At 46.4% G+C, this 60,948-nt stretch overlaps 1 protein-coding gene and 1 pseudogene across 1 annotated transcript; both read left to right on the top strand.

The window, feature by feature from the left end:
• Positions 1 to 564: 564 nt before the first annotated feature.
• On the top strand, positions 565 to 16,868 carry DHX34 (DExH-box helicase 34). The gene is made up of 15 exons (XM_070950251.1): positions 565 to 1,144; positions 1,239 to 1,550; positions 2,658 to 2,915; positions 3,333 to 3,435; positions 5,207 to 5,424; positions 6,061 to 6,235; positions 6,533 to 6,732; positions 7,568 to 7,669; positions 7,905 to 8,144; positions 12,935 to 13,108; positions 13,413 to 13,518; positions 14,373 to 14,479; positions 14,561 to 14,836; positions 15,012 to 15,467; positions 15,600 to 16,868. Exons 1-15 carry the CDS (start codon positions 593 to 595, stop codon positions 15,708 to 15,710), a joined length of 3,390 nt encoding a protein of 1,129 aa, XP_070806352.1. The 5' UTR covers positions 565 to 592; the 3' UTR covers positions 15,711 to 16,868.
• A 19,545-nt stretch (positions 16,869 to 36,413) lies between these two features.
• LOC139320979 (leucine-rich repeat and fibronectin type III domain-containing protein 1-like protein) lies at positions 36,414 to 44,474 on the top strand (annotated as a pseudogene).
• The last annotated feature ends 16,474 nt before the right edge of the window (positions 44,475 to 60,948 follow it).

The following is a 60,948-nucleotide window of genomic DNA, read 5'->3' as shown; positions in this document are numbered from 1 at the left end:
GTTGAAGAATGAAATAAGATTAGTTTGGCATGATCTGTTTTTAACAAACCCATGCTGACTGCTAGTTATTACTTTACTTGTTTCTAGGTGTTGGCAGATCTGTTTTTTTATGATCTTTTCCAGTATCTTCTCCGGTATAGTGACTTTGGGCCAGTCCCTTTCAATCAGCCCAATCCACCTCACAGGGTTGTTGTTATAGAGACAATAGGAAGTGGTGTTGGATATGTTCGCTTTCTTAAGTTATTTGTAAAAAATGATAAAGGAGGGGTATAAATACAATAAACTCCAAAAAACAAAAGTTAAGACAATGTGTGTCACATATTGAAATGAAATGAAATGAAATATTCCAACTCATGTGGCTGATTAAAAAGATCTGTCCATTCAACCAATTGCCACACAGTCAGGGCAACTCAGGTGCTCATGCGCACAAACTTCTCATAAACGATCAAAACCTACCTGCTCGCTCCGAGCTCTCTGCTCATCTGCCCAAGCTTGGGGGAGGCTACCTCCCTTTCTCCGCCCACCTCCCCACCCTCGCAGCTTCCCAGGCTTTCCGCCGCAGCGCCGCCGGCCAGCCGAGGGAACGGCCGAGATGGCGGCGGAGGGCTGGGACTGCCCCGCCACGCGCGCCCGCCTGGAGGCCGCCTACTTCCCGCCGGGCTACAGAGGCCAGGAGCTGGAGGACTTCTGGGCTTTCTTCTGGCGCCTGCGGGGCTTCTGCGAGCGGCGGGGGTCCGGCGCAGGGGACCGGCCGGCCTACGATCCCAAGTGCCGCCTGAACCTGCGGCTGCCCCGGCGAGAGCCGCCCGGCGTGTCTCCGGCGCTAGCGCGCCACTTCGGCCTAGCACTGCTCCGCTTCCTGGACTTCGCGCAGCGGCGGAGCTTGGCTCGGCTGGCGCGGCTGCAGCGGGAGCGTGCCGCTTTGCCCATCGCCCGCTCGCGGGAGTCGTTGCTGGCCGCCCTGGCGCGCAGCCCGGTGGTGCTGGTGGCCGGGGACACGGGCTGCGGCAAGTCCACGCAGGTGCCCCAGTTCCTGCTGGCCGCCGGCTACGCCCACGTGGCCTGCACCCAGCCGCGGCGCCTGGCCTGCGTGGCCCTGGCCCAGCGCGTGGCCCGCGAGAGCCTGGGGCGCTTCGGGGACCAGGTGACCACAGGCGCGCGGGCGGTGGGGGGCAGGCGGGGCGAGTGGCGGGGAACCGTTGGGGGCCTGGAGCAACCGCTCTCCTTTCCCTGCGCAGGTCGGCTACCAGATCCGCTTCGAGAGCGCCCGCTCGCCGGCCACGCGCATCGTCTTCCTGACCGAAGGGCTGCTCCTGCGCCAGGCCCAGCGGGAGCCCACGCTGCCCGCCTACCGGGTGCTGATCGTGGATGAGGTTCACGAGCGGCACCTGCATTGCGACTTCCTGCTGGGCGTCCTGCGTCGGCTTTTGGCTTCCCGGGCTGACCTCAAGCTGGTGCTCATGTCTGCCACCATCAACATCCAGCTCTTTGCCGACTATTTTGGCGACGCTCCTGTGATCCAGGTTCCTGGACGCCTCTTCCCCATCACGGTGAGGATGCGGGAAGAATATTGGGGATGGGGGGCTTCTCTGCCAGCAAGGTGGCCTTCTCCTTGGAGCAGGTCCCAAGGCTGCCTCTGCAAAGGTGTGGGGGTTGTGCTGTGGGTTCCTTCCAACCAGGGGATAGAATGAGGAGGGCTTTATGTTTTAGGCACCCTTCAAAAAAGTTGGTGTGTCCAGCTCTGTGCTTCTTGATCTCTCAGATGGCTTTCCACACGGGTATTCTTCTGGGCTGCTCCATGCTGATTGTGTTGAAGAAAGTACTCCTAGGCCCATTTTGCAGTCTTCGGGGGCTGTATTTGCTCACCCCACCTAGTCAACATCTACACAAAACTACTGGGTTGGGGTTTGGTATCATCAATGTGCTGATGTTACATCTTTTGACCCCAGTCCGGCTGCTAAAGTCCTGTCCCTTTGCCTGGAGGCTGTGCTGGTTTGGCTGGGGAGGAACTGCCTCCAAACCCACCGGGACTGAGTGGCTGTGTGTTTGGGTCACCCAGATCTGGGGATGCTCTATGAATGTGGGGTGACATGTCCCCATTCAAGTTGGTGGACAATCTGGGGATGTTCCTGGATTCACAGTTCCTGCTCACAGAGCAGCTATGGCCAGGAAGGCTTTTGCACAACTCAACTGAGGTGCCAATTGTGCTTTCTCAGCTTAGAAGGCCCTGCAGTCAGTCACGCAGGTACTAGTCGCCTTGTGGCTTGGCTACTGCAATTCATTGTACCTGGGGCTGCCCTTGAAGACCACCCAGAAACTGGCCCAGAGCAACCTGCCTTTTGGAACAAGGTTCTCCCGAGAAATTGAAGGCCTGGCCTGCTGGTGTTTTGGAGGGCCTTTGGCAAGGGTGGTCGAAGCCCCTTCTGGGAAGTATGGGTTTGTTTGTTTTCATAGATTTGCCATCTTTTGTAGTATGTAGATTTCATACATCAAAATAAATAATAGTAATTTGCCAAGTCCTTGTATTCCCCCTACTCTGAGTTTTTAATCAGAAGCTGCCCATGTCCTTCCAGCTGTAGTTTTTGTAATACAGAAGGCTTAAAATTGTGGTTTGAAAGAAGACCAGGTTGGCCAACATGACCTCCTGTTCCACGCAGGTCATCTATGAACCCATCCGCCCTGAGGAAAGCAGCCGTGGGAGCAGGGAGAGACTGGGCGTCCAGCCCTTCCTGCGAGTGCTCCAGGCCATCGACCACAAGTATCCGCCAGAGGAGAGGGGAGACCTGCTCATCTTCCTCAGTGGGGTGGCTGAGATTGGGGCGGTGGTGGAGGCTGCACAGTCTTACGCGGCCTTCACCAAGCGCTGGGTGGTCCTTCCTCTTCACAGCACCCTCTCTGTGGCTGAGCAGGACAAGGTGAGTTGAGCAGAGTTAGAGAAGGTAAATTGCCTCCTCCCACTTTCAACGGTGAGAAGGCCTTGTTGTTATGGAGAGCAGTGGCCAATTAAATCCAGTATGGTGATGTCACCAGATTGGGTGTAGCTGGAATTTTGGGGCTCTTTCAGCTTGTGGTGGTCCTGATATCCTTGTGTTTTTTTCATGGAAAGAGGAGAAATCCTAGCAATAGCACTTAGACTGACATACCGCCCCATAGCGCTTCATGGCACTGTCTAAGCCGTTCATAAATGTAGAGTCAGAGTTTCTGGGGGTGGCAGCTAATGGAAGCTTTCCAGGTTTCTGTTGCAGTTTTTGTTATCTTTCTGTGGCCAGAGAGATGCAACTTTAAAAAAAACACCCCAGAATCTCTTAATGACTGCTGTCCTTGCTCTTCAGGTCTTTGACCTTGCTCCGCCAGGAGTCCGGAAGTGCATAATTTCCACCAATATTGCCGAGACTTCCGTGACCATCGATGGGGTCCGGTTTGTTGTGGATGCAGGTGAGAGTTCTTCCTCCCCTCACCCTCCAGGTTTGGCTGATGGAGGAAAGCTGCTTTTTTTCACCCAGGAAGCAAACCATGGTACAGGAAAGTGGCTTTCTGTGGAGATGATCTTGAAGGGAATATTCAGGCAAAGCCATTCCAGAAGCAATGGGGGCAGAAGGGAAAGAAGAGCTCAGGCTATCTCCTCCCTGGGGCGTAAGGGGGAGGGGAGGAGGAGGGCCCCAAGCAGACTCCCATCGGAGAGCCCTCCTGGTGTCCTGGGGCGTTGTGATCTGATTTGGTGCACAGGGTTCACCTGTGTTATTTCTCCTTTCCCAGGACTCAGACCATGTTTCTGCCCTCATTTTTGTAGAGCTTCTGGATGTTCCCTTCCAGGTCATCTCCATAATGCTACACTGTGGGGACGGACATGGGGGCCCCCAGAATGGAGTTGGGATTAATCAGCCTGGGCTGTTATGTGCAATTCTGTCTTTCCTTGGAATGGCACAAACTGGTCCAAGATAAATGGTGCTCTTCTCAAGATGCAGTATATATGAAATGTCAGGAAATTTGTTGCCTAGTCTGGGGTCACTAGATCTTGAAGCCCAACACTCTGTAACAGGTCCTGACCGAGAAAACCTACACCACTAATAGAGTAAGTTGGTTATGACCAGGGAACACCAGATGCCGACCCTAAAATTATCCAAGCACAAGACCTCCCCCCCCCCCCCCGGTATTTAAAACAACACACAGACATTGTCACTTAAATAAAAACAACAAGAATTGTTAGGATTAAGGAATGAGCAGATCCTGCATGAACCATCTAGTCTATACTCAAAAGATCTTGAAGTTCTGGTCTTCAAGTTGTTCCACAGGTCCTTCCAGAGTAGGACGCAGCCGATCCCTGAAATCCTGAAAGCAAGGCAGATAAATACTGGTGTGTGTGTGTGTGTGTGTGTGTGAGAGAGACCAGAAGGAGCACCCGGGTTTACCCTGAACTCTGGTCAACTACCAATCCACTGAAAAGCCCTATGGTATAATGAGACCCAAGAAGAGGAGAAGGTCCAGAACAGCCTGGAGCAGCTGCCTAACCCTGTGGGAGTAGATCCATCAGGGTGCCTATGAAGCCATCCTCCAAAGTCCCTCAAGTGAAACATAGCAACTCCCAACGTAAAACTACTGGTAGTAAATGGATACCAAGTCAGTTGACTGTAGATCAAGATCCCCAAGGTTTGAGCACAGGAAACGGCAGCAACCCTGGGCTTTGGAGACAGGAAGGAGAGGAGGGGAGGGGAGGAAGAGCAGTAATCTTTGGGAGGACCTGCAGAAGGAAACTGCCAAAGCATTTTGCCATGATTGATTCAGGTTATCAACAAAGGATGGATAAGCTTGAGTATCCCCAGGGCAAAAATAACATTGACTTCCAGTTGCTTTGCTGAAGGGAACAATATAAAGACTAAAAGATAACATGGACAACAGCATCTAGGAACAGAGTCTAGACCTCGGCGTCCAGCGATCAAAGACATCAATTGCTGATGATGGGCCCAAAAGGGCCTTATCTGAGGGTAGGACCATGAGAGACCCTCTCAGCTGAGCAGCCTGCCTGGTGATGACTGTTGGAAGACAAAAGGAGATGATGCTGGGCTTTTCCTCCTTTGATTGAGCTCTGGGCTTTGTTGCTGATAAATTTCCCAATCCTATTCTTGGGATACCTGCTTTGATATCTCTCCTTCCAAAGTTTTTCATGTCTCTCTTCCTCATGGTTGCCCTCCACTCCCCTTCTTTTCAGGAAAGGTGAAAGAGCTGAGCTATGACTCCAAGGCCAAGCTACATCGCCTCCAGGAGTTCTGGATCAGTCGAGCTAGTGCTGAGCAACGGAAGGGCCGGGCAGGCCGCACTGGGCCCGGAGTCTGCTACCGCCTCTATGCTGAATCAGACTATGACAATTTTGCCCCCTACCCATTGCCGGAGATCCAGCGAGTGGCACTGGATGCCCTGATTTTACAGGTAGGCTTGCTCCATGGTGGCTGTGATTCAAGGCGGCGTGTTGGGGGAGTCACGAGGAAGACCGCTGCTCCCTCCGGGTGCCTCAAACTGCACAAAGGGGAGGGCTGCAGGCTGTGCGGATCTGGCTCAGGAAGGTTTTGGCATCCAGTTGCAGAGTGCTGGCTGATGCCCAGCAGCCCTGCTGCTGGGGAAGCGCTTCCTTAGTGGAGGTCTTCTGAGAAGAACCACCACCATCTCCCACTTGTTCAGGGTGGGAACCTGGTTTGTGGGAAGCCCCACATTCCACTCCTAGCATGGGGATGCGATGGGGAGGTGTGTGGATAGACAGTAGATGATGAGAAAAGCTGTTTCCTGTCTGGGCTCTGGAAATCCGAGGCCAGTTGGCCTAGTTCTGGGCCACAGAAATGCCTTCCAAGGGCCTGTCTGGTCCCTCTGGGTCTTCCTGAACAAACCTATGGATTTCCCCTGGCCTTGAGAAAGAATTCCTTCTGCCCTCCCTTTTGCAGGTGGGAAGGGCAGGCAGGAGAGCAGCAGGGAAGAATTGGACGCAACGAGCAGGAGAGTCTGGGTCTTTTGGGGCCATCCCTGACCTGCTTGTTAAAATGAACCCACCCGCATTCTGCCCTCTGTTCCCAGATGAAGAGCATGGGCCTAGGCGATCCCCGAGTGTTCCCTTTCCTGGAGCCACCCCCTCGGGCCAGCCTGGAGGCAGCCCTGGGCTATCTAAAGCATCAGGGTGCCCTGGACTCAGCAGAGGCCCTAACACCCATTGGGACTCTCCTGGCTCAGCTGCCAGTTGATGTGGTGATTGGTGAGTGATGGGTGCAGCTGGTATCCCTGAGAATTAAGGCTTCTCCTTCTGGCCACTTTGAGTGCAGTTTGCTGGGTTGCTTCCAGATTCCTTGTCATCTCATAATCTGCCTGGTGTGTCTTCCTGGAACTGACAGCTCCATGCAGGGCTCAGATTGAGTTCCCTGGAGTGGGCATTGTGCTGGACTTTGCACAATGTTGGTGGGGCCTTTCGTGTTGGTGGGGCCTTTCGTGGCAGGGAGGAGTGGCTGCCTGGGTGGGCACTGCCTACTGCCTCATGCACTCTCTCCCTCTGCAGGGAAGATGCTGGTGTTGGGGACACTCCTGGACCTGGCTGCCCCGACGCTCACCATTGCCGCTGTCCTCAGCGTGCCCTCTCCCTTCCTGCACAGGGGCGGGGGACGCAGTGACCTGGACTGCCTGGCAGCCCGGCGAAGCCTGGGGAGCCCACTGGGAGACCCCCTGACCCTTTTGAATATCTTCAATGCCTGGGTCCAGGTAGGCAGGGCACAGGAAGTGCCATAGATACAGCATGAAGAGCTTGGCTTATTTATTTATTTATTGATTGATTGATTGATTGATTGATTTATAATTTATATACCGCCCTTCTCCCTGAGGACTCAGGGTGGTGCACAGCCAGAATTAAAAACATGAAATACAAATATTAAAAACAATTAAAATCTATATAAATTTGGCCCAAAATTTAAAAAACCACAAACCAATTAAACATTTAAAAATTTTAAAAAATTCTTCCTAAGCCAGCCCGGCTTGCTGGAAAAAGTGGGTTTTAAGGGCATGGCGGAAAGCACTGAGGTCTTGGATTCTCCTTATCTCTGGGGGCAGCTGATTCCAGAGGGTAGGTGCCCCCACAGAGAAGGCTCTCCCCCTGGGGGTCACCAGCCTACATTGTTTGGCTGATGGCACCCTGAGGAGGCCCTCTCTGTGGGAGCGCACGGGTCGCTGGGAGGTCGTCGGTAGCAGCAGGCGGTCTCGAAGATAACTAGGCCCTATGCCATGGAGCCAGTCCTTCCCTTCCTGGGTGACATCTTCCTCGAGAGCCAGAGGAGTGCCAGATAGGACGCTCTCCCTGTAGGGTCCTTTCCCAGCCCAGGGCCCTTGTGCAATAATATTTCTCTGGGTTCCCTGGATCTTCTTTTGGCATTTTCCTCTTGGCAACTGACACCCCATTTGAGGCAGCATCTTTCCATTCCTGCTCCAGGCAAGGGGATAGGAAGGTCTTGTTGGCATGTCTGTCCCTTACGTGGGGGATGGAGCTGGACTTTGCTCTCTCGCTGAGCCATGTGAGCCGGCTTCCCTTGTGTCTGGTTGGCAGGAGAAAGCGGCCAATCGCCGAGGATCCCAGCGGTGGTGCAGGCGTCGGGGCCTGGAGGAGCACCGACTCTACGAGATGGCCAATCTGCGGCGCCAGTTTCAGGTGGTGTCCGTTGAGAAGGGCTGGGAGTTAGGATGGCCGCTAGGCAGATGAAGCTGGACACCTGGTGGTGGGAAGCTCCCGGTGTGGTGTTGGTGAAATGGAGGAGTCGTGTTCTTTGTCTTCACTTGCAAGGACACCCTTTTCTCTTTGCAGAGAGAAGAGGAGGTGGGCTGGAAGGGGCTTCCGTAGCCTTGAGCAAGGGTGGGCTATCTTTTCCTTCCGGTTGCTCTTCCAGGAACTGCTGCGGGACCACCGACTGCTGCGCCCTCCTGCTCAGCCTTGTAGCTCCTACGCTCGACAGAGGAGACGGCGGGAACATCGAGAGCTGCACAGACTCAAGCGGGAGCATGAGCAGCAGGGTGGGCGCCGGCGGAAGCTGTTGCGGCTGCAGGAGGAGGAGCAGCAGCAGGAAGGAGGAGGGTCCCGTTTTTCATCTGGGGAAGAGGAGGAGGGCAGTTCCTGCCTAGACATTCAGGTGGGGCAAATGAGAGGAAGGGCCAGCTGACTTGCAGTCCCCCCCCAACACAGACACACAGACACACATACATACACACATATACATACATACAATTTTTATTACAGATTTTTAAAAAGGAAGATAACTAATACAAGCTAATATAAAGAAGAAGAGAAGGAAAAGAAAGAATTCAAAGAGAAAAAACCCAAAAATCAAGAAAGGGAAAAAAGATACAAAGAAGCAGCTTCTGATCTTCATAGCAGTTATATGTACAATTATAAACTTACCACTTACTCTATGGTTACAGGGGCGGCAGGATGGCTCAGCGGTTGAGATGCTGGGCTTGTCGGCTGAAAAGCTGGCAACTCAGGTTTGGGACCTGAAGACCACACAAAGGGGTGAGCTCCGTCCTCGCTGCACCTGCCAACCTAGCAGTTTGAAAGCAAATGCGGATAGATAAATAGGTACCATTTCTGTGGGAAGGTAACAGGGCTCAGTGATGTCATGCTGGCCTCCTGACCATGGAAATGTTGAAACTGAGATGAGCAGCGTGCTCTAGAGTCAGCAATGACTAGTGGATTTAATGGCCACAATTGGGACTAGAATTTCCATTGCTAAGCAATGTGGTTGTTAAGTGAGTCATGCCTGATTTTACAACCCTTCTTGCCACAGTTGTTAAGCAAATCATTGTGGTTGTTAAGTGAATTAGACGTTTATTAAGTGAATCCAGCTTCCGCATTGACTTGGTTTGTCAGAAACTGACTGGGAAGGTCACAAATAATGATCACGTGGCCCCATGTCATGGGGACCTACCGGTTGCCACGGCCCAAATTGTGGACTACTTTTAATACTGAATCTCCACACAATAATCTCACTGCATGTACGAAAACAAAGTTCCATGACTCTGGAGATTCTCAGTCATCCAGGCCTGGTTGTCCCAAAGGTGCTTTTTTAAAAGGCAATTGGACTTTCTGTTTTTTCTTTGAAGACGTTTTGCTTCTCATCCAAAAAACTTATTGGATGAGAAGCAGAACGTCTTCAAAGGAAAATACAGAAAAACTAGTTTCCTCTTGAAAAAGCATCTTTGGGACAAAGTTCCATGACTTTTTCCCAAATGTTTGTCCATAAATTCCAAAAGAGAAACTTATCAGTTTTTAAAATCTTCTGAATTTATATATATATATATATAAAATACACACACACACACACACACACACACACACACACACACACACATTTGTCAACGTATTAGATAATAAGTATAAACATAGATTGGATACATGAAATAGATACAAATTTGATTTGATTTGATTTGATTTATATTTATATGATTTAAATAGAGGAAACATTAGGACAGGGACAGTAGGCACGCTGATGCGTTTATGCACACCCAAAATCCAGAATTTTCTAGCTTTTTGCATGTCCACCAAGCATTGGCCCTTTCTCTAAGGACACTGTGGCCCCTTCTCTATCGTTCTGTTTTCAGTGGCTGCTTCCATGGGAGCAGCAGGCCCTCTCTCCTGGGGGGAGTGGGGGGAGTGGCGTCTTGGCCTCTGAAAGGAATTATTATTATTATTATTATTATTATTATTATTATTATTATTTATTATTTTTCAGATTTCTATACCACCCTTCTCCTTTCGGACTCAGGGCAGTGAACAGCCAAAATAAAACATTTGTACACAAAAGTTAAAATAGATTTAAAATAATTAAATAAAGTTTGGCCCATAATTTAAAACATTTCAATTAAAATCAATATCAAATTTTAAAAACCCACCATAAAATCAGGACAGCCCGGCTAACTGAAAAAAATAGTTTTTAAAGGCCCGATGAAAAGTCCGGAGGTCTGGGATCACTCGTATCTCTGGGGGTAGATTGTTCCAGAGGGTAGGTGCCACCACAGAGAAGGCTCTCCCCCTGGGGGTCACCAGCCGACATTGTCTGGCCGACGGCATCCTGAAGAGGCCCTCTCTGTGGGAGCGAACTGGCCGGTGGGAGGCAATTGGTGGCAGAAGGTGGTCCCATAAGTACCCCGGCCCTAAGCCATGGAGCGCTTTAAAGGTGATCACCAACACCTTGAAGCGCACCCAGAAGTCCACCGGAAGCCAATGCAGCTCACGCAGGAGAGGAGTCACATGGGAGCACCCCGTCGCTCCCATAATCCCCCGCGCGGCCACATTCTGCACCAGTTGGAGCCTCCGGGTGCACCCCAAGAGGAGCCCCATGTAGAGAGTGTTACAATAGTCCAGACGAGAAGTGACGAGTGCTTGAGTGAGCGTGCGTAGGGAGTCCCAATTCAGAAAGGGGCGCAACTGGCGTATCAGGCGAACCTGATAAAAAGCCACCCTGGCTACGGCCGTCATATGCTCTTCTAAAAACAGCCGTGCGTCCAGGAGGACGCCCAAGTTTCGGGCCCTTTCCATGGGGGCCAATGATTCGCCCTCAATAATCAGCAATGGTGCCAGCTGGCTATACTGGGACGCCGGCAGCCACAGCCACTCGGTCTTGGAAGGGTTGAGTCGAAGCCTGTTTCTCCCCATCCAGACCCGCACGCCCTCCAGGCACTGGGACATCACTTCCAAGGCATTACTGGGATGGTCTGGGGTGGAGATGTACAATTGAGTATCATCAGCGTACTGATGGAACTCCACCCCAAAACCACGGATGATCTCACCCAGGGGCTTCACATAAATGTTGAACAGGAGGGGCGAGAGGACCGACCCTTGTGGCACCCCACAAACAAGGCGCCTCGGGGTTGACCGCTGCCCCCCTGTCAACACAGATTGCGACCGGTCGGAGAGATAGGAGGAGAACCACCGCAAGACGGTGCCCCCCACTCCCAGTCCCTCCAGCCGGCACAACATGATACCATGGATGATGGTATCAAAAGTCGTTGAGAGATCTAACAGGACCAGGATAGAGGAGTAACCCCTACCCCGAGCCCTCCAGAGATCATCCACCAACGCGACCAATGCCGTTGCCGTGCTGTACCCAGGTCTGAAGCCGGACTGGAGCGGATCTAAATAGACAGCTTCATCTAGGTACCGGGGAAGCTGTCGCGCCACCACACTCTCAACAACCTTCGCAATAAAACGAAGGTTGGAAACTGGACGATAGTTAGCCAAAACAGCCGGATCCAGGGAGGGCTTCTTGAGGAGGGGCCTCACAACCGCCTCTTTCAAGGCGGCCGGCAGAGCACCCTCACTCAAAGAAGTGTTAATAATCCCCTGGAGCCAGCCTCGTGTAACCTGGGAAGCCAACACCAACCAGGAGGGACACGGGTCCAATAAACATGTGGTCGCGTTCAGCCCTCCCAAGATCCTGTCCACGTCCTCGGGAGCCACAGGATCAAACTCCTCCCAGATAACACTCTCAAGGCCTGCCTCAGTCATCTCGTCTGAACTAACCCAGTCAGCGGCCAAGTCTTCCCGAATCTGAGTTATTTTATCATACAGATACTGTACAAAATCCTCAGCTCGGCCCTGCAAGGGGTCATCCCGCACTCCCAGATGGAGGAGGGAGCTGGTCACCCTAAACAGGGCGGCTGGGCGGTTATCTGATGACGCGATAAGAGCGGCAAAATAGCTAGATTTCGCCGCTTTTATCGCCACTAGGTAGGTCTTAATGTGAGACCTTACCAGTGTCAAGTCAGATTCAGATCAGCTGGCCCTCCAACCGCTCTCTAAGCGTCTTTTCCGGCGCTTCATCTCCCTCAGCTCCTCGGAGAACCAAGGAGCTAAGTGAGTTCAGAGTTGAGTCAGAGGCCGCAAAGACACGACACGGTCCAAAGCCCCGGCGGCCGCACTGTCCCAGGCAGCCACCAGGGCTTCAGCCGAGTCGTGAGCCAGAGTCTCAGGAAATGGCCCAAGCTCCATCTGGAACCTATCAGGATCCATCAGGCGCCTAGGGCAGAACCACCTGGTCGGCTCTGCCTCCCTGCGACGGGGTGCGGCAGTCAGAAAGTCAAGTCGAAGGAGCGAGTGGTCAGACCATGACAAGGGTTCAATGCCTATATCCCCTATATCAAGGCCACTCAACCACTGACCAGAGATAAAGTCCAGAGTGTGTCCACCTATGTGAGTAGGGCCATGAATTACTTGGGTCAGGTCCATGGCCGTCATGGAAGCCATGAACTCCCGAGCTACCTCAGACGTTTCACCGATAGATGGCAGGTTGAAATCCCCCATGACCACAAGTCGGGGGGTATCAGCCGCCACCTCAACTATGACGTTGAGGAATTCGGGCAGGATCGCTGCCACGTGGCAGGGAGCCAGGTACGTGATCAACAAACCCATCTGCACCCCACAACCCCACTTCACAAAAAGGGACTCACATCTGGCTATCTGAGGTACAGTGGTCTCCCTCGGATCAAGACCTCTTAGAATGACCGCTACCCCCCCCGCCCCTGCCCTGAGCTCTCGGCTGATGAAATGCATGGAAGCCTGGTGGGCACATATCCACGAGGGGAACCCCCCCTCATGGCCCAACCAGGTCTCCGTAATACCTGCCAGGTCCGCTCCCCACTCCTGAATAAGGTCACAAATGAGGGGGGGGGGCTTATTTACTACGCTGGTCACTTTGGAAAGCACAGGGAGGCTTCCTGCCTCACCCGGAAGTGGATGTTTGCAACATGGGGAGGGTGGAACAGGGGCCTTTGGCCTGGTCCTTCTAGAGGGCCCCTGAAGCACTTTGGGGGGGGGTGTCTTTCCAACGGAACACTGGGGCTGAGGGCTGAAAGGGAGAGTGGATATGTGCCTGTGTCTGCCTTTCTGCATCTGCAGGCAGCTGGTTGTATTGTCGCCTTGCAGGATGTGAATTTTCAGCTGCGGCATGATATGGAGGAGCTGCAGGCAGCTGCCTGTGAAGGCCACGGTCTCTCGGCCGACCAGCTGGCTCTGCTGCAGCTGGTGCTGGCTCAGGGCCTTTATCCTCAGCTGGCTGCCCCCGACCCTTTCAACGAGACCCGCAAGGATTCGGAACAGGCAGGTGTCCCTGCTGGCCCTACTAGCCGCTTTGTCCTACTGAAGGTCAAAGGGGGCTGGAGTCAGGCCCGGCATTGCAGGGGGAAGGTCTTTCTAGACATTAGTGGTCTCCTAATCGGTCCGCTGCTGTGACTCACCCCTGCTTGTTTATTTCTTGTTTTATTTCTTGCTTCAGTCTGTATAGCCGCCTATCTTAAATCCCGCACATGATCTGGGTGGCCTGCAGCAGTTAAGCACAAAACAAAAGAATACAATATATAAACAGTTAAAAGATCCGATGAAACCATTCTTGTGTGCTCTCCAGATCTTCCACACGAGAGAGAAAGCTGGCCTTGTCCTGCACCCGACCAGTGTGTTTGCTGATGCTCCAGAACTGCTGCATTCGGACTCCAAGGCTGGCAAGGATCCAGGTGAGGAGGAAGCCCATCAGCCCCAGGAAAATCTCAACTCCCGCTGGCCTCAAGAGAGATCTTGGTTACCTGAGAGAGTCAGGAGCTTCTTTTCGGCTTTCTGGTTTTCCTGGTATTCCTTGGAGGTTTCCTGGACTGGAAATCATGGTTCTAGCCAGACTTTGAAATGAAGTTATGACGGTGTGGGAGGAGGAGGGAAAACCCAGGTTTTCATCCCAGGATTGTTTTAACAGAAGGACTAAATAATTTCACTGGAAAAAAATATGGGGGGGGAAATGAGCCTTATCCATCTGAAGGTTCTGTTGCTACTTATTTATAATTCTTACCAGGTGTAATGGTCCGTTCCTCTGCAATGGTTTGAATGACAGAGTGGCTTCTTGAAATGTTGTTGGCTGAGTGCTGCATCCTGAGCAGACTGGGAAAGAAAAAAAAAAGTCAATTAGATTTGAAATGAAGGAAAACCTCGGATAACATTTTTTAGAACTAACAACTCCTGTCAACGCAATTCACAAATGACAACTCATATTTCTATTGTGGAAGATTTATTGTGTACTCATTCTACATCTTCTTTTATTGTTTTTTATTCATGTCACGATTAAAATAAGGCATAGAGACTTTTGGGTCTGGCTTTCTTCTGCACCTGGAGGGCAGTTGGCAGTCCTGGGTCATGTAAAGGTTGCACTGAAGCAGCCAAGACGTGGATGTTGCAAGAAGCTGCAAACAGGCTATCCTCTCCTTTCGTGGCTGTTTCAGCTGGAGGGCCATCAAGGGTGGGAATAAGATTTTTCCAGAGTTTAGGAAGAATGGGAATAGGCCTTCAGAGGGACCTGAGGGAGTGGCTTTCCTGCCCACAGATGCCAAGGAGAGGATGAGCAGGCACCCCCAAGTCCTGTCCTTCGTCTCATTGCTGGAGACCCACAAGCCCTACCTGGTGAACTGTCTTCGCCTGCCGGCACTGCAGGTGAGTGGGCTCTGGCAGGCTGTGTGTCTCGCTCTGCCCCTTCGGTTCTCTTCTTCCTGAAACAGCTGCTTTTTCCCCCAGGTGTTACTGCTTTTGGCTCGCTCTCTCGATACCAACGCTGACTGCACACGTATTGTGGCTGACTCCTGGCTTGAACTCCAAGTCCCCATGGCAGAGGTAGCCATGCGGATGCTCGGCATTGCTCTACGCCTCCGGGCCTCTTGGGACAAAGTGTTGGACAGATGTCTGCAAAGATTGGCAGGCCAGGCTGGGGAGGAAGAAGAGACAGAGGCACCAACCAGTGGCCCAGAAGTGTGCCAACTCACACACGAACTGTTGAGCTTTCTGAAGATGGAGGTGCGTGGCTATGCCATAGGGAGACAGGTGGAGGCTGGCCAAACTTGGTAGGCTGCTGTCTGGAGAGAGGTTGTGGCTGCTGGGTTAAGGAGTGGAGGAGGAACCTCCCTGCTAGTCAGGAGCAAGGGCTCAGCTTCTCTGCTGCTGGTCTGAGCATCTCTGGTTGTCCCTTTAGGTCCAGTACAGCTTCCGGCGAATGACCCTTCTGGAGCAGCAGCACCTTTATGGAGGCCCTCAGATGGCACCTGAGGAGGCTAAAGGGCTGCCCAGTTTCTTCCAGGGGGTGCAGCTGGTGCCCCACGAGGTGAAAGGTGGCTACAGGATTGGCGAGTTCCTGACATTTAATTGTCTGGCAGTGAGTCCAGGAAGGGACAGGGTGAAAGAAGAACTCCTGCGTTTGGGGGTGTTTTTCGTTCCTGGCTGTGGGAGGGGGCAGCAGCCCACCCGCCCTGTGACTACTGTCTTCTTATACCTCCACAGGGAGAGGGAGACCTGTACAATGACTGCCTGCGCAGTTTCTGGACGTGCCCACGATGCGGCCTCTACATGCCCTTCACTCCTCTGGAGCGTGTGGCCCATGAAGAGGGCTGCCGGTCTCCTGACCCTCAGGACGGGGAGCCTGGCCACAAAGGCAAGTCCTTTTGTAGCTGCATTTTCAGCGGGGTCTCCTGGCATTTGGGAAGGAGAAGGGCAGGGTCTCATCTTCAGAGCTGGAACACTGGGGTCCTTCTCATTGTGCATTCTCTGCCCCCCTCCCCCCCAGGGCCCAGAGGGGGTGCAGCGGAAGCTGCCTCTGGCACCTGTGCCCTGCAGCAACTCTACCACTGTGCCGTCTGCCAGGACAGCCTGCACCTTACACCCACAGAAATCCTGAAGCATCGGAAGCAGCATCAGGGGTACCTGTGAAAGGACCCTTAGCTGATTCTCACAGTTGGATAACTCCCTGGAACTGGCTGTGGCTTGGAGGATGAGCCCAGAGAAAGGGGAGGCTGGCTGCTCCCCAACAAACATAATTTGACCCCATCAAGGTGAATGAGTCACTGTGGGGCATGCCTGGCATTGCTGCAATAACCTTGGAACTGATGTGGGCATACTGTAAATGTCAGGCATTACTTATTTTATTGCGGTCATTAACCAGCACATTTTTAACCATTCTGCTAAAATAAAATATGCTAATTTTAAGATGGGATTATGAGGATGTTTTAATAATAAAAATAAAATCAACTATACCAATGTTCAAATGGCAATAGAAATTCTGAAAATAGAAAACCAAACAAAAAGGAAACAATCCAGTTTGAAAAGATCTACAAGAAACTCAAACTATAATAAAAATGATGGATGGATAAAAAAAATTGAAGATGAATTTATTAAAAATCAAATGAAGAACAAGAGCAGAAATAGCTAAAATTGGGTGAAAAGGATTACAAACAACATTTGGAAATCATCAATTTTAGCTCAAATATCTGACCAGCTGCCATCCCATTATAGCTAAACATCTTAAAATTGAAAGGTGGAAACTGCCTCAAAGCATCAAGACCTGGGCCATACCTGTGGTATAATTAAAAACCTCTTTTTTACAACCCTGTAATCCCTTAATTTGGGATAGAGTCGGTGACTGGATGGTGCTGAGGGTTTACTGGCTGGATGCCCTTCTTGACGCCTACAGTAAGTTTGCAGCAAATATTTTCTCTTTGCACCTCAGGAGTGCAAACCTGCTGCTGCCTCAGATTGAACTCTCAACCTTCCTAGGGGGAGACGAGCATCTTCACTACTAGGCCACCACGCCACTTAATTCCTGGGATACAATAGACTGCTGGAATTATTAATGGAAACAGCTCAAATGGGCAGTTTAGACTAAAAAACAAGAAAGATAATGACTATGTACTATGCATTATATCCCTGTAGTGATAGTGATCAATTATATCTGCCCCACAAAAATGGAGGCAGAGGTTTACTGCGAGTCAAACTGCTGAAGAAGAAAAACATGCATGGCTAATTACATAAAAGATTGCCAAGAACAAGCATAATTGGAACATACTGAATGTTCAGGAAACAAAACATGAATATTGAAATAATGTAATAAAAACAAGAACCGACTGCTGGTAATCCATGGTCAATTTCTATAAAAGATCAAGGGGAAAGCAGATAAAAGTTAAAACCTGGCAATGGTTTTAAATTTACAACAAAGAAAGTTACTCTGTTTTCTAAAATTATTGGCTCCCCAGATCTCAATCTTGCTAAGCTTTTTGCTTTTTGAGTCAAAATCCTTTAATATAGTATTTTCCCCCTCTTGTTTCCAAAACAAAAACAACTAAGTCTTTTATTTTTTTCCTACTGTTTGGAAGACCTCTCTTAAATTGAAATTAATTGTATCCAAAAGTGTTGTAAGAAAATGATGCTTTCGCATATCGCGTCCATAAAGGCTGCACAGTGGTTTTGAGTGTGATGGTAATTCTTCAGCTCCTAAGATGCTCAACCCATAGACCCCAGGAGAGACTCAATTCCCAGAGTCTCACTAGGAGCAGCTGTCCAGAGCACAAATGGCCCATCTCTCAATCTATATCTCCAGAGAGAATTTCATTGGTCAAAAGTTGTTGCCTGGCTGTTGATCTTTGCTGTCCCTCCTGGCATAAATGCTCACAAGGGCATCTAACCCACCATAGGTCCTCACCTAGAAGACTGAAATCACAGGTGTTGGCAAGCCTGATTTTGTGATCGACAGAAGGGAAACCATAAAGGTTTTGGGAATGACCACCTTGGTTAGGTGGGTGGCTTCTGTCCATGTCCAGCAATTTCTTTCATCATCCCTGGAGAGGGCCACAGTGTTTATGGCATGCTTTGTTCATGGGGCAACCAAGTAGGCTCTAGAGTGCTGTTAGCAACAGCATCTGCTTGACTCATTCATCTGTGGGCTTCCATAGTTCCATAGCTATTGTGAGGCTTCTAAATTGCATTCCTGAAGGTCAACTAAACACAAGACATTGGAATAAAGACAGGCATTTACACCCACTCAACAGCCTTGAGAGAAGTGGGTTGCTTTCATTGTGTCAATACAGCAGGAGCTCTGGAATTTCCCCACCATAAAAGATTTCCCTTTTCTAAAGCTCCTTTTGCTTATCAGTTAAGACGACGGTGGTCATGTAAGGGAGGAAGAAGGCTTTATGGAATGTGGCATCCTGACCACAGAAGAAGGGAAACATCATGATCAGAGGAGTTGGCCTCATCCTTGCACTCAGAGGGCACCAAGGACCCATCCTAACAGCCAGTCTTGCTTGTATGAAAGGAGATAACGGGGAGGGGAGGGGCAGCCGGGGGATGCAATGGCAGTTTTGCTGAAGCAGATTATCTAATTTTAGTCCCCAATTCATTAAAATTCAGCAAAAGCAGAAAATCTTAAGTAATATTGTGCCTAAAATTAAGCACAGAGCCACAGAGATATTGTTTAAGTATCTCCTCATCAAGTTTTTCATGTTTTGGCCAAATAACTTTTGAAAAGTTATTGCAGGATACAGTTCATCTCATGATGAACACTCATTTAGGCAATGCAGATCATGACCCCTCAAGCCAAATCTTCCCCATTAACACCGCATGGCAAGACATTCTCTGCTTTTCCTGGCACTGAATTCCACTTGAGTATTTCACTGGGACCTTCAGTTTCCTGGTAAAACATGGTAAAGTATCAGTTGTAGCTGCAACAGCCTTGCACCTGGAAGGGGGGAAATTGTAGTCCAGTGATGCTCACTTCAGTATAGTTTTAAGGCAGTGCCTTGCAATGCAGAGATGTAGCATTGATGTCCTATCTATCTTCTCACTTTGAGCAGCTCCTTCCTCCAAGCTGGCAAGACTTCTGATCAGTGGTGAAATCCAATTTTTTTTACTACCAGTTCTGTGGGCGTGGCTTGGTGGGCGTGGCAGGGGAAGGATACTGCAAAATCTCCATTCCCACCCCACTCGGGCCAGCCAGAGGTGGTATTTGCCCATTCTCCAAACTGCTCAAAATGTCCACTACCGGTTCTCCAGAACCTGTCAACCTGCTGGATTTCATCCCTGCTTTTGATGCTGCTTTTTCGCCTCATGATGTTCAGTAGAACTTTGTAGAATAATCCAATTCATGGAAATTTTATGTTTGTAATCCTCTCACTCATCTTTTCCCCCTCCCATTAAGAAGGAAAGACAAAGCAGCTGCAGAATTCCTTTATAGCAGCACATATCAGGCACCATCTGTCTGGAAGCATCCTGCTCAAATGTGCTCCTCTGCAGCTTCTCCAGCCTCCACATGGCAGAGTTTGGAGTCTGAGAAAATGCAACTCACTTTCTTTGATTGCCATCTGGAGTGTGGTTTGAACAAATGTGTGTGGGCAGCTATGAGAAGTAGTGTGAAATCATAGAAAATAATGCGGCTCATGTCCTTAATGAACCAGTGCAGCTGCTGCCATTTAAAGATCTTTTTTCTTTGAACAATTTCCACATCTCGTTTAAAGGCTAAAGGCAACTGAAGGTTTACAATATACTTTGCATACTTTGGGGAACTCCTTGTTAGGAAAAGCATTTAAGAACCTAGGAAAGGATGGAGGGATAACCTTTATCGTAAGAACCCTTCTCCCATTCCTCATTTGTGCATGCCTCATGCCCCCAAGCAATGCTCAGGCTTCAGTTCTGGTGGAGAGAGCTTAGCCTGTGGGGGGGGGGGATTGGGGATACCCTGGTTCCATTGGATGCAGGACTGGGAACACAAGCCCATTCCAGCCAGCTTGGGGATTCTTTCCCACAGGAGCCCCATCTGGTGGCCACCAGGGCATATCCATTTGTGGGATAGAAATAGTGATAATACAAGGGTGACTTGACTTCCTGATCCTATCTGATTTGTTTCACAAATGCATATTTAAACGTATCAAAAGAATTGCTTGTTTGCAATCCATTTTGGAGAGTATTTGCCCAAGGAACTCGAACCAATTGAATGAATTGTCTATTTTTACTTTTGATTTCCCTGCCTTTCCTAATTCTGGATTTTGAAATCAAATTTATAAAGGTTGGTAAGTCCAAAATTATATGGTGAGCTGCAAACTAGGATATGAATGTGAAGTTCTAATCTCCTGCCACCCCCTTGCCCATCTGTTGGCTCCTGGAGATCAGGACTATTGCTTATTGTACATCTGATTGTATTTGCTTTAATGTAATCAATTATTTGTTTCTGCTTTGGGATGTTTTACAGGTGAAATGGCTTGCATGCACTTTAAGCCCTGCTTTTGCTCAGAAACAGGTTCCCAACCATGCTCCTGTAGGGGAAGAGAGAATTTAGGTCTGCTTGGAGCCACTTACTATGGGAAGGGGCAAAAGAAAGCATGTGGCAAGAGGGATGGCATTCATTCAGCTGCTAGGAACTTTGTAGGGTCCTCCTTCCCTACAACCTTCTTCCCAGGCCACAGAATGTCTTGCTGCCAACCCAGCTTTGCTCCAGGGGCCGAGTCTTCATGAGCAAGTTGCACAGGAAGACAGCAACCCAGAGAAAAGACACTAAACTGCCTGCCAATCGCTTGCCTGTGCTTGGATGTTGAAGGCGTCCATGCTCTGAGGCTTTCCCTGCTGTTGCTAAACAATTCCTGATCAAGATACTCAGATAGCAGCAGCCCGGAGCCCAGTTCCATCTCTGGTCAGGTCTCTCCCTAACGTTTTGACAGGTAAGAGTTTCACCACCATTGTTGTGGTTAATTGCAAGTCCTAAGATCTGTCTCACCACCGACAGACTCTGCCACATTACAACAATGCTTCTTGGATAAGTGCCAACCAGAAAGAGGAAAAGTATTTCTCACACGCACATCAAACAAGGGAGGCTGGCAGAATTCTGCGCAATTTACTTGGCATGCCCAGTTTTTGTCTCCATTGAAATGAAGACAACCCACTTCTTGTCTTCACCAGGATCAGGAAAGGAAACCAAGCCTGGCAATTTCTGTGAGGGTCAGGGCAAGTGGCATTCCTGCCAAGCTGAGGCGGCCATGAAAAAGGCCTGTCCTTCCTTACAGTAGAATTTTCAGACTCTTCCGCCCTGGGTTTGAAGAAACTTCAGTCTGGCACCAAGAGCAATGGTGCACTTTCTGGGCATGGGAGATAGTTGTGGCCAATTTGTCACAGAGACCCAAAAAAAGAAATCTCAAATCCCTCACTTGTGGAATAGCTGAGGTCCAGGTTTTTCTTCTCTGCTGCCAGAGGCCTCTGCCTGTCCTGAGGGGGTGCACTCTTGTAAGTGAGGTCATTGCCCCCCCCCCTCTGCCTGCTCTTGGGGAGTGTTAATCCCCCTATCTGTCTGCTGATGGATGAAGGCTGATTTGCAGAGAGCAGAAATACACCAGGGTTGGAAGGGACCTTAGAAGTGTTCTAGTCCAGCCTCCTGCTCAAACAGGAGACCAGGGGTCCCCAAACACACTCCCACCATAACATAAACATAAACATAAGCATAAACATGCTTATGATTCTTGATGAACATATCCTTTCTTTTATGTACATTTATTTATTTATTTATTTATTTATTTATTTATTTATTTATTTATTTATTTATTTATTTATTTATTGGTTCAATTTATATGCCGCCCTTCTCCAGAGACTCAGAGAGGCTTACAATGTGTTAAGCAATAGCCTTCATACTTTTGTATATACCTGCTTAGTACGGCTTTCGGCCCCCCCAAGCGGTGTTCTTTTTTATACAAAGTCAGCTTATTGCCCCCACAATCCGGGTCCTCATTTTACCTACCTCGAAAGGATGGAAGGCTGAGTCAACCTTGAGGCTGGTGAGATTTGAACTTGCAGTAATTGCAGGCAGCTGGTGCTACTTTAACAGCACTTAGTCAGCTGCGCCACCAAGGCTCTTGATGTTGAGAGCATATGCACCAAGACAAATTCCTTGTGGGTCCAATCACACTTGGCCAATAAAATATTCTATTCTATTCTATTCTATTCTATTCTATTCTATTCTATTCTATTCTATTCTATTCTATTCTATTCTATTCTATTCTATTCTATTCTATTCTATTCTAACATAACATAAGCGGCGGGCAAGTGTGCAAACAAAACCATCCCCTCCCCCCACCATCAGTCTTTGGCGCTGGTAGGTTGGGTACTGCGGCTCTAGACCATTTCAGACAAGTGATTGTCCAGTCTCTTCAAGATCTCCAGTAATGGAGACTCCACAACTTCTGGAGGAAAGTTCCACTGGTTAATTGTTCTCAGTGCCAGGAAATTCCTCCTTAATTCTAGGTGACAACTTTCTATCCCTTGCTTCTTGCCCTGCCTTCAGGTGCTTGGGAGAATCAGTCCTCCCCTTCTTTTTGGCAGCCCCTTAGATATTGGTGATTAATATCATGTCACCCCCAGTCTGTCTCTTCCCGGCAGCACCAGCTTGAGCGCAAAACTCCCTGCGCTTCTCTGAATAGGGGGGCGGCGTGGGCGCCCTGTGGAGAAGAGGTGCCTTCAGCTGCTGCTGCTGGAAACGGCAAGACTCCCGTGGGCAGGCCTCGAGGAAAGGAGCCACGCAAAAGACGGGTGGGGGGGGGGGAGAGAGGATCAGGACTCGTCATTTCCGTCTGCGAACAGGCACATGTGGGGGGGGTCACAGCATGGAAACACGGGCGCACCAAGCGCAGCATTGCCAGAAATCCTGCGAGCTTCAACACAGCTGTCGGCTGGTTAGCTTGCTACGCCCTCTCCCCTTCCGCGCCCTCTCTTCCTCCCCTGTCTTCTAGCAGCGACTTCCTTCAGAGACGGCGACATATTCGCTTCAGCAGCCGAGCTGGTGGAAATCCTTCCGCCGTGGCGGCGGCGGACTGGCTCCCTTAGAGGTTTGCGTGGACCATCCGGGCGGTGGCTACCGGGCGTGCTCGGCCGCGGCGATCGCGCGGGAGCGTTAGGGGGACAGGAGCCGCGAGAGCAGGTGGCAACCCCCAGTTCGCCTCGTCGGAAGAGGCGGCTGCTGGGCGAAGCAGGCGTAGCGCCGGCGGACTGTACCGCGCGTGTGACGAGTCGGCAGGAGGAGCCTCTCCGGGCGAGCGCATGGCCAGCCTCGCCTACCAACTCAGCCGCGCAGAGGCGGCGGGACCGCGAAGAGCGGCCGTCGGGCCAGGTAAAAGCGCGCGGCCAGAGGGGCGTCGCGGCGGCAGCCCACCTTCGCCTTTGCCCTTGCCCAGAATTGCGCAGTCGCCGTCTGTCATCCCGGTCAACCTTCGTGGAGAAGACCGAGGAGCCGCTGGGAGCGGAAGGCTTCCAGGTCGGCGCAGCGGACCTTGACGGAGGCGAGCGACCTGGTCTTGCTCACTCTCCGTGGGGGGAGGACAATTGTCGCCGGCAAGAGGCCGGTGGCAGGTAGGGCGAGCCCCTTCCCGACTGATGGCAGGCCTCAAGGTGAGAAGGGAGGCGGGTGGGACATCCTAGAGGTGGGTTTGCGCTCCTGGCTGCGGGGAAGCCGCGGCGGGGCTTCAGCGGGAGCCCGAACCATGTTCGGGGTTTACCAGTGCAGCCGTGGTTCCCTTCCACCGGGCCTCGTTGTTGTGAAGCGGAGCAACGGGAGGAGGCGGCGCTTCGAAGCTTGGGGTATGCACGCGCGTGTGCGCGCTCTTGCTGCTGGCGGAACGGCCTCTTTCCACTCGTGCCAGGCTTCCTCCGAGGTGGATGAGCTCTTGTCAGCAGCTCACGCGTGGCCCCTGCTGGCCATTCTGGGCGGCTGCTCTGAGGTGCCGACCTGGCGGCGGGGAACCCCTAGTGAGGAGTGGGGAGCACTTGCTTTCCTGTGGCGCGGAGGTAGCTTCGAGCCGAGTCGGACAACGAGGGCTCTCACGACGAGCGTGCAGCGCAGTGCCCCGTCGGGAGGCTGAAGACGCCGGGGCCGGGCTTCGCCGCCAGGAGAAGCCGGCCGGTGTCGGACGCGCCTGGTCTCCAGCCCCGCTGGGGCGCCCTCTCCACTGGCGCTCGCTGCGCCTTCTCTTGGCCTTCAGCTGCAGACGCTGCTCGGCCTCCCCGCCTTTTGCAGGTCTCGGGCCGGGGGCCTCTCCGCGGGGCAGCTTTGTAGCCGGGAGCCGCGCCGGTCTGGGTATCGCATTCTTGGGCAGGCGAAGTCTTCGGCCCAGCCCTGGTGGGCAGCGCGGTGGGAGCGCGGCGGCGTACGTCTGGGGTACTCCTCCCCGCTAGGCAATCATGTTCAGATCGTCGGGTTCGTCCGCCAATGTTGCGGCGTGTGTGTGTGTGTGTGTGCGTGCGCGCGCGCGCTTGTCAAAGGATGGCTTCATCCCGGTGGCTGGATGGAGATTCTCGGTGGGCTCTCCCCGCTGTCATCAAGGGAAGAAAGGACCGTCCTCTCTTGCCCCGCCCCAACTGAAATAGCAGGGACCCTCGAATGACGCTTGTGGCCGGCTCGCTCCTGGACCGGTGTGCACGTGAGGACGGGTCCCGTGTCGGCTACGAGGCTGCTGGAGTGCTGCGGGTTCTCAGCCAGGTGGGATGGGGCTTCACCCGGTGGGAGAGGCGGCTGCCGGAGGATGGCCGGCAGAGCCACGTGCCATTAGTGCTTTTTATGTTTTCTGTGTGGAACACGAAGAGAATGTTGTGGTTTTTCTTTTAAAATGTTTTAGAATTGTTTACTGTTTAAGCAAATACATTATTTGTCAATAATTGCATAGATTAAGAGTATAACAGCCATAGCAACGCCTCCTAAAGAAAAAATGGGTGACTTGAAATGTGAAGGTGGGCGTGGCTTAATGAACAGATTCCCCCCCCCCCCCCCCAAGTCTGTTTCCAAGGCTTCACCTGCTAGAGGCCAGCCTCTTTCCCAAACCAGCCACCAGAGTTTTTTCCCTGCTGGATCCCATAGGGCAGCTAACCTTGTACTGTGATGCGGGGGCATTTTGAAGGGCCTTGGCTTCAGCTGCCTTGCTCTGCTGCTGCTGGCCCAAAGGGTTGGGGTGGTTTTGTGATTCCTGTGACGCTCCTGTGGGAAAGCGCGACCTGTGGGAAAGAGGTGGGCCCATGTCTTTCCTGCAGCAGGCCTCAGATTCTGTGGTGTATGGAGTTGTTGGCTGTTGGCTCATTGAAGCGCCTATGTGCAGAGGCAATCAGCCGGGACCTCCTACTCAGGAAGGCTGGGTATTCATGCATGTGGAGTCCCATTGGGCCATCTGGTTGCCCAGCTTTCTGTGTTTTCTATGCACATATTGGCTGTCAAAATTTTGACTTCTGCCAAGTTTCTGTTCAAGATCTCCAAAATAAAGCCTAATGTGGAGATCTCTTTCCTTTATTTCAAATTTTGACCCTGTGTAGAAGGGACAAAGATGTGGGAAGGGGGCATCTTGTTCCTCTACACACATTGAGAGAGAGAGACAGACAGACAGACAGACCCACCTCTATTTAAAAAGATATAGGCATCATTTTCACAAGGAGTGCCTTCTTCATTCAGAGCCTGTCTTTAGGCCTTGGGTGCTTGTGCTGAAAACTGGCCTTCATTTATTTATTTATATCCTGCATTTATCCATTTGCATTGGATCGGCATGGAAACCTACCCTTTTGGCATCTTCTGTATCACTTAGCAGCTGCAGATACATTAAGAGACGTCTAAGAGAATGGTAAGTTGCCTAAAAGGCGACTGTAAGACCAATAAAAAAAACAACAAAACAAATCAGAAGCCAAACATATTATAAGGTCTTCACCACCACTCTGGGCCAAGGGCTGGGAGAACAACCATGGTTTTAATGAATTTCTGAGTGTCGTTAGGGTGAGAGCTATTTGAATTTCCTCAATTAAGAACTATAATTTAGCTGCAAATTGTGCCCAAGTTTATTGTTGTAAACTGCAGGATACGTGCATAAATTCTAACTACAACCAAGGTTTCCTCCATCTGGATTCAAGTGTGGAGACCTTGGTGCTTGGTTGTTTGCTTCCAGACATTTCAGTACCCAATTAGGTAACATCATCAGTGTGAGGAAGTATGCTGTCTCTCAAGGACCAAGGCAAGGGTTTGGGTCTTTTTTTAGTTTCCCAAATAGGCTAACACTTGCTCCACAGGGTGCAGCTGTTCAAATTTCAACTAACCTCAACCCCCTTTCCCCGCCGTGGCATTTCTAGTCATTGCTTCTGGAGAGTGCAGGAAAGTCTTGCAGCTTCTCTCTATTGCAGATGTGGCCACAGAATTGTAGAGCAGGAAGAGGCTATTTTGCCCATCAAAAATGAAGCATCTCCAATAGATGGGTACCTAACACCTTCAGCAAAAGGAGCTCATCACCCCTTGGTTAACTGGCTCCATGACTGAAACTGAATGTTGAGGTTTTCCTGCTTAGAACAATCTGGGCTTTAAACACAGAATGCTGCAACCTTTGTAAACACATGTCGGTTGCCAAACACCCAAAGTTTGATAACATGACTGTGAGGATGCTGCAATGGTCATAAGTGTGAGAACTGGTCAAAAGTCACTTTGTTCAGTGCCATTGTACATTTAATCGGTCAATAAATGAATGGTTGTAAATCAAGGACTACCTGTAATGGTAGGTGGGTTTCTCTGAGGCTCACACTCTGGTTGTTGTTTTGGTAGACTGTCAATCTCCAAAGTACAAGGCTTCCTATTAGTCCCATCTTGCTTTTCAGGAGGGGAAGGGTGCTGCTTTTGAGACTCCAGGGTCTTGTTGGAAGTTTGTATTTACTTGACAGTTGTTCAGGAAAAGCTATTGTCAGCATTTCTTTGCTCATTAAGAGCCATTTCCATGGGATGGGAAGGCTGTAATGTTCAGGGCCCAGTGGATTTTCTGATGCCAGGTTTACCTTGGGCATCAACCTTTGCTGCTCTATTTTTGAGCTGGGAAATCATGCTTCAGACCATTTTTTCCCCTCCTAAATCTAGCCAGTGTGCCATGAGCCTGAGTCTAACCCTCAAGTGCTCTATAAGAAAAGTGTATTTATGATTAGTCAAGACCTTCTCCTCACAGCAACTGTCCTGGGAATTTCAGTATCCTTCAAACACCAGAAAATTATATTGGATTACCTGCCGGAGATACGGAGGATCCCGGATCTGCGCACCTTCCATCGCGCTCTCAAGACTTTTTTATTCCATCAAGCCAGCCTGGCCTAAATCTTTTCCCCTTTAAAATGTAAATTTTAATTTGTTTTTAAAATTATTGGGTGTTTTTTATTTGTATCGGCCAAATTGTTTTAATTCGGTTTTATTCTGTTTTTAAATTTTGTATTTATGTGTTTTATTCTGTGGCTGTTCACCGCCCTGAGTCCTTCGGGAGTAGGGCGGTATACAAATCCAATAAAATGAAAAAAAATGAAATGAAAATGCCCAGTCAAGTTCCAAGATCCCAGCACCTGGTCCTGCTCTTTGCTGGGATTATCATTTTAAAAAGATTTTTTTTCTTTATGGAGTCAGATGCTGAGAATTGTCCAAAAATGTTGATTGTTTTTTATATCATCTGTTGCCCTAGTGAAGGAGTGGTGCTGGTGGGCTGAATCGGAAGCAAGAAGAATGGGCAAGTCAAAAAGAAAGAGGGAAGGGTCCTCCCTCACTTCCTTGCCAAAGATGCCACCTGACCCATTGATAAATTGGTCCTATGTGGTCCTCTCCTGAAACCTGCACTTTTGTGGCTACATCTTGTAATTCAGAAATCTGAGTTCTTGGAAAGTTTATTTATTTATTAGGCTTTTATAGCAATATTCTGCCTTTATTATTTTATAAGTAACACAAGGCAGTGAACATACATAAAACTCCTGTTTTTGGGAAGTTATTTGGGCAGAGCTGGCCTTCAGCTCATTTTCTGCATTAATGGGCCTTGAGAATGCTGCTTGCATGAGAAGGCCAGCAGGTGGGAAAGAGAGAGAGGTGTGCAGGGTCTGGAGCTGGCTTAAAAACTATCCTTGTTGACAGTGTTAGGCTAATTAAGCATGGAATCCAGGAAAAAAAAATTGGGAGCTGAATGTCTATGGAGACTCTCGGTCATGCGGGTTATGGTTGTCCCAAAGGTGCTTTTCAAGAGGCAATTGGACTTTCTTTGTTTTTTTCCTTGAAGACCTTTTGCTTCTCATCCAAGAAGCATCTTAAATTCTGACTGAATGGCGGGGTGAGGGTGGGGATGGAAGGTTCATATTCCTTGCAGTCATCTGGTTGTTAGTATTATGGGAATCATTGAGGCCACTTGGGGGTTTATCTGCCCTAAGGGTCAGATGGGTCAGAGAGCAAATGGGTCTGGGACCTTCTTAGAATTGCTGAAAGGACTGTGTTGTAAACAGGAGATGGGTGGTGCCAGATAGATGGTGTCCTACCCTTCCCCTTCTGTTAAGAGAAGGCCGTTCCATTTTAATATAGATGGCCTCTTTAGAATGTGTGCTTTGCTGTCCTCAAATAAGTGACCTTTGTCTTTCAAATGCAGATGGGCCACTGAATCTTGTACTGATGGGTTTGCTCTCCTATGTTGTGCCATGCGTTTGTGAAGTAGTTAACAGAATAACGGAGTTGGAAGGGACCTCAGAGGTCATCTAGTCCAACCTGCTGCTCAAACCTGCACCCCTCAAATATTGGAAGACTGCTATCATGTCACCCCCTAGTCCTTTTATTCATTAAATTAGATCTACCTAACTCCTGCAACCATTCTTCATATGTTTTAGCCTCTAGTCCCTTAATCATGTTTGTTGCTCTTCTCTGCACTCTTTCTGAAAGAGTCTCAACATCTCTTTTATAACATGGTGACTAAAACTGGATACAATATTCAAAGTGTGGTCTTTCCAAGGCCTTATTAATGTAATATTAACACTTCGCGTTATCTTGATTCTATATGTCTGTTAATTCCAGGGCCTGGTGGCTCAGCAGACTAAAAACATTGTGATTAACACCAGCTGTCTGCAATTACTGTAAGTTTGAATCTCACCAGGCTCAAGGTTGACTCAGCCTTCCATCCTTTCTAAGGTAGGTAAAATGAGGACCCAGTTTGTGGGGGCAATAAGCTGACTTTGTATAAATATACCAAAGTATGAAGGCTATTGCTTAACGCATTGTAAGCCGCCCTGAGTCTCCGGAGAAGGGCGGCATATAAATAAATAAAAAAAAAAAAATCAGCCTAGGTCTGTGTTGGCTTTTTTTGGCAGCTGCAGCACACTGCTCGCTCATATTTAAGTGGCTGTCTACTAGAACCCCAAGATCCCTCTTGCCGTTATACTATTGAGTCAGATACCACCTATTCTATACCCGTGCATTTGGTTTTTCTTGCCTAAATGTAGAACCTTACTTTTTTCACCATTGTTTTGTTTCTCCAATGTACAGATCTGTACATATCTCACATTGTATTGTATTGCATATATCACATTACTCAGTTTATGTCTGGTGTTTTGTCCTTGGGGTGGAGAAGCTTCTGCCTTAGTATATTATAGGGTTTAAAGTGTGCATGTATATTGTGTTGGTTGAAAATCCTCCTGAGCTTTTCAGATATTCCTGCAACGTAGGGCATGAAAACATTGCTTTGTTTGTTGTTCTCTTCCTTATCATGGAGGAACTCCTGCTGGATCTTTTTTTGGATTTGATGAAAGCCCAGTTGGAATAACCACAAGTTCTTAATTTATTTCTTTTTCTTTTCCCACTTTACTGGTAGGAAAATCTTCAGCCCAGTGGTGTCAGGTTCTGATCACTCTCATTTTGTGCTCCAGTGGATGGTGAGAATCAAAATGTAAATACTGATCTGTGTGTGTGGGTTTTCTGTAAACATCACTGTTAAGGCTTCTGTTTTTCTTAATGTGTACTGCTCAGTCCAGGAAAGCCAGATTATTTTCTTGACATTTTCCCATGTGAACTGAATGTCTCAGTCCACAGAACTGACATTACAGAGTTGATTATAACCCCCACTCCCCACCCCCCACAGATCAGGCAGAACCTTGTCCATCCCAAGCATAAAACACCCAGACATAAGCTGAGCAATGTGATATATGCAGTAGAATGTAACGAGACATGTGTAGATCTGTACATTGGAGAAACAAAACAACCACTCCATAAATGCATGGCACAACATAGGAGAACAAACATCAAGACAAGATTCAGCAATCCACCTGCATTTGAAAGACAAAGACCACAGCAAAATCCACATTCTGGACAGGGAAGACTACTGGTTTGAAAGAGGAGTCGAAGAAGTTGTCTACGTTAAAATTGAACAGTCCTTCCACAACAGAAGGGGAGGGATATGATACCACCCATCTCCTGTTTACAACACAGTCCTTTTAGCAGTTCCAAAAAGGTTCCACACCCATTTGCACTCTGATTCAGGGACCCTGAGGGCACAGATGAACTCCCAAGTGGCCTTAATGCAGGTGATTGCAAAGAATATAAATCCTTCCATTCCCCCCTCCATTCAATGAAGAACCTTCGTGGAGTCTTCAAGGAAAAAACAAAGAAACTCCAATTGCCTTTTGATAAAGCATTTTTGGGATAATTGGGAGGACTAAAGATCACCACCCCTTTTGCTCATCTAGTGATTTTTATGTGACATTTTAAAAACTGATTTATAGCAATAAGTAGAAAAAGTAGTTACTGTACCATGTAACTATTCTTAACTTTTGTACATTTCTGAAAATAAAAATTAACGGTTATTATTATGCATTCTGTTGTCGATGTAGGTTTTTTGTTATTCTTTTGCATCTTGAAGGGTGAATTTTGTTTCGATTCTTGATTACGTTGTATAAGGAATTGAGAATCACATAATCTCTAAAGAACACAAATAATAAGTACCCTTCTAGATGACAGTTTTACAAGTACCTCGTTTTTTAAAACACCTTGAGCTGGAAATTTCTTATCTCACAGCTCACAAGATGTACAATAGGAAGAGCTAGCTTGTCTAAACAGCCTCTCTTCTAGGTGTTAATTAAAAAATGTGGGCCAGCCATCGAACAGAGAGACATCCTGCTATTGATTGATTTACTGAGTTACTTTCCTGAATATTATTGGTTTGGGGAGAGGGGGTATATACCTCTGTAGCAGTGGTGGGTTGCTACTGGTTCGCCCTGCATCGGGTGAACTGGTAGCAGCAGCAGCGGGAGGCTCCACCCACCTGCCTGGATGCCTCTGTGCATGCATGAGTGCACGCACGCCCACGAGCAAACTGGTAGTGACGGGAGTTGCAATCCACTACTGCTCTGTAGGTTGCTAAGAGGGACAACATCTGCTTTCAAAATTCAGATATGCCATTGGTCCAGAGAGGGTAGAGGCAAACTGTAGCTTTAAAATAATGGGGGTGGTCACAGGTACGCTAAAAACCACCTGAGAAATAAACAAAAGAGCAGTAATAACAACTCCCCTCTATACAACCTGCTGGTGATAAGCAGCAGGGGCCAAAAGGAGCAGTTTCAAAAATCCAGGTAGAATTCTGTTTGGAAGACGAAAGATTGCAAAGAAAAGGAAGGACAAATCTTGGCTACTTGGTGCTTGTGGGGGCCATATGCTGACTCTGTACACTTAGAGAGGACTGTAAAGCACAATGAAGCGGTATATAAATCTAAGTCAGTCCTGTTTTGATCTAATTCACTGTTGTTTTATGTTTGGTGCTCTCTCACTTCCTCCTTTTTCCCATGTCCTTCCCTGGAATGTCAGTTTCATCGCCAGGCACAGCAGGAGCTGTTGGTAGAGACGGAGCTGGGCAGCCTGTCAACTTGGGAGTTGCAGATTTTTTCTGCACTGGAGCCTGATGTTTTGGGGGAGGAAACTTTGCATTCAAGGGATGAAGAGTTTGATCTTCATCAATACTTTGAAATGTAACAGAGTTAAAATAAGTAAAAATTACATTCATTTTAGAGGGCAACCCTATTCCTTCAATTTTGCATTATCCCATTACAATGAAAATGACTGTAGCAGGGTTGCTTTTAATTTGCAAATTCCCTTTTGAATAATTTTTATCTAAAAACTTACAAGGTGCACATTGATATCTTTGGCAGCTGAGCTGGTAGAATAGAATAGAATAGAATTTTTTATTGGCCAAGTGTGATTGGACACACAAGGAATTTGTCGGTGCATATGCTCTCAAGTGTATATAAAAGAAAAAATACATTCATCAAGAATCATAAAGTACAACACTTAATGATAGTCATAGAGTACAAATTAGTAATCAGGAAACAATATCAGTATAAATCATAAGGATACAAGCAACAAAATTACAGTCATTCAGTGGAAGGAGATGGGTGGTGGGAACGATGAGAAGATTAATAGTAGTGCAGACTTAATAAATAGTTTGACAGTGTTGAGGGAATTATTTGTTTAGCAGAGTGATGGCGTTCTGGGAAAAACTGTTCTTGTGTCTAGTTGTTCTGGTGTGCAGAGCTCTATAACGTCATTTTGAGGGTAGGAGTTGAAACAGTTTATGTCCAGGATGCGAGGGGTCTGTAAATATTTTCACAGCCCTCTTTTTGATTCGTGCAGTGTACAGGTCCTCAATGGAAGGCAGGTTGGTAGCAATTGTATAATGGAATGAGTGGCATGCAGCACTTCTAAGGTGAATCAGAAGGCGCTTCTTTGGTGTCCCACCTGATCTTTGTTCCATATTCCGTAAGAAGGCCAGCTCCTGAGTTTCAAATATGGTGTGCAGATTGGAGCTTCTCGGGTACTTTCACCTTTCCTGCTTGGGACAGCTGTCTGAAAAAAGGTGACATTTGCCATCAACTTATCCAAAAAGACCAGCAAGTTGAAATGGCTCCAACCATCAATGATAGAGTTTGAGCAAAAGAAGGCTAAAGCTTTGTTGCATGGGGAAGTATAGGAAGAAAATACATTGGATCCAAAATAGGAGCAGGTAAAATTCTGGCAAAGTGTGAATTATTAGTGTCTCATATTTGCAATTGCTCCTCTCTTCCTCTTTCTGAAGCGCAGTCTATTTATTTGATGAAAGAAATGGCCTATTTTGCATATAAGTGTTGGTACTCTCCGAAGAGCACTGAGCATAGAACCGGCAGAGTCAGCTATCTAAATAGGTCTTCTTATTGTACCATTATTAAACAGGCTTGTTTCTGGTAGGAGGATGTTTTCTCCCTTGTAAACAGATGGCAGTTCATGCTTTTGGTTCTTAGTGCTAGAAAAGGGAAAAGTGCCATCCTTTCCACCAGATGCTCAATAGTCTTCGGCAACGCATCCTTTTAGCGTTCCAGATAAATTATTCTCCAGTGGGAGACTTGAGACAGACGAAGGGGCATTAATTTTCTGTTGGAAGGTTAGTCATGGCCACGGACTTAGCTTTAGAAGAAGTATGAAAGCCAGGCATCAAGTAAGCAATAGCCTCTGGTCACAGTGGCAGCCTTGTGGGGAGTGTCTGCTGGAGCATCTAAGGGAGCCCGAGTCTCCCGCTTGTATCCTGTTTGAAGGCTTCCCAAAAGAAGCACCTGGTTGGTTGCTGCAGAAGCAGGATGCTGTGCTGGATGAGGTCCTAATCTGGTCATATTGTACATGCTCTAACAAAAGCTTACGTGGGGAGTGGGATTGTGACATTTATAATTGTAATTGCTACAGTAGTTGGGTGCTTCTAATTTTGCTCTGTCTTTTTACTTAACTTTTGATGAAGGGCCTTGAAAACCAGTGCAGGGTCATGGCATTAAACTGGATTCCAGATGGTTGGCATAAATTGTGGCTTTGCAGTTGGAGTAATGAAGTCTGCAGTGCGGAATCCTCTCATCAACATTTGCAGGGGGTGGGGTGCGAAAACAGACTTCAGGATGTCACAGCGCAGTTGATATATTTGCATCAGGCATCAGAGTGCAGTTTCATAAGGGCGTGGATTGTGCTGTGATGTCACACATGAGTGTCTTTTTTTCCATTGGAATGGCAGTTGCAGCTGCTTCTACTCCAAAGTGCTGAAGAGATCATTAGCTTCCACCTTTGAAGAGGACAAACTCACCCTGGGCCTTTGCTCATCTGTTTAGTTGAGCCAGTGAAGTATTAATTTATTACAGATGGATTTTTCCTTGCTTCCATTTTAATTTGCTTTCCTGCTTACTTATTTATTTATTAAATTTATTCACCTCCCATCTCACTGTCACTGAGCGGCTTACAATGGAATAAGATTATAGTATAAACATCAAAACAATAAAACAATGAAACAATAAATACAATAAAATATGTTAAGCCGGGCTGGCTTAACATATTTTTTAACATTTTTAATTTTTTAATTAGTTTATCTTAAATTGGGGCCAAATTAATATATATCCTTTTAATTGCTTTTTAATGTTTGTATTGTATGTTTTTATCTGGCTGTATACCGCCCTGAGTCCCTCGGGAGAAGGTGCGGTATATAAATTCGAAATAAAATAAAATAAATACAAAATAAAAAAATTAACAAGAAATAGCTAAAATAGCAGATATGGGGCAGGGGAATAATAGAGCAGAGGGGGGGATCTTCTAGTTAATCCAGTAACGACAGGATGACAAGCCCCCATCTGGGCTCCAGGCCAACTGGCCAAGTCAGGTTTTAAGACCTTTACAGAAGGATGGGGGCAGATCTCACCCCAAGGACTGTGGGGTTCCAAAAGGTGCAGCAGAAAAGGCTCATCTCCTGGACATCACCAGGCCAAATTCCTTGGTCAACGGGGTCTGCAGCATGCCTTTTCTGCTGGCATTGATGGTGAGCCAATTCCATTGGGGTGAGAAGGATCCTCAGGTAGTTTGGACCTCTGCCATAAAGGGCTTTAAAGGTGATAACCAACACCTTGAATTGGACCTGGAAGCAAATGGGTAACCAGTGAAATTTACATAACAGCATAGGGGTCTCCCAAAACTGTCCACGCAGCTGCATTCAGAGCCAGTTGTAGCTTCTGAATACTCTCTCTTTTTTTTTTTAAACAATTTTTATTGGGTTTCTTTTTCCTCCTCTCCCACCTTCACCCACATTATTATTATTATTATTATTTATTTTGTATACCGCCCTTCTCCCGAAGGACTCAGGGCAGTGAACAGCCAGCAGATAAAATACAGAAAATACAAAAATTAAAACAATATTAAAAACCAATTAAATTAATTTGGCCCACATCTTTCTTTTTTTTTTTTGAACAGAGTGTTGGTCGTTTCTTATCTTATACAATTAGTCAAATTCAAATACATTTTACTCAATTACAATTTTTGCCAATATCGTCTTCCCCCCTTTCCTTTTTTTTTTAATATACCTCGGTTTTCTATACTTGCATACATAAACACCTTCTTCATTTATCCCTAAATTCTAATTTTACTATTTGTACATATTTATCCTCTTTTATTCTTAAACAATTCATTCTTTATCTTAATATATTTATATTTGTTTGTTCAGAGCTGCCTTTCTTCCATTTCATCTTTTTTATTGTAAAGCAACATTTCTCCTCAAACCTACCCTCCCCCTCTTCTCCTTCCAACTTTCTTTCCCCACCTTCTTCTTCTCTTTTCTACTTCCCCTTCCCTTCTCTTTCTCCTCCTCTCTTCCCCCCTGTCTTCCCCTCTCTCCTACTCTGGTTTCCCTTCCCTTCCTTCCTCCCTACTCTTCCATCCCTCTCTCTTCTTCCTCCTCCCTTCCAATTCTTTCCTTCATCTCTCTCTATTGCTGTAATCATTTTCAATTTAGTGTTTACCATTGTGGAGTCCAGGCAACCCTGATCGCTTGTCTTTTTAATTATTAACAATATATTTCATCTTGTTCTCTTTTTTCCTTCAAATCTTTACTCAAACAATTTTCTAATCCCTTATCTTTTTTACTTTTACCAATATATTTTTTCTGCTTTACTTCTTGTAAGTATAACATTTAAATCATTTTTAGCATTTCAATTTCATCCAGTTTTACATTCAGTTTCAATCATTAAGTATATTTCTCAAAACATCTTAACAATATATTTCCACTTATTCAAATATATATTTATAAAGCGCATCTTAATCATTTCTCATTTTACCCAATCCGATTAGTTCTTAAAATATTCTTAATTTGTCTTCTTTTCTCTTTTTAATTGTTTTAGCTTCTGAATACTCTTCAAGGATAACCCCATGAAGAGCACATTGCACTAAGAGATAACTAGGGTCTGAGTGACTGAGCGCAGGGATCCCAATCCCAATCCAGAAAAGGGAACAACTGGTACACAACTCGAAGTTGCGCAAAGACTCTCCTAGCCACAACTGCCACTTATTCTTTGAGCAGGAGTTGGGAGTTGTGTACTGGGTCTGTCGGGGGCAGTGCTACCCTATCCAGAACTAAAGATATTAAAACACATTTATGAGGGCTTTACATTTCTACATTTTTCTTATTAAGCTGATGTTTTTAATTGTGTTTGCTGCCCAGATGTACCTATGGCTGAGATGGGCAGCCATATAAACAGAAATACATGCATGTGTTCATACACAGCCCTTTTTATTACAACCTATTTCATCACCTGGCAAAGTCTCTGCTATAATAGAATTCCAGGGCAAAAGAACGGTCTCTGTAATTGCAGGGAGAATGACTTCCTCCAAGACCACTAAAACTTCTGGGTTAGCGGAGAAAATGCAAGTTTGCGTAGAAGACTTGTCACGTCAAGTACGTCCAACAGGAAGGAGCTTCTGAAGGAAGTAGATGCATGGCTGGAGCTCACTTAGCAGTGAACGTGAGGAATGCTTAAAAAGTAAGAACAGAATCTCTTCTTACCTGGCCTCTTTCTTCTCTTTCTTCCCTTCCTTCCTGCCTATGCTTTTGCTGTCTGGTCAAAAGGTTGCTGTGTCACTCTCGGTCCCTTCAGAATGTGGAGCTGATGTCTCCCCACTGCTCAGAGAAGCTTAGTGGTGGAAGACAAAACTTCCCTATTTCTGGAATGAGGAAAAATAACCTAGAAACAGAGAAAACTGAAATATTGAAGTATTTCAATAAAATGTCAATGTTTTAATATTGAAAATGCTGCCTTCTAGAATCTTATTCACACCCTTAATATATTTAAAGGTTTCAGTCACATGCCTCCTTTCCCTTCTGTCCTCCAGACTGTGCATATTCAGTTCCTTCAATCTCTCCTGATAAGTTTTCTCCCTCAGACTTTGCACCATTTTGTTGCCCGTCTCTGGACTCGCTCAGTCTTACCAATGTCTTTTTTAAGTGAAGTCTACAGAACTCGACACAGTATTTATTTATTATTATTTATTTATTATTCATATTTCTATGCCGCCCATTCTCCGAGGACTCTGGGCGGCTTACACCAAAGACAGTATACTAAATAGCATATTGCCCCCAACAATCTGGGTCCTCATTTTACTCACCTCGGAAGGCTGGAAGGCTGAGTCAACCTTGAGCCAGTGAGATTTGATCCGCTGATCTGCTGAACTAGCAGTCAGCTGAAGTAGCTGCAGTACTGCACTCTAACCACTGCGGCACCTCGGCTCTTATGTAAATGGTGTATCACAAAAGGTGCCTGACTAGTGCCCTATATAGCAGGATTAAGACAGACTGCCTCAAGTGGAATCCCCCTGCGTGGACCACCTGTCTTGGGAAGGAAGGCTGCGAGTGAGAGTCCAGGGTGGGCAAGGTAGAGATGGTGCTTCTCCATCACGGCCCTTTTCTTGGGAACAGCCTTTCCCTGGAGAGCTGTAGGATGCGAACTATTGTGTTCCTGCTGATTCTAAAGGGAATGGTTTCTTTAGGAAGTGCTTGGGCTTCCATTTCAATAGTCAAAGGTCGATATGGCCTTAAGATGCCCACGTCAAGGTTGTTCTCTTCTGGGAAAAAGATCATCCATAAAAAAGGAGGTTATGAAGAGCTTGATAGTGCAGAAGGCCTTGCCCATCTACTTGCAACAAGCTGAGATGGCAATTTCTCTGCAAAGCAGGATGTGGAGATAGTCCAGCGCCACAGAAACCCTTTCTGATCACAGAAGCAAGGATGCTGAATGCCCCAATGGGCAGCCCTGTTCTATTAACAGCTTGTACCTGAACAGAAGCTGCGCTTGGAGTAATAACTGCACGTTGACATGCCTGCCAGGCTTGAAAATTATGCAATTAATTGCTTGGTAGGTTTTTCTGGGCTGTACTTTAATCAAAGATGGGACAAATTGTGATTTTGCAGTTTCGGAAGGCACATTCAGTTGTTTAGTCAGCTGTTAAAAGCTAGGATTTTCAAGTTAATTTTCTTACAAAATTAACCTTTGTAATGACAAGGAAATTAGAAGTAGAATTGAGGGATTTCAGTCTGTAGAGGAAGAGATTTGTTTACGAGGCATGGGAAAATATTTTGCGCAAGCTCATATTGTAGGAAATGCACGGGTCCACTGACAACAGAAAAAAGGCTTGGCAGACTTTTGGGGGCCACATAAACTATTGATCAGCGGTGGTGACTTTAGAGGAGGCTGGAATGAATGGAACAGTTGGTGGCTGTTGATCAGTTATTGATGAGCTGTTAGGCACCACAATGATTGGCGATTGTTTAAATGATTGGGGGGGCAATTTGATTGTGTGAAAATATTATTGTCCATTAACTAAAATGCTCTTGAGATGGAGAAGGAAATCAAGGACATTCCCAAAGGAAGAAGCGCTGTAGTCAGGACCATATTTCGGTCATACACACAGGTTGAAAAAAGTCATATATGGCGGTCACGTGAAAGAGGTTTTTCAGGCAGCGTAAGAGCAGTTTTGAAGCATTGGAGTAATAGAGAATAAAAATTAAGTGAGAGTTGTGCAAATGGTTGCTATCAGCTTTGTGCTGTATTGCAAGATGTTTGCTGTGGGAAAAGAATTTGGCCCTTCAAAATAATGAGAAGACTACTAGCCGGACACTTTTGTTTGTATCAGACTTATATTTTTCAGTTTGCAATTTCAAGGGCACAAACGCATGGACAAAATGCAGCTTAAAGCCATCACAGTAAGCCAAATAAAAAGGCACCCAGGAATTGCCAGTATCCTCAGCTTGAAGTAGCTGACGGCCCTCGTGGTGCTTTGCCCGGCTTATAAGGAATAATCTTCTTGGCCGGCAGCCGCTGGAGGGTTTTGGACAAACGCTGCCTCAGAAGTAGACATTGTTTCTTTCTTTGGAGTCACAGGTTGCTAAGATCAGCCTTCTGTCCTACCAGGAAACAATGTTAAATATTACAATTTGTTATTAGGAGTTTTCATTTAGGGATAGAAGAGTATTCCTGTCATTGACAAATACCAGTTCCATCCCCTCAGACAAAGCAAACTGGATCTATTTTAACAACTAGGAAACACGATGGAATTAATTGGTAGGAAAGTAGTGTGACTGATGTGGCAATCCACCCTGGACATCAGCTCACAGTAGAATTCAAATCAGGCAGCAGGAGAATTGATCAAGATATAAAAAGGAACCTCGTGGCAGATCGAGGGGTTCACCACCTGGCGTGCTTGGAACATTCCTGACATCTTGTGGCAGGCAGATGCAAAATTCTGACCTACATACATAAGTTATTTTTCATGGTTTTATATAATATTTCTTGCCTTTTTGCCGAAGCAGTAAATAGAATTACTATATCTAAGATCCCACAGAGTTGGTCTCCTCCGGGTCCCGTCAGCTAAACAATGCCGGCTGGCGGGCCCGCAGGGGAGGGCCTTCTCTATGGCTGCCCCAGCTTTCTGGAACCAGTTACCTCCTGAGGTCCGGACCATCCCCACCCTATTGGCCTTCGAAAAAGCGGTGAAGACCTGGCTTTTCCAGCAGACCTGGGGCCGTTGATCTCGTTCTTGTGATCCGGCGAGATCCGGCCATGAATGGTGTGAATGAGTTTTAATGTTTTTAATGTTTTTAATTTTTAAATGTTTTTTATAATGATTTTAAATGCATTGTGAGCCTCCCTGAGTCTTCGGAGAGGGGCGGCATACAAATTGAATTAATAAATGATAAAAATAAATAAATCTGTGTGATTGCCTTTAAAGGAAGCAGGGGTAATGTCAGTGTAAAAGTTTCTGGAATAAAATACTGTAAGCACCCTGAATAGTTTCAAAAGATGAATGCGGCTGAAATGTAATTCTCATAGGAGCACATTGATCAGTTCTATCCCAAATGTATCTTTCTAAGTGCATCCACCGTCAAGGACATTACATTACAGTAAAATTGCAAGAACAATGCTTCCATTAATGATTGATGTGGCATAAGATAAGATAGGTGGTGTTGAAATCTGAAGCCTCTGTGATCTCTGATCTGAAGCTATTGTGGGTTCTCTCCCTCCCTCCCTTCCCTCCCTCTCTCTCTCTCCCTCCCTCCCTCCGGGAGTTGTATAGTTTGCATCCCAGGAAATTTTCAAAAAAGGGTTAGCAAGCCATTTATTGGAAATAATTCCTGCCCTAGGAAGGGGATTGAAGTCCCTTCCTCTCTCTATGAATTTATAATTCTATATGGCCTTCTTTTAAAATCTTAAACTCTGTTTCATGTAAAAAGCAATTCAAGAGGCCAGAGCACCTCAGAATGAAATTCTGGACTCCAACCACAGCCATCTTTCAGTCTCAGGATATTTTTTTAATGTCCACAGCAGATAGATTAGCTGAAAAATTAGCCCAATGTAGGAGTAGCTAAGTAGACCCCCAGGCAAATGCTGCTTTCCATTATTTCATGTTTTTCACATTTAAAGCATGTTTGTTTCAAATTCACATTCATGGATCTGTCCATTTCTTTTTTTAGGTGACCTCTATACCTTACCATGGAAAAGTTGGTCTTCTGCCTTCTGATGACGAGCACTATGGCTGTGAGGGCCCTGATGTGTCCCATGCGCTGCAACTGCCAGAGGGTGTCCCCGTCTTTCACCATTCTCTGCACCAAGAATGGGCTGCTCTTTGTTCCTCCTGCCATTGACCGACGGACAGCAGAACTCCGACTGATGGATAATTTCATCACGACTTTGCGAAGAAAGGATTTTGCAAACATGACAGACCTGATCCATTTAACACTATCACGAAATACAATCAGTCATATTATGCCTTACGCATTTTTTGATCTTAAAGGTCTTCATGCATTACACTTGGATAGTAACCGACTCACCTATATTGATGAGGATCACTTCAAAGGGTTGATCAACCTTCGCCACTTAATTCTCAGTAACAACCAGTTACATTATATTTCACCTGGATCTTTTGATGATTTCATTGACATAATTGAGGATCTGGATCTATCCTATAATAATCTTGTTAAGATCCCCTGGGAAACTGTTGGGAGGCTTTCAAATGCCAATACTATTAGTTTGGATCATAACCTCATAGATTTTGTTCCTGAAGGCATCTTCTCCGACCTTCACAAACTGGCTCGGCTGGACATGACTTCTAACCAGCTGAGGAAGATCCCCCCCGACCCTCTTTTCTCCCGCATTCCTGTCTATGCCAAGCCCAAGGGTACCCCTCTATCTTCTCTGGTATTGAGCTTTGGAGGGAACCCGCTACACTGCAACTGTGAGCTAGTGTGGCTACGGCGCCTGACTAGGGAAGACGATCTGGAAACCTGTGCCTCCCCACCCGAGCTGATGGGCAAGTATTTCTGGTCTATTAAGGAAGAGGAATTTGTCTGTGAACCACCAATGATTACTCGCAGAACGGCAAAGCAAGTGATCATGGAAGGACAGAGTGTTTCCTTGAAGTGTAGAGCAATGGGTGATCCAGAACCATACATGCGCTGGATTTCACCAGGAGGAAAATTGGTCTCCAACACTTCCCGAACAATTTCCTATGAGAATGGGACTTTGGACATTTTAGTGACTTTCACGGAAGACCAAGGCACGTATACTTGTATAGCATCCAACGCTGCAGGGGAGTCCACTGCACCAGTTGAACTTCTGGTCAGCTCATATCCTCATCTTGCTAACAGCACAAACTCTGGCAAAGAAGCTGAGACGGGTCCATCGGATATCCTCATCCCAGCCAAGTCCAGCTTCTCTAATGAAACCAAATCTCACCAAGAGAGGAAAGTGGCCATTGCTGAGCTGACCTCGTCCTCTGCCCTCATCCAGTGGCCTTCACAGCACCATATTCCTGGGATGCGAATGTTCCAGATCCAATACAACAGCTCTGCTGATGACATCCTGGTGTACAGGTACGCATTCCTGCCAGGCTTGTTTCAAGTTTATTTCTGGCAGGGTGGCAGCGATGGGAAGCTCGACAATCGGGAATAAAACCGGGCATCACTTGCTTGATGCATGAGTTGGGAGGGTAGGAGGAAGATCAATGAAAAGAGAAGCGACTCCCACTCAAAAGAGAAAATCCAAGCCAGGGCTCTCCGTTCCCCACTTTCCTTTTAAACCAGAACTTCATACAGGAGAGATGAAAATTGTACTAAAAACAGGGTGGTCAATTTCATTTCATTTTTGTGGCTTGATTCCTGGTGATTCCCTGGAGTGATCCATGTCATTTCCTTGGCCACGTTTGTGGAAGGAGTTTCCCGTTGCCTTCTTACTGGGGCTGAGAATGAGTGACTGGTCCAAGGTCACCCAGCCAGCCTCATGCCTAAGACAGGACTAGAACTCACGATCTCCTGAAATTGCTTCCTGGGCCTAGGCCTAACAGTAGCTGCGGAAAGAGCCCCTCCCTCCTTCCTCCTTGGTTAATTTCCTCAATTTACCAGTCCCAATTCTGCTCTCCATATCAAGTGAAATACGGCCTTGGGTAAATTTCATGTCTAGGTTAGTCAGAGAAAAACCTATATGTCAGGCCTTTGCATAATTGAAAAACAGCAATTTAAATACGTATATATGTACAGACTATACTGTTGCTTTGTCAGAGTAAGAAGAAGAATACATCATCAACTTGAAGCAGTTAAAAAACAGAGCCTTGTGTGTCGATATTACAGAAAACTTCATAAAAATAGATTTCTTGCTATTTTCAAGACCCCTTTGGTTACTGGACGATCTAAAATAATTTACATGTGCGTGCATTTATTTCTATTTGTATGGCCACCCACGTCATCATGTTAACAACCAAGAAACAATAATACAAAGTTATGAATTTCCTTCTGTAGCCCTATGATATCCTGTACCCACAAGGGGTCCAGTAGCTCCTTTTCCTACCAAGAAATGCTATTAAAAAGGCAGAAGCTTTCATCAGCTGCAGTTTGCCTGAAGAGTCACGGCTCACGAAAGCTTCGGCTTTTTAATAAAGATGCTACCACAGTCCAAAAAGGTGCTAGCAGACCCCTTCTCAAGTCAGCTGTCTGCAACTCAATTTCATTGGGACCAAAGAGATTAAAGGTTATCCCTTTGGAGTCTTAGGCCGATCTCCGAAGCTGGCAAATGCCTGTTGCCATCAAAGCCATTTCCCGTTCAAAGTCAACAAAGCAACCACCAATGCTTCTCAGGCATAGGGTCAACTTTGGTTTCATGGTGTGAGGTCAGTCAACAGAGTCCCGCCAAAGGAGCAGCCCCTCTATGCTCAATCCTATCGCTTTGTTGTCTGTTCCCTTTATGTAGTTTGCATGCTTTGTTTTTGTCTCAGTGTTGCTCTGTGTTCACCAGGCAAGTAACTGGTGGTTGCCCCTTCGATTCATGAGCATAGCTCTCCATGGGGTCGGGCAAGAACATTGTGATGTCAGAACACAAACCACACTCCTTGTGTGCAACACTGTGATGCCAGTCCAGGGGTGAAATGTTCCCCGTTCAGACCGGATCGCCCAATCCAGTAGCAATGGAGGTGGGTGGTTCGGAGAACCGGTAGCAAAAATTCCTGCCCCCCCCCTTGCCCAGCTGAGCCGTGCAATCATCAGAGGCTTTTTTTTTTATTTTTAAAAGCATTTTTTCTACAACCTCTTCGACCGAAGAGGTTGTAGAAAAATGGTTTTAAAAGTAAAAAAATAAAAATAAAAATGCCCACGCCCACTTAGTCATATTACCACCACCACCACCAAGCCACGCCCACAGAACCGGTAGTAACAAAATTTACATTTCACCACTGTGCCAGTCCCAAAGGTGCTTTTTTCAAGAGGCAACTGGACATTGCTTCTTGAAAAAAGCACCTTTGGGACAACCATGACCTGGATGACTGAGAATCTCCATAGACAGTGATGCCAGGAGAAGAAGGCAGAAGGCATCATAATATCATAATGCACACTTTGTCATTTTAACACCATGGCTACCACAGGACAGTTACGCTGCCTAAACAGCCAACGGCTACCCTGTTCATCCTTTTAGCCTTTCAGAAAATCACGGGAGTGGAGGGGGATGTTGCTGTGTGGTTCTCTTCCTATAGACTGAGTTTGTCTTCTCTTGCAGGATGATCCCGGCTTCTAGCAAGTCTTTCTTCCTGACCGACCTGGTTGCTGGGCGGGACTATAATCTGTGTGTTCTTGCTGTTTATGATGATGGTGTGACTTCTCTGACAGCGACCCTGGTGGTAGGGTGTGTGCAGTTCACCACGGAGGAGGCATACCGGCAGTGTCAGTCCCTCCACGCACAGTTTCTTGGTGGAACCATGATTATTATCATCGGAGGCATCATTGTGGCATCTGTCCTTGTTTTTATCTTCATACTTCTGCTGAAATACAAAGTTTACATCAACCACCACAAAACCAAAAACCCTGAAGTGAATAACGTTTGCTCTCAAACCAATGGTAGTCAAAATAACTCTCTGGTACATTCCAGTTCCAAACTGGCTGAATGGATCCAGCAAGAACGTTCAAGCTCACCACTCAGAGGCAAAACTATACTAGACTTTAACTACGAACGAGCAGCCTCTACAGACGTGTCTGTTTTAAAAAATGAAGCCTTTCCGTAATAGTTATGCTGGTCCCAGGCAAGAAGCAGTAAAAAATAACTCATGTGGTTGTATTTTAAGCTTCACTGTCTATTTTTAAGATCAGATGGTTTTAAACGGTATTTTTTTAATCTGTAAAAGTTCTTGCATTCTTAACTATTTTTGTTGCACTATATTAAATATAAACTGTGATTTTGAAGGGTTTTTTTTCCTTTTTAAAATTTTTTATTATGTTACATTACAGTACAATGCAAGCACAATCGGTTAGACAGTGGTATTTTCTATACAGATTAGATTCATTCTTTTGTTATAATGCCTCCTAATTTATCTATTCGTTCTGATATTTACACAATCTCTTATCTCTCCCTTATTCGATTTTCCATCCATCTATACCAAAGTTCCCACACCGTATAGTATTCTGAGTCCTCTTTCTCATTTAGCTCTAACGTTAGTTTACTCATCTTGGCACACTCTAAACCTTTCTGGATTGTGCGTTCCTTCAGTGGTATCTCTTTTCCTTTCCAGTGTTGTGCGTAAACTATTCTTGCTGCTGTAATAATGTGTACAATTAAATACCTCTTTTTTTCCTCATATTTCCTCTTTAGTACCCCCAGGAGAAAAGTTTCGGGCGCCAGTTCAATTTTTTCTTTAATTACTTCTTGTAACCAATTTTGGATTTTTTTCCAATACCTCATCGCTTTGGGACATGACCACCACATATGAAAGAAGGTACCTTGGTGGTATCCACATTTCCAGCATTTGGGACTTACGTTTGGGTATATTTTAGCTAGTCTTGCAGGGGCTAGGTGCCATCTATATAGCATTTGTATTGATTTTCCTTAAATGATGCTGCTTTCGTTAATTTGTAGTTTCTATTCCAGATTGTCTCCCACGCATCCAAATTTATGTTGTGTCCAATGTTTTTTGCCCACGCTATCAGTGGTTCTTTTACCACCTCTTCTGCCCTGTCAAATTATTGTATTTATTATTTATTAGTCATATTTCTATGCCGCCCACTCTTCGAGGACTCTGGGCAGCTTACACCAAAGACAGTATACTAAATAGCATATTGCCCCCAACAATCTGGGTCCTCATTTTACCCACCTCGGAAGGCTGGAAGGCTGAGTCAACCTTGAGCCGGTGAGATTTGATCCGCTGATCTGCTGAACTAGCAGTCAGCTGAAGTAGCTGAAGTACTGCACTCTAACCACTGTGCCACCTCGGCTCTTATAAATTCTAATAGATAGTTGTATAATCCGGCTAATATTTTTTTTTCTGGGCCTATCAATAACTTATCAAATCTATTTGTTTCCACCTCTATTCCAAATTCTTCCTTGTCTTTTTGGTGCCTGGATTTAATCTGCAGGTATGGCCACCAATCGATATGGATGCCCTGTTCTCCTACTGTTTGATTGGTTTTGAGATTTCCTCGGCTATCTAAGAGCTCTTTGTACCTGAACGTTTTGTTGGTTTCTAGTGTGTTAGGGTATATCATAGCTTCCATTATCGAAAGCCAGTTCGGAACCTTCATATATTGTTTATATCTAATTTCCTCTCATGTGTGTATTAGCGTATCACTTATCTTATGTCTGTGGAAGTATGTTTTTTTCTTTTTTTTCTTATCCCATAGATAGGCATGCCATCCTTTTTGTAGGTCATGCCCTTCCAGAGTTAAGATTCTTTTATTTTTTAAGGTGATCCATTCCCTTATCCAGAGTAAGTTAGTCGCTTTGTAATAGATTTCCCACGCTGGGAGTCCAAAGCCTCCCTTGCTTCTATTATCTTGTAGCGATCGAAGTGCAATTCTTGGTTTTTCCCCACCCCAAACAAATTTCCTGGTAGTTTTGTTAAGTTCTATAAAAAATCTTTTATCTAAGGTGACTGGTGTGGTTTGAAATAGGTATAATAACTTGGGCAGGATATTCATCTTTATCATTGCTATCCTGCCCAGAAGTGATAACTGCAATTTCCCCCATTTTTCCAGATCCTGTTTAATTTTTTTAATCAGTGGTATATAATTGTCTTCTTTCAGGGCCGAGCATCTTGATGCTATCCAAATTCCTAAGTATTTAATTTTTTTAACAATTTGTAAGTCCAATTTCTTTTCTAATTCTTCCTTTTGCCTTTCTGTCAAGTTTTTGACCAACATCTTAGTTTTTCTTTTATTTAATTTAAACCCGGAAACCTCGCCATATCTTCCTAATTCCTCAAGAATTCTTTGCCTCATTTCTAGCGGTTCCTCAATAATAAGCACTACATCATCAGCGAAGGCCTGTGTCTTATATTCTTCTCTCCTGATCTTTAGACCTTTTATTTCACTATTGTTCCTAATCCTAATTAACAAAGTTTCTAATGTCAGCATGAATAATAATGGTGATAATGGCCACCCTTATCTTACTCCTTTCTTGATTTGGAATGTTTTGGTCATATCCCCGTTTATTATTATTCTTGCCCTTTGTTGGTTATAAATTGTTTCTATCATTCTCTCAAAGTTCATTCCAAATTTCATTGTTTTAATTTGTTTGATCATAAACTTCCAGTTAAGATTGTCGAGCGCTTTTTGGGCATCCAAAAATACTAAGGCCATTTGCTTTTCTGGGTGGACTTCATAATATTCTAAAACGTCTACAACTATTCTTAGATTATTCCTAATTTGTCTGCCGGGTAGAAAGCTGTTCTACTCTAAATGTATCATGAAATTTAATATTCTTTTCATTCTTTCAGCCATTATATTCATAAAAATTTTATAGTCCGAATTTAAAAGGGAGATTGGTCTATAGTTTTTTATTTGTTTTGGGTCGGTACCTTCTTTTGGCAGTAATGTAATATAAGCTTCCCTCCACGAATCGGGTATTTTGGCCTCCAATAGAGCCTCGTTACATATCTCCAGTAGTTTTGGTAGTAATATTTCATCTAATTTTTTATATATTTCTCCTGGGAGACGGTCCGGGCCTGGTGATTTGTTGTTTTTTAGTTTTGGGATTGCCGCCCTTAGTTCTTCTATTGTGATTTCTTCGTTCAGCCCTTCCCTCTCCTCCTCTCCGACCAATGGGAGTTCTTCCTCCGATAAATATTCTTTAATCCTTTCTCTTGGAACCTCGTCCTCTTTGTAGAGTTCTCTATAATACTCTTGGGCAATTTGAAGTTTGTCTTCTTCTTTATTCTGTAAATTCCCTTTCATATCCTCCAATTGTTGGATCATCCACTTTTCATTTTCTTTCTTTAACTTGTAGGCCAGCCACCTACCCAGCTTATTGGCATTTTCAAAGTAATATTGCTTAGATTGTCTAATTTTATTTGCCAATTCCTCCTGGTCTATTATGTTCATTTTATGCCTCAACACTGTCAAGTTCTCTTTAGCCGCTTTATCTTCTGGACTTTGTTGTAATTTCTTTTCCATATCACCAGTTTCTTTCTGAAGGGTATTTTGCGCCTTCCATTTTTCTTTATTCTTATATGCATTATATGTTATTGTTAACCCTCTTAGGTATGCTTTCATTGTATCCCATAAATTTGTTCGGGATGTATCTTGATTTTCGTTTTCTTTAAAGAATAATTTCAATTCTCCCATAGTTTTTTCTATGTATTCCTTCTCTCTTACAATTTGTGTGTTTAATCTCCATCTCCTAAACTTTTTTTCTCTGTGGGATCTTCCATTTTACTTCTAGGGGGTTATGATCTGCCCATACGTTGGGGTTAATTTCTGCTATTTCAATTTCCAGTCCTAATTTTTTACTAACCCACAACATATCTATTCTGGACCATGATGTTTGGGGGTTTGAATAGAAGGTGTATTTTCTCTCATTTGGATGTAGGATCCTCCAGATATCTATTAAGTTTAATTCCTCTATCAGGTCAAAAAGGGTTTTGGGTAGCTTGTCTCTTTTTTTTATTATTATCTTTGCCGCTCTTATAGTCTTTTTCTATGTCTATTATCCCATTGAAATCACCCACTATGCAAATATTACTGTTATGTAACAGTTATTATGTAATCGTTCATGCAATTTTTTATAGTATTCTCCCTGATTTTTATTTGGAGCATAGATGGCTACCAGTAATATCGGTGAATTTCCTCTCTTTATTTCTATCATTAATGTTCTTCCTTTGGGATCAGCATACTTTTGTTCCGCAACAATCCCTCCCTTAATATATATTGCTACCCCCTCTTTTTTTTTTCTCCTAGCGCTGTAAATGTTTTCCCTAATTTGTTATATTCTAGATATTTTTTGTCTTGTTTCCGTATATGGACTTCCTGGTGTTGTGGAATGGAAGGACCAAGCAACATTCCTAGGTCAGCCAGAGACAGTTTTATTGCGCAAGGTTCAGAGCCAGTTTTTTACCTGAAGCTTTGAACAAGGGAAGAACCCGGATACAACTGGTTTTATACATTTCTAAGACAAAGGATTCAGTGAGATCATACATTTTCCATATATGGTTAACATGAGATCATACATCCGATTTTCCCTATATGGTTACATACATTGGATAATAAGTTCATCTAATTACTTAAACCATTAATCTTAGTTTATAAAATTATCTTAGCCACACAACTTTTCCTTAAGCGCTCGTAGTTGTTAATGGGAGAGTTACTGCTGTCCTTAGGTAAATTTATTGGATTAAGTAACTCTTTGTAACATATATGTTTTTGTGTCATTCATAGTGAGGTCACTCAGATGTTTTCCATATGGCGGTCCTTTCGTGACATCTAGGTCTCAGAAGATATATTACCACTTAATGGGGTTTAACTGTTTGTTAATATAATTTCCAACAAGCACTTTCCTCTCTTATAATAATGTGAATAGAGAGGTTGTCTCAGAGTTCATGTATCTAAATACGTCTTCCCCTTATAATAATGTGAATAGAGAGGGTCCCCCAGAGCCCATATATCTGACTCTGTATGATTCCTTTTTTTATTCACATTATTTCTTTTATCTACATTACCGGAGGCATATAACGTCAGTATTTTGTTTGGCTAATTTTGTAAATATCTGTCTCCTCTTTCTACTCTCGTTCAGTCCGTTAACATTTATCGATATTAATTTCCAGTCTTCCATTTCTGGTTTCCCTAGGTGAGGTTAGTATTTATTTGCCCTCGTGACTCTTTGGGTTCTTGGTTTCTTTTCTTTTGCGTCCGTGTTCTCTTTTTCTTCTGTGTCCTTCTTGTCCAAAAGCCCTCCTTTGGGATCTCGTCGGTGGAGAGTTTCCTCTTCCTGAGTTGTCGTTTCAGTTTCCTCCTTACTGCTCTGTTCTTCTTCCATCCCTAGCAGTTGATCTAGGAAATCTTGTGCAGCTACTAGACTGTCGATCTTTATTTTTTTCCCTTGCCACGTAATTAACATGCCTGATTTTGAAGGTTTTTAAATCATACTTTTCAGCGGTGGGTCGCCCCAGTTCAGGCGGACCAGTAGCGGCGGCGGGAGGCTCCGCCCACCCGCCCGGACGTCATCAAATGCGGTCTGCGCATGCACAGAAGTGGCGCACGCCCAAGCGAACTGGTAACAAAGGTAAGTGAAATCCACCCCCGATACTTATCTATTTGAAAGTTCCGTATAGTTCAGGTTACTCACTACTAAGCAGATGCACTTCCCTTCAGCACCCTAGGTCACACTTCACAATAGTAGGCTTTCTCAAGTGCATTTAAACCAAAAGTGCTAAGAAATGCCAGGGGAACTGCCAGAGTTCAAGGAACAGAAAGGTTTAGGGAAGACCGATACATGAATTCCTCAGTTAACTACCAGTTGTCAAAGTTGAGATGGTGAACAAGTGCATTTACAACAGATCCTTGAAGCTCCTGCTGGTGCAGCACCCCTGCGATGATGGGATCGTGATTTGGACGCTTGGCAATTGGCTCGCGCTTAAATGGTTCAAGCATCCCACAGCCACAGGGTTGCCATTTGTGACCTTCCCTGACAGCTTTGCACAAACAAAGGAAACAGGGAAGCCGGCAAGGAGGGTCGCAGTTGCTCTGGTAAGTTGCTCTCGTTGGCTTTTCTCCCGAGGAGACCACTACGGAGTACAAAATCCAAGGGGTCACACATTCCATAGCGCAGACATACCTGCAGGCACACAGTACCATAACAGCCCCCCCCACCTAACTTACCCCACCCGCTGACCTGCTTGCGAGCCCCCTGGGACTCGCAACTGGCATTCACTTTGCTTCTGAGAATCCGGCAGGAAGTCTCCAAATGTGAAGTCCTTGCTTAATGAGCCACCGGTACCTTGTTTTGATGGGTGCCAGATACCAGTTTTATTACGATTGATAAAGAACAAATCTTTGAGAACCTGCAGAGGTGAAGACATTAGGTGGTCATCAGTCATTACTTTAGGCTAAAACATACGAAGAACGGTTACAGGAACCGGGCACGGCTAATCTACTGAAGAGAAGGACCAGGGGAGACACGATAGCCGTCTTCCGATACTTGAGGGGCTGCCACAGAGAGGAGGGGGTCAAGCTGTTTTCCAAAGCCCCCGAAGGCCAGACAAGGAACAACGGATGGAAACTGATCAAGGAGAGATTCAACCTGGAAATAAGCAGTAATTTTCTGACAGTGAGAGCAATCAACCCATGGAACAGAAGTTGCCTTCAGAAGTTGTGGGAGCTTCATCACTGGCAACTTTCAAGAAAAGATTGGAATGCCATTTGTCAGAAATGGTGTAGGGCAGCGATGGCTAACCTTTTTGCTGTCGCGTGCCAAAAGCATGGGTCGCAATGGCATGCCCACATCCATGATTCAATGCCCCCCCCACCCTGCGCATGTGACCCACCCCGCTCTTGGCACACAACGGCAAGAAGGTTACCGGTGGGCCCAATAGGCCCATTTTTTGCCCTCCCCAGGTTCCAGAGTCTTTCTTGGAGCCCGGGGAGTGCAAAAACGGCCTCCCCCTCACCGAAGCCCTCCGGAGGCCGGAAACAGCCTGTTTCCTGACTTCCGGTGGGCCCAGAAGGCCCAAAAACTAGCTGGTCAGCACGCGCATGTGCGCTGGAGCTGAGCTAGGGCAACGCTCGCGTGCCCACAGATATGGCTCTGCGTGCCACCTGTGGCACGTGTGCCATAGGTTCGCCATCACGGGTGTAGAGTATCCTGCTCGAGTCGGGGTGTGGGTGGAGGTTTGGACTAGATGATCCATAGTCCCTTCCAATTCTTAATCTGTTAAATTTCGTCAGTGCTGGGGGGGTGGGGAGAAAAAAGATAAAAACGCACAATTATGTTTTATTGCTTAGGAAAAAAACAAAAAAGGGAGGACAACATGCTGACGCTGGCCTCCCTCTCCCCCCCTTTTACCCAGGATCTTGGAGACCGAGAAGCCAAGCTCAAAAGTGCAGAGCACCAGCAAACGCACCGCCGCTTCACGCTCCTCTGAAAGGGAAGAGCCGCTTCTGCCGCCCCTCGACGCTAACGCTAAGGGATAGAAAACAGTGCCCGCCTATGGTCTAAGCAGGTATAGCAGCCACCAAAAGAAATCAACCTTTTCGATGGCATTTTAAGATTCTTGTGTGCCAGGTCCGCAACCCTGGAGAAAACAGTGCCCTCCTGTGGTCCAAGAAGGAATAGCAGGCAGAAAAAGCACGGTCGCCGATTTTTTCTGTACCAGCGCTTCTCGGAGCGACCTTCCCAGCGTCAGCGCAACTTTCCGTCCGTCTCCTGTCCAACCCCCATCGCCGTTGGAAAAAAACGACCTTTTAACTTTCATTTTTCATTTTTACTTTTTAAGGGCTGCTCTGGGTAAACCTTTACCTTTTCTCCAACCTTTCTTCTCCCCTTCTGTTCCTTCCTCTCTCTCCTCCTCCTTCCTTTGTTCTTCCTAAGGGTCCAAGCAGGGATCGCAGCAACCAAAAGAAAGAAACTTTTTAAATGGAGTTTTAGGGTTGTTCTTCTTTATTATTAAAACTTTATTAATATCCATAGGCGATCACAGGCCTCCTTAACTCCGGTTAAGGCTTTTGAAGCGAGATTTCTTTTCCAGTTCCTGTGTTGCAGCAAAGGGGCCTCCCGTTGCTTTAATAAATATTAATAAGACGTTAAGAATAAAGGTACAGGATAATAACCTTAAAATCCCATGAAAAGGGTTTCTTTTTGCAGCCACAGTACCCGTTTTGGCCACAGGAGGGCACAGTTTTCCGTGCCATGAGTTCCAAGTTATCGCTAAGGTGCAGAAAATTGTGCCCTCCTGTGGTCAAAGCAGGTATCGCAGCCACAAAAAGAAAGAAACCTTTTCGATGGCATTTTAAGATTCTTGTGTGCCAGGTCCGCAACCCTGGAGAAAACAGCGCCCTCCTGTGGTCCAAGAAGGAATAGCAGGCAGAAAAAGCACGGTTGCCGTTTTTTTGTGTAGCAGCGCTACTCGGAGCGACCTTCCCAGCGTCAGCGCAACTTCCCGTCCGTCTCCCGTCCAACCCCCATCGCCGTTGGTAGAAAACGAGCTTTAAACTTTCATTTTTCATTTTTACTTTTTAAGGGCTGCTCTGGGTAAACCTTTACCTTTACTCCAACCTTTCTTCTCCCCTTCTGTTCCTTCCTCTCTCTCCTCCTCCTCCTTCCTTTGTTTTTCCTAAGGGTCCAAGCAGGGATCGCAGCCACCAAAAGAAAGAAAGTTTTTAAATGGAGTTTTAGGGTTGTTCTTCTTTATTATTAAAACTTTATTAATATCCATAGGCGATCACAGGCCTTCTCAACTCCAGTTAAGGCTTTTGAAGCGGGATTTCTTTTCCAGTTCCTGTGTTGGAGCAAAGGGGCCTCCCGTTGCTTTAATAAATATTAATAAGACGTTAACAATAAAGATACAGGATAATAACCTTAAAATCCCATGAAAAGGGTTTCTTTTTGCAGCCGCAGTACCCGTTTTGGCCACACGAGGGCACAGTTTTCCGTCGGAGGACTTGAAAGTTATCGGTAAGGTGCAGAAAATTGTGCCCTTCTGTGGTCAAAACAGGTATCGCAGCCACAAAAAGAAAGAAACTTTTTAAATGGAGTTTTAAGGTTGTTATGCTATTCCTTCTTGGAGCACAGGAGGGCACTGTTTTCTCCAGGGTTGCGGAGCCGGCACAGAGGAATCTTAAAATGCCATCGAAAAGGTTTCTTATTTTTTGCGGCCGCGATACCTGTTTTGGCCACACGAGGGCACAGTTTTCCGTCCCGTGACTTCAAAGTTATCGCTAAGGTGCAGAAAATTGTGCCCTCCTGTGGTCAAAGCAGGTATCGCAGCCACAAAAAGAAATAAACCTTTTCGATGACATTTTAAGATTGTTATCTGTACGTATTGAAGTTATTCTTCCGTGCCAGTTCCGCAACCCTGGAGAAAACAGTGTCATCCAGTGGTCCAAGAGGGAATAGCAGGTTTTCAGGGCTGCTCTTTTACCCTTTACCTTTATTCCAACTTTTCTTCTCCCCTTCTTTTCCTTCCTCTCCTCCTACTTCCTTTGTTCTTCCTCTCCTTCTCTTTCCTACTTCCCCTTCCCTTCCCCCACTCCTCTACTCCTCTTTCCCCTCCCTTTTCTTCCTCTCCTTTCCACTTTCTTCTTTCTCCTGTTCTCTCCTGTCCTCTGTTCTCCCTTCCCCTCTCTCCTGTCGTTTCCCTTTCCAGTTCAATCCTTTAGGGTTTAGGGTTGAGGGTTTAGGGTTTAGGGTTTAGGGTTAGGGTTTCGTCTCATTTCCTGACTTCCGGTGGGACTGGAATCAGTTGGCCAGCATGTGCATGCACGCTGGAGTTGAGCTAGGGCAACACTCGCATGCCCACCAATATGGCTCCGCATGCCACAGGTTCACCATCACGGGACTAGAGCTTCCCATCTCCTCCCAAGGGAAGGGAAAGGAGGCACAGGGCAGGCAAGCCTGCAAGCTCCGGCACCCGTTCTCAGGACCTTTAGTTATCGCTTAGAGCTCTTCGCAGGTAACCCCGGCCTGCATTTTATGGAAAGAAGCTGGGGAGGGGAGCTTTTGTGCAGGGCCGTTGACACCATTGGGTGATGCGAAAAATCAAAATCCAAGGGAAACCATTAGAATGTTGTTGTTGTTGTGTGTGTGTGTGCTTATCTACATATACCCAGCTAGTTTAGAGACATAATACCATACCACTTTTGACAATAAAGTTTCAGCCAATAGAAACTTCTGGCTCAATGATTCCAACATTTTAGGAAGTCTTTGACCGAGGAGCATTCGGGCGAACGCTCCATGGATGGAGAATGGAGCCGGAAGCCCTGCCGTGTTGCAGTTTGAAGCACCCGTGGGTGTGGGCAGAGATTAATCCACTCCGTTGGGAGAAAGAGTGCCTGTTTGGTGGATAGGAGAGTCTCAGGGCCTCTCGGTAGAGGTAGGCCGGTTGTGTTGCTTTTTGGAAGTAGTCCGACTCTTGTTAAGAAGGACTGCAGTTTTTCGCAATCAAGTTGTCACACTTTAAAAAGAAATAATAAGTGCAAATTTTATATCCTGAATTGGAAACACGCATCTTATGATTAGTCGCTTTAATAGGGAGATTATCAAGAAAAATATAATCCGTAAAAATACTATACACGTGTGAAATGTATGTTAGTCTATTTAAGACTAAGGATGAGAGCAGGGCCCGAGGGATGAAGCCAGGGAGGCATTTCCACACGCCCCGATCAGCTCTCTCCTCCTTCTCTCCTCTCGCAGACCCCTACGACCAAGCAACGATCGCCAAGGAGGAGGGGAAAGAAGAGGAGCCCGAGCCCTTTCAGAAGATCGGTCCAAGTACGATCGACGGAGTTTGCAACTTAAGTCATTCACTAGCTTTCAGTGTTTCAGAGCTGAGGTTTCAGGCCCAAGCCAGAGATGGAGCGTTTCTCGCAAAGGCAGGAAGCTCTCACTAGTCCAACAGAAAGAGCACATTCTTTGCCTGTGCGGGACCCGGACTCCATTCCTCTGGGCACGGCCGGTGACAAGTCGGAAAATCTTCCTCGGATGTATCTTTCACCGGGGTTTGTTTAAGGAGCACCGGTAGCAACCGCTAGGTTTTCCAAGGCGTAGCAGGCAGAATAACTCCCAGGATGCCTGAAAGCTGCTCGGTATCAGGTCTGCTCGTCGGTCCATCCGTCCCACGGCTATCGGCATCGACCGGCTGCAGGGCTCTGAACATCCGTTCAAGCAGAGGGGTTTTTCCCAGCCCTTCCCTGGAAACGCAGGGGTGAACCCGGACCTTTTGCACGCAAAGCAACAGCTCGAACTCGGACCGTGGCCATCCGTCAGGAGCCAAGCCACCTGCTTGCAAATAGCACTCCTAAGTAAACCCAAAAATTAATCTTCCACGTTTGACATAGAGAAGAAACAAACACGGTCGAGTCGGGGAATTATAAAATTATTCTTGCTTAACGTTATATACTTTTATAAGCATCTGGTTAAAACAATCCAATTTGGCCAAAGTATTTAGATGTAAATACTTTATTGCAAAGAGAAGGAATTAAGCGCACGTTATTTATAATTTATAATTTATAATTTATAATTTATAATTATATTCAGACCTAGGAAAAACATTCCACTTGCATGTCTCATGACTTAATTTTAGAATTCACAAAGAGCTGTTCATTAAAGGGGAAGATATTGTCTAAGTATTGTCCTCTGGGATAAAAAAAAGGACGTTACCATGTTTTCTTCGGGAATAGGGTGAAATTGAGGGTGGGGAGCGATATTAAAACTAGAAATTGATCACGATCTGAGATGATAACTACCCCTCGTAAGCGCTGATGAGAGCGCGACTCGGCCTTTGCCGTCTGCGACGGTTTATACAGCCCACTCCCAAACGCTCCTTCCGCAAAAGGAAGTCTAGCCTCTGTAGCAGCCGTGTCTTTTCAGCCTCTCTCCAGGAAAGAGAGCTGGGGCAAAACAGAGGAAACAGTTACCGTGAAGGTGGGCGCCCAGGGCCCCCTCGGTCAAGAAAACTTGGAACTCATCTCACGAGGTCACGTGGGAAAACGTCTAGCCTGCTATGCTCTGAATTGAGATCCACGTTTGGGTCAAGGGTTTTTGGGAAAACCTTTTCTTCTGAAAATTGTTTTCTTCCTTTGTAGAAACAGGCAAGCAGTACAAGTACTCCACGCCATCCCAGGAACACGTGGCCCTTCACGCACCAATCCACGCGTATCCAGCGGTGACACAGCAACCGGGGAGACCCCGGGATCCAGGATCTTTCAAGGCAGAGGCCCATCGCACCTCTAAAGCGATCACGAGGGAGAGACCAGTACCGGCATATCTCCCTGATAGCTGTCCTTTGGGGATATACTTTGAGAGAAGGAGTTGTTCATATTTCAGTGCCAATAGTCAGGCCAGATTGCCTATAATTGTTAATACTATCTTAAACTGTAAATTAAATTATACCTGTATTTTGCAGTTTACACCTTTTTGACAATGTAGATTTTTCAGCTGGACCCATCAGCTGCTTACGGCTTCTATAAGATACCGTAGCTGTTTCTTCTCCGTAAATTGAAATATTCAAAAGCGCGGGAACTCCATTCGCTTACCGGTTGCAGCCATCCCCTTCCAAGGACCGGCCCCTCGGTCCCATTCTCCTCCCCGCACCCGTCCCTAGTCCGAGAGACCGCGTCTGTCCTCCACCACCTCTTCCGCCAGGCCACCCGGGCTCCTTTGCCCTCCGAATCTCAAGCGGCAGTCTTGACACTCTTACTCAGTTAAAGCCTGCTCGGATGTTGGTTTCCATTGGACCGGTTGAAAGGCCAAGACGTAGGACAGGAAAGCCTCCTTCAGCTCAAGCATCTATCCCTCATCGCCCCAGGCAGCACGTAGCCTCACGACAAAGAGTCCCCTCCATCGTCCCCCCTTTCAGTCCATTGAGGTCGGTGGCCATCCCCTCGTCCCCACGGAAGCCGATTCTGCACGTTAACGGTAATTTCTTGAGGAAAGACTTTCTTTGGCCTGTCCTGATCTGTTAGGACTGCTGTTTTGAGGGGGAGAACGGCATCCTCCCCTTCACGTGTGCACCTCAGCATGTGGCTCTTTTTGTAAGACGAATAGCCCCAGTCTTGTAATCTGGGGGTTTTGCGGGCAAGTGCTGTTGCAGAGGGTTCGTAGGAGAATCGGCGCTGTCAAATTCAACGCATCCTTCTGTCTTCTGTCTGTCTTCTTACGCTGCGGAGAAGATTGCCTGTAGCCTGCTACAGTCTCCCTGATAAGACAGATCAGATCAGGGAGACGAACGGCATATACTGTAATTTTTGGCGTATAAGATGCTCTGGACTATAAGATGCACCTACCTTTTTTGGCGAGGAAAACAAGGAAAAGAAATCTGCCTCTGCCTCCCAGCAATTTTGCCTCGTTACAGCAAAATAGGCTGCTTTACTTTCATTTTTATTTTCAGCATAGCTTGAGTAGCACCAAAAAAAAAAAAAAAAAAAAAATTGTTCCCAGCCATTTACCTGTTTGCAGCAAGCAGCAGAGGCCAGGCCAAACAGCTGAGAGTCGGGCTGCCGATCCAATCAACTCGTGCTAATTAGGCTGTGCTGCAGCTGAAAATGGGCTGTTTCTTCTTGTTGCTTGCTGCAAGGAGGTAAATCACTGGGAGGCAGAGGTCAAAGGTCAAAGGTTAAAGGTCAGGGGTGTCAAAGGTCGGGTTAGGGTTTAGGGTTTAGGGTTTAGGGTTAGGGTTAGGGTTCTCCACACAGCCTTCCACCACAATAAAGTAATATCTCGATACCTTCAAAGCTATTGCTAAGGGACAGAAAACAGTGCCCTCCTGTGGCCCAAGCAGATATAGCAGCCAGAAAAAAAAAACTTTTTAATAGCATTTAAAGATTATTATTCTGTCTCTTTATTATTAAAAGCCTTATTAATATTAATAGAGCAACGGGAGGCCCAGGAGCGACATAACAGGCAGAAAAGAAAGAATCCTGCTTCAAAAGCCTTAACCTGTGGTCCAAAGGTCTACAACGGCCTCCACGCTAACGTTGACAGAGAACAGCGCCATCGTGCGGTCCAAGCAGGGATCGCAGCCACCAAAAGAAAGAAACCTTTTCGATGGCATTTTAAGATTCTTGTGTGCCAGGTCCGCAACCCTGGAGAAAACAGCACCCTCCTGTGGTCCAAGAAGGAATAGCAGGCAGAAAAAGCACGGTCGCCGTTTTTTTTTTGTACCAGCGCTTCTCGGAGCGACCTTCCCAGCGTCAGCGCAACTTCCCGTCCGTCTCCTGTCCTACCCCCATCGCCGTTTCATTTTTACATTTTAAGGGCTGCTCTGGGTAAACCTTTACCTTTTCTCCAACCTTTCTTCTCCCCTTCTGTTCCTTCCTCTCTCTCCTCCTCCTTCCTTTGTTTTTCCTAAGGGTCCAAGCAGGGATCGCAGCCACCAAAAGAAAGAAAGTTTTTAAATGGAGTTTTAGGGTTGTTCTTCTTTATTATTAAAACTTTATTAATATCCATAGGCGATCACAGGCCTTCTCAACTCCAGTTAAGGCTTTTGAAGCGGGATTTCTTTTCCAGTTCCTGTGTTGGAGCAAAGGGGCCTCCCGTTGCTTTAATAAATATTAATAAGACGTTAACAATAAAGATACAGGATAATAACCTTAAAATCCCATGAAAAGGGTTTCTTTTTGCAGCCGCAGTACCCGTTTTGGCCACACGAGGGCACAGTTTTCCGTCGGAGGACTTGAAAGTTATCGGTAAGGTGCAGAAAATTGTGCCCTTCTGTGGTCAAAACAGGTATCGCAGCCACAAAAAGAAAGAAACTTTTTAAATGGAGTTTTAAGGTTGTTATGCTATTCCTTCTTGGAGCACAGGAGGGCACTGTTTTCTCCAGGGTTGCGGAGCCGGCACAGAGGAATCTTAAAATGCCATCGAAAAGGTTTCTTATTTTTTGCGGCCGCGATACCTGTTTTGGCCACACGAGGGCACAGTTTTCCGTCCCGTGACTTCAAAGTTATCGCTAAGGTGCAGAAAATTGTGCCCTCCTGTGGTCAAAGCAGGTATCGCAGCCACAAAAAGAAATAAACCTTTTCGATGACATTTTAAGATTGTTATCTGTACGTATTGAAGTTATTCTTCCGTGCCAGTTCCGCAACCCTGGAGAAAACAGTGTCATCCAGTGGTCCAAGAGGGAATAGCAGGTTTTCAGGGCTGCTCTTTTACCCTTTACCTTTATTCCAACTTTTCTTCTCCCCTTCTTTTCCTTCCTCTCCTCCTACTTCCTTTGTTCTTCCTCTCCTTCTCTTTCCTACTTCCCCTTCCCTTCCCCCACTCCTCTACTCCTCTTTCCCCTCCCTTTTCTTCCTCTCCTTTCCACTTTCTTCTTTCTCCTGTTCTCTCCTGTCCTCTGTTCTCCCTTCCCCTCTCTCCTGTCGTTTCCCTTTCCAGTTCAATCCTTTAGGGTTTAGGGTTGAGGGTTTAGGGTTTAGGGTTTAGGGTTAGGGTTTCGTCTCATTTCCTGACTTCCGGTGGGACTGGAATCAGTTGGCCAGCATGTGCATGCACGCTGGAGTTGAGCTAGGGCAACACTCGCATGCCCACCAATATGGCTCCGCATGCCACAGGTTCACCATCACGGGACTAGAGCTTCCCATCTCCTCCCAAGGGAAGGGAAAGGAGGCACAGGGCAGGCAAGCCTGCAAGCTCCGGCACCCGTTCTCAGGACCTTTAGTTATCGCTTAGAGCTCTTCGCAGGTAACCCCGGCCTGCATTTTATGGAAAGAAGCTGGGGAGGGGAGCTTTTGTGCAGGGCCGTTGACACCATTGGGTGATGCGAAAAATCAAAATCCAAGGGAAACCATTAGAATGTTGTTGTTGTTGTGTGTGTGTGTGCTTATCTACATATACCCAGCTAGTTTAGAGACATAATACCATACCACTTTTGACAATAAAGTTTCAGCCAATAGAAACTTCTGGCTCAATGATTCCAACATTTTAGGAAGTCTTTGACCGAGGAGCATTCGGGCGAACGCTCCATGGATGGAGAATGGAGCCGGAAGCCCTGCCGTGTTGCAGTTTGAAGCACCCGTGGGTGTGGGCAGAGATTAATCCACTCCGTTGGGAGAAAGAGTGCCTGTTTGGTGGATAGGAGAGTTTCAGGGCCTCTCGGTAGAGGTAGGCCGGTTGTGTTGCTTTTTGGAAGTAGTCCGACTCTTGTTAAGAAGGACTGCAGTTTTTCGCAATCAAGTTGTCACACTTTAAAAAGAAATAATAAGTGCAAATTTTATATCCTGAATTGGAAACACGCATCTTATGATTAGTCGCTTTAATAGGGAGATTATCAAGAAAAATATAATCCGTAAAAATACTATACACGTGTGAAATGTATGTTAGTCTATTTAAGACTAAGGATGAGAGCAGGGCCCGAGGGATGAAGCCAGGGAGGCATTTCCACACGCCCCGATCAGCTCTCTCCTCCTTCTCTCCTCTCGCAGACCCCTACGACCAAGCAACGATCGCCAAGGAGGAGGGGAAAGAAGAGGAGCCCGAGCCCTTTCAGAAGATCGGTCCAAGTACGATCGACGGAGTTTGCAACTTAAGTCATTCACTAGCTTTCAGTGTTTCAGAGCTGA

Source organism: Pituophis catenifer, unplaced genomic scaffold (assembly GCF_029215685.1).
Source record: "Pituophis catenifer annectens isolate HBS135680 unplaced genomic scaffold, rPitCat1.0.hap2 SCAF_9, whole genome shotgun sequence".
NCBI classification, from domain to species: Eukaryota; Metazoa; Chordata; class Lepidosauria; order Squamata; family Colubridae; genus Pituophis; species Pituophis catenifer.
The sequence above is the reverse complement of the archived record's forward strand: the minus strand, read 5'-3'. Positions and strand labels throughout refer to the sequence as shown.

Bases quoted from the DNA above. Each gene is read 5' to 3' on its own strand.
- DHX34 (XM_070950251.1), top strand. From the start codon at position 593: ATGGCGGCGGAGGGCTGGGACTGCCCCGCCACGCGCGCCCGCCTGGAG. The intron at 2,916-3,332 runs GTGAGTTGAGCA...CTTGCTCTTCAG, and splicing joins CTGTGGCTGAGCAGGACAAG to GTCTTTGACCTTGCTCCGCC. The intron at 6,733-7,567 runs GTAGGCAGGGCA...TCTGGTTGGCAG, and splicing joins TCTTCAATGCCTGGGTCCAG to GAGAAAGCGGCCAATCGCCG.